Raw genomic sequence first — 71,361 nt, 5'->3', positions numbered from 1 at the left:
TGAATGTGTTCAGTGGGGTTGGCCCAGGGCCAGGAAGAAAGAACGGGACACAGCACAATATCTTTTTCTTTCCCCTTCTGGAAATATTCCAGATTCAAAGTGGTGGGCTGTGGCATTTTCACTCGTTTCTACCACAGTCTTTTTAGAGAACGACAATAAGAATTGTAGAGCAGCCATCATGACTGCAACACCCTCCTCATACCCCATGAGACATGCTATGGTAGGAGTCTTAAGGTCATTCTTTTTTAAAAAAATTTAAGTTATGCTTATTGATTTGGTAGGAGGGTAGGCACATATCACAGCATGGTGTATCAGTCAGAGGACAGCTTGCTGGAATCAATTAATTACCTCCATCCATCATGAAAATAAAATAAGAAACGGCCATTGCTGCAGTTCACTCCTGTAGAACATACCTGAGAGCCTGTTCCCCTTCTCTCTGGATCCATAGGGATTAATCCTGTTTCTCTTTGCTTCCTGGACACTGACATAGGAATCTGGTCCCACATTCTTTTTCTGTGTACCTCAGGTCCACTTCCTTGATGGCTCAGGTGTTCTAATTCTCTCAGTCTTGAAAGAAACAATGGTCTCACTTGTTACGATGGCATGTATCTTGAATACCATGAGAGGCAGAGGCACAAACAGATCTCTGTGAGACTAGTGGCACCTCAACAATTGTTGGGAAGTTATGATATTATTCTCAGGATCAAGTTACCCAGAGTTCTTAAGGCTTGGGGACATTGGGTTTGGCTGATAAGGGGATTCTGTACTTAGAGCAGAGAATGATGCCGATAATGACAGATACGGTGTAAAATCCAAGCCTTCATTCAGTTTCAAGACACGAGTCCAGGGGACTAATGAATAGTCTTCCTAGAAGATCCTGCCTAACCTATCAAAAGAGTTCTAAAAGTACTGGTGATGAGGAAATAGCCCCCCCCCCAGTTCATCTGCAGTGAGATGTATAGCCCACATGTGTACATGGGTCATGCGGATGGCTCAGCAGGTAGATGCTCGCTGCTGTGCCTGATAAACAGGCAATGCTTTAAATGCCACATGTAGAAGAAAATGATTCATCAGAAATGTCTACCAACCACCCTCCTCAGACACAGTAGCATGAGTTTGTCCGTAGTCACACATAAAAAAAAAGAAAATCAAAGTTTATGAAATTGTACTCTGTAGTGTGGAGCTGTGGGCAGGCCTGCTTTTCATCCTGCCTGGCTCCAGCACGGCTAGCTTAACACGCGAAATAACAACACACAAATTGTATTCTTTTAAACACTGTCTGGCCCATTAATTCCAGCCTCTTTCTCACATCTTGACTAACCCATATCTAATAATCTGTGTAATACCACAAATGGTATCTTACCGGGAAAGATTCAGCACGTCTGACCTGGCGGCTGGCTTCATCCCAACTCTCTCTCTTAGGAGAGGCACGGTGGTCTGTCTAACTTAGGAGAGGCGTAGCATCTGACTGAGCCATCTACCTCACTTCCTTCTTCTTGTTCTGTCTACTCTGCCCACCTAAGGGCTGGCCAATCAAATGGGCCAGGCAGTTTCTTTATTAGCCAATGGGAATCCTCCATCAGTACTCAGACTTTACAATTACTTTTGACTATCTTTTTATTTAAATTTATGTAAATGGGTGTTTTGTCAGCCTGTATTTCTATACCATACGTGTACATAGTGTCTGGGAAACCGTAGAAGGCATCATAACCCTTGACACTATAGTTATAGACAGTTGTGAGCTGTTTGTCAGTGCTGTAAAATAAACCCAACTCCTCTGGGAGAGCAGTCAATGCTCTTAAGCACTGAGCCATCACTCTAGACCCTTTGCAGTTTTTTGTTTTGTTTTGGTTTGGGTTTTTTCTTTTTGGCTATTTGGTTGTTTTGTTGTTGTTGTTGTTGTTTGGTTGATTGGTTGGTTTTTGTTTTTATCTTGTTTTGTTTGCTTTTGGTTTTTTGTTTTGATTTTTACTCATTTTATTGAGTTATACATTTTTCTCCACTCCCCTCCCTTCCTCCCTTCTGCTCTTTTACCTTCTCCTGTGACCCTCACACTCCCAATTTACTCAGGAGAGCTTGTCTTTTTCTCCTTCCTGTGTAGATCAATGTATCTCTCTCTTAGGATCCTCTTTGTTGTCTAGGTTCTCTAGGGTTGTGGACTGTAGGCTGGCTGGTTTTTCTTTGCTTTATGTCTAACAGTTTTTGTTTATTATTATTATTTTGGTTTTGTGTTTTTATTTATATTTTTGTTTGTTTTTGTAGTGTCAGGGATCAAACCAAGGACACTGGCTTGGTCTGCAAGTGGTTAATTTCTGATATTCTCTCCCATGTGCTTTTTACCATTCCCACTCAGATAACCAGCATCAGAGATGAATAAAACCTCCAAGTTGGAAGACCTAAATTCAATTCCAAGCCCCTACATAGCAGCTCATACACACTGTCTGTTAACTCCAGTTCCAGGAATTCTGAAGCCATCTTCTGACCTTCTCAGGCATAATCATGTCTATGATATATATATATATATATATATATATATATATATATATATATATACACACACACTCATAAAGCACACACAAAATAAAAATAAAATATTCAGTCCAAGGCTTGGAAGATGGGTGAGGACAAAAGAAGTACAGGTGAACATCATAGAACATGACCACAAATTCCAGCACTCCAGAGCAACAGGATCAGGAGTTGGATGTCATCCTCACCTACACACGAAGTCTGATGCTAGCTGGGACTGTGTTTACCATGTTGTGTGAGAAGAAAATAAATAATGCAAAATATGAAAATATGGACATAGAAAAATAAAAGAAGAGATTACAAATTCAGCCACTCTAGGAGGTAATAAAAGCAGTGTGAGCAGCAGTGAAGCTTGCAGTAGTAATGCACACCTTGGTCCACACTTAGACTCCCAGCATGAAGGCAGGATCATGAGTTCAGGGTCATCCTTGGCTACATAAGTTGTTTTAGGTCAGTCTGCACCATGTTAAGATCTTGTCTCAAAAAAGGAGAGTGACAGAAAAGGAGGGGAGTATTTAGAAGGGAGGGGAGGGAAGACAGTAGAGAAAATGATCAAAGAAATACTTGAACGTAAAGTCCCTCAAAGCCAAGGATGTGCATTTTTTAATTGAAAGGGTCCATTGAGGCTTGAGGTGTGGCTCTGTGACAGAGCTTGTGACTAGTGTGGGCATGGCCTGTGTCTAATGTACATTGAATGAAAATAGGCTCTTACTTGGATGAATCATCAGATTTTAGGTTTCTAAGAGAATATCCTACAATATTCTGTAAAAGAAAGAAGAGATTGCCGGGAATTGGAGTAGCCCAGATATCTCCTTAGACACAATGCAACATACAAGTGTTTGAAATTCCAAAGATGATTGTTGTTGTTGTTGTTGTTGTTTTGTTATCAGAGAAGGAGAGGGGGCATGGAGTGATGCATTCCCAACTATGGAAAACAACTGCCAATCCAGACTGCTAGACCCAGCAACACCAATGGTCATAAGTGAAAAGGAAGAAATAAGTTCACTACTAAATAACCAAAGGGAATTTATGACAACTAAGTAAGAAACTGACTGTACAAGACACGAGAAGGGAATCTCTCTTCAGGAAGAGAGGCAGGGGCTGCTGGGATAGTTAGAAGGGCAAGGTGGGCTTACTGTAAAGCCAAAGAGCCTATGTACACCTTTCATGTCCCTTGCTGTCCTTTTCATCTCTTGTAATTATTGCATACTCTTCCCCATTGTCACTCAGAGCTGGCTTTCTTGAAAGCCTCTGCTTTTGCACCACTAACTACAAACGCTGGGATTTGGAGCTTGAGTTGAAATGTTTTCTGTGTTACTAAGAGAAGCAATGACCCACTATTTGGCTAAACTCTTTTTTCCACCCTTCAGATCAGGTCTCAGCAACTCAGGCTGGTCACTTGGTTTCTGATCATCTTGACTCAGCCTCCTGAGTCCAGGATTAGGCCACCACAGTCTGCCCCAAAGTGCTGGATTTTGGTGCATGAGGGCTTACTTAGAGAGCCTCCATACTCAGATGGCTCCAGCCTGACCAGTCCATAGCTTGCCACACCTTTTGCTAACTGCACAGTGGCTGGAATGATGACCTTCTGAAGAATCTCAGTGAAACTTTCATCAATACATATGTGATTTTTTTTTTTGTTTTTGGTTTTTCGAGACAGCATTTCTCTGTAGCTTTGGATCTGTCCTGGAACTAGCTTTTGTAGCCCAGGCTGGCCTCGAACTCACAGAGATCCACCTGCTTCTGCCTCACAAGTGCTGGGATTAAAGGCATGCACCACCAACGCCCGGCTCTACATATGTGATTTTTATATATATTTCCCCCCCCTCTCTCTCTCTTCCCCCCTCTCTCTCTCTCTCACACACACACACACAGTAACAGCCCTATGGATCTTTCCCACGTTCTTGTTCAATTTAGGAGACTATTTTTACCTACTCTGCCTTCATCTGGACCTAATTTGTCATTAGCTTTTTTCCCTCATCTTGGTGAAAGGGAGATTTTGACGGGAAAAGTCATCCTGGGCAGTGTTTGGAAAGTGAATTTTCAGTTCCCCACTATAATGTAGTGAGAGCTTTCTCACTGTTGAAGTATTAGACTGCTGAGAATCACCCAGAAGACTGAGAACTCAGGTTTATTGCACCAGTGTGTACAATTGAGCCAATGCTCTGATGGGCTGGGCCCCAGTCCAGAATGTTTCACAACATTTATAGGCTATTCATCATCATTTTTTATCTTTCCTGTCATTGATAGGCTTGGATTTTAGTGTATTTGACTGAGTACCATAAACAGAAATTTCTCTTTAGAAAACGTGTTTATAGGTACAATATGGCTAGAACAGCTATTTTGCAAGTGTACATTGCTCAAGAAGAGAGGGGTTTTAACTGATGCAGGAAGTTGGCAGAAGTTCAGAGATAGAGTGCAGTATGTTAGTTTCGGCTGTAAATGCAGTAGGAAATTTTAACCTATTTTATTCTTATCATAAAGGGGAGAAGCAGGAGTCGATGCTGACGGGCTTTCTTTGTATTCCAGGAAAGGCTTCTGGAAAGGACAGCTTGGCTTCTGGTGAACAGGGGAAAGCTAGTTAGTAGGGAGGGGAGGGAAGCTCCCTGTTACCTGGACAGGTGGTAGAGAGCTTCCTGGAGGATGGGGACTTGATCTGGGTATTTCAGGACTGGGGATAAAAAAAAAAATGGGTGCCTCTGAGAAGCATCTGATTTCTGTGCTTTCTTGGTCTCTGTAGTAAAAGACTCTGGAATATTAGCTCATGTGGTTCAAGAGCTAGGAAGTGTCAAGGCAACAAATGCTATGCCGAGAGCTCTCTGTTCTCACTCTGGGTGGAGGAAGGAAAACAGCCGGAGTCAGGCAGGGATGAAAGATGTATGAGCTAAGGACATCACTGTATTTCTCTCACAACGGATACCCTAGTGAACCAGGGCTCTCTGACAAAACAGGAGGGAAAAGCCCCCTTGGACAAGGCCCAAACTCATCAGACTTTATAACAGGAGCAATAGGTCTGGAGAGACCGAAATGCCACTTACTGGCAGTGTCCCTTGAGGCTGTTGAGTAGGAGATGTGGAAGGTAATCAGCTATCTAATGCAGCTGAATGACTCCAAGAAGCAGTGGTCCTTGGGGAAAGACCTTGAGGAGGAAACCATAAAATGAGGTGAATATGAAAGATGAAAGGGAATAATGGGATGAGATGTTTAAGAGGGGAGGGTGGTGGGAAGGTAAGGCACTACAAAGTCATATAAAAACCAAGTAGCTTATAAACTCCTTAAATACACACACACACACACACACACACACACACACACTCCTATAAAATATGTTTAATTGACTTACCAACATGAGGATATTGCTTTTCCCAGAAGCTGTAATTTGCCAAATGAAAAAATCAGTTCTAGCTATGGGATTCTTCCCTAAAGCTGTTGGTCCAGAGTATCCCAGAGATCTCTCCAAACAGTACAGGCTATTGTCAGTTTTGTTGATTATCTACCAGAAGTTTATGGTTAAAAACCCACTGCCAAGGACACTATATATTGGTGACAGGACAGGCAGTGTAACAGACCTTACTAAAAATTATAGCAAAAAAAAATACGCCTCATTAGGTAGCAATAGCCTCCTTCAGCTGACCATTGATTGGCAAAGTAAATAAAACCCTGCTTGTCTCTTGCCATTATTCACTTGGGAAACTAATCTTTACCAACACCGCGGAGAAATCTTCCAACACCGCGGAGAAATCTTCCCTTTGCCTATTATGTTAATAGAGACATGGGATGTTATGAGACCTCAAAAAGAATTCTGGAGAAGACAGGAAAATCAGAGTAAGAAAGAACTGCCTTCTTAAAACTTTGTCCCATTAAACTCTTGAGTCTACCTTCTTCAAATATGAAGAATATTTTTCTGTGGGGCCTAATCGCTACCTCATTTTCACAAGCAAGACTTGAATTGAAATGTCTCTTCCACTGACTTCTGTCTCCTGGTTTGTTTTGGGTAGAGGCATCTGGTAGTAGAACCCTCAGGCACAGGTCATAGTATTAATGTGGAGATTTCCTCCTGGCTAGACTACATAGTACTGGAAGTTGCTATGCAGTCTGATTGGGGAAAAAATCAACTGTCCTAAACATTTGTGAACCATGGGAGTTGTAGCAACAACTATCCTGGCAAATTTGCCCAAGGGTGCAAAAGTAGCATGGATGTTATGAGGAAAACCAGAACATAAAGCCTGTTCTACTGGAGGAAACTCATCTCTAGTTTTGTAAGTCTGGGCAACAGTCTTTGGCTGGGATATCCAGGGCAGGCATGGGGTGAATATACTACGATAGTAATAAACATAGACTGATTTTACATTTTCTGACCACAAGAACCCAAATAATCACACACAAACTATATTAATTAATTTGCCCAATGGCTCAGGCATATTTCTAGCTAGCTCTTATATCTTAAATTAACCTATTCCTATTATCTTATCTCTTACCATGAGGCTCAGGATTTACTAGTAAGGTTCTGGTGTCTTTTTCCTTCAGCAGCTACATAGCATCTGTCCAACTCTGTCTTCTTTCTCCCTACATTGAGTTTAGTTTTCTTGTCTACCTACATTCTGCCCTTCCATAAACCAAAATGACTTCTTTGTCAACTAATGGTAAAAGAAAAAAAAAAAACATATTCACAGCATACAGAGGGGAATCCCACATCATCTCCCTTTTTGTATCTAAATAAAAAAGATTTTTAACTTTAACATAGTAAAGTTACATATAACAAAACAGGTATCAAGCAAGAATTACAGTTACAATATTTCTTTGTGAGTCTAAAGTTTTATATCTAATTTACCTTTTATCAAAACTAGAAAAAAACTGTAGCTCTATCTTTCTTCAACTCCATCAAAGACCCCAGAAGGATATAAGCTTATCTAAGTTAACAGGAGATACATTGTAAGCAACTTCCAAAACTCTAGAATTGACAGTTCTTTTGTAACATTGGAGCATTCATCTTCAGCTTATAGGCCCATAGTATCTGGCAGACTTTTCCACAAGGCAAGAAACTTGAAAGACTGTTTAACCTATATTGGCAGTTTATTAGTCACTTTCTTCTACGTCTTCAGCAGAATGTCTGGCAGACTATTTCATGAAGCAGGAACCATGAAGGACTGTCTCATCTTTTGGAAAGTTCAGCAGTCAGCCACTTTTCTGTGTCCAGTTTATACAGCACACCATCAAGCAGTCCAGGCAAAAACAGTTTCTTGCCAAAATGGCTAGCCTTGTCATATTGAAGGCAAATTCCATAACAAGTTTATTCAATGCCCATCAACCTCTCTGAAGTAATTGGTGCTACCAGAAGCAGACATGTCTCACTGTTGATAAAAGTCTACGTTCTTAAAACATTGTAAATGCCATATTCTGTATGTTTTTGAAGTGTTGAAGATTATCTGTCTACATGAAATATGTCTGTACATCTTGAAAACCTAACTAACATGACTAACAGCTTGACTATCATAGATGACTATTAATTCTTAATTTCTAATTATATATTACATTTTTAAATGAGTTGTATAACATAATACCTTGAACAAGAGTAGAAATGTACATAAACAAAATCGACCTTAAATTTGTATCCATAAATCAAAGTTCATACCAACGTAATATTGTCGGGTTTCTGTCTTACCTGGTCCATGCAGTTATCAAAGAAACCAGAGTATAAACTGATTGATCCAGTATCTCAGGCTTTTTATTAACACTTATGACTTATATTAGCCCATTATTCTTATCTGTGTTAGCCACATGGCTTGGTAACTTATTCAGCGGGGCAGTCACATCTTGCTTCTTCTGTGGCTGGGTCACACTGCAGAATGGGACTTCCTTCCTCCCAGAATTCTCCTGTTCTCCTTGACCTGCCTCTACTTCTTGTCTGGTTGTCCCGCCTATACTTCCTGCCTGGCTACTGGCCAATCAGCATTTATTTAAAATATAATTGACAGAATACAGACCATTGTCACAAAGCAATGTAAATTATTCATTTCTGTATCATATTCCTCTTTAAATGAAAGCAAACATTTATAAACACTCATTTGGGGAATTTGGGTGTAGTTTTCTACAAATTTCTTCCTGCTGTTTGTTAAGCAAAGTATTTTTAGGGTTCATGGAGACCTTTTGGGAGGTCTTGTTCCATCAAACCACATTAGCCTAGAAGGAATCCACAGGTTTTCCTTCTCTGTGGAAACAAAAGCAGAACCTCTTTTTCAAAACAACATATTCTTAAACTCAAATTTTGAAGTCAAAAATATCCTTAAAATATATATATTGGTTTAGCTTAACAGCCCCCAGAATCAAATGTCTCTCTGCAGTCAAAAATTTCAAAGAAAACACAATAATATACATAATCCAGACTCTCTATGTATATTCCATCTTTATGTGGCTTATTTTTTTATTATATTACTTTTTTAATATTCATATTATTATCTTTGCTCCTTTAATCTATGACTGCCTATACTCTTTCTTCTCTCTCTCCTAAGCCCATGTACATTTATCCAACATTGTGAATCAGTCAGAGGTCTTTTTGTCTGAATCTGTTCATTGTGTATCTGTAATCATTTTCTGAGAAGGAACATTTTAAAATGGTAAAAGTGTAGTCACAGCAGCCCTGGATGCTGGCTCTGCCTCTCCCAGCCTTTAATATGGTAGAGATATGTTTACCACCAACTCTAGGGCCACTAGGTGGGAGCTTTGCTTACCACCTCAATTCTAGGAAACAGAATGCAGCACGTGAACCTTTTTTGTCTGAATAAAGGCTAAATGTGCCATGCAGCACAATGTACAGCCTGAAAATATCTCTGTGTATGGTGGCAAGAATATGCCATGTTCTCCTGCTTCTGCATCCCTAGCAGACCCTTCAAGCTGCTTGCCCAGGAGGGGTGCATAGTGGCAGGACTGCTCTCACTTACTTTCCTCCTGGCCCCAAGTGAGCATACAAGCACTGGAACCTGAAGTGGGTAAAGGGCTACATGGTGAATTTATGGGGTAGTGACCTATTGCAGCAATAGCCCCAAATGCTTGGGCACCATTATGTAAATGGAGACTGCTTTTACAATTTCTGGCCACTTAGGCCGAAATAATCACAGACAAACTATATTAATTACAACACTGTTTTACTAATGGCTCAAGCATATTCCTAGCCAACTCTTATATCTTAAATTAACCCATTTCTATTATTTATATTTTACCACAAAACTCGTGATTTACTGGTAAGGCTCCAGCATCTTTCTCCTTCAACAACTACAAGGTATCACCTGACTCCACCTTCTTTCTCCCTGCATTCAGTTTAGCTTTACAGCCTCACTACTACTACCATGCTGCCATAGGCTAAAGCAGCTTCTGTACTAACCAATGGTAATAAAACATATTCACAGCACACAGAGTGGAATCCCACATCATATCACCTTTTCTATGTAAATAAAACTTGCCTGAGAATCAGAAAAGTAAAATAGAAAAGTGTGTGTTACCACTGCCTGATCTGTAAGGCTGCCCAGTTGGGCTCTTTTACTCTCTGGTCTTCAGGCAAACTTTATTAAAATAAAAATGAAATGCCACTACTGTCTTTTTAAAGAAAAAATGTGTGTGTGTGTGTGTGTGTGTGTGTGTGTGTGTGTGTGTGTATGTGTGTGTGTTGTGGTGTGTCCCTAGGAGCTGGAGTCACAGGGAGTTACAATTCATCTAACTTGGAAACCTGAAAGCAAACTAAGGGCCTCTGACAATCAACAAGAGCTCTTAACCACTAAGATGGCCCCTAACTACAGCTCCTAACTATGTCATTTAGGAAATGGGTGTAGAATGTTGAGCTTAGAAGATGAGCTTTGAAACGGGTTGCTCAGGTGATACAATGATTATTACAAAATGAAGATAAAAAAATCATATCTAGTTAATTTTTATTCACTTTTGTAAAGTTAAGAACCAAACCCAAGATGCAAAGCAAGGACTCTACCACTGAGTACATCCTCAACCCTTTCTATTTGCAGAATCTTGCCATGTAGCCTCCACCTTATGATCTTCCTGCCTCAGACTTCTGAATGCTGGCACCATAAGTATGTGCCACCCTGACTGGCCTATGGTTAAGTGATAAATATTAATGTTATTAGGTATAATTCATATGCAGAAAATGTGACCATAAGGAATGTACTGTTTGAAGAGAATTGACTAATATATAGCTATCTGTACATGAGACCTGCGAAAGCTTCTGTAACCATCACCACATCCATCTGGATCATCCCTTTACAGTACTGCCCTCCAGCACTGAGGCCCAGATCCACTATTCTGTTCTCTTAGTAAAGAAGGCCTGTCTGTTTCCAGGGTTTGCAGCATTATACAGAAAATCCTCTTGCTTATAATTTTATTTTAATTACAAAATGATGGGATCCATTGTGCTGTGCCTTTTACTCAGCCTGTTGCTCAGGTTATTCATGTTGTACCTGCCAGTAGTTTGTCCTTCTGACACTGCTGAGCAACATTCCATTGCTTCTATAAATAACAATTTATCTGCTCATGAATTGTGGCTTGAGTTGTTTTCAGGATGAACAATTAATACACCTAAAAACACTCTATAATCCAGCTCAAGTTAATGCTCGTGCAGAGTAAATAAAAGTTGAGATGATTACTTTTTTACAGTTGTTTCCCATTTGGTGTTCTAGTACCAAAGTGTCCTGCCACCTTTAAATAAGACCAAATGAATGATACATATTTGGGGTCTGTTTGGGGACTGTGTATTCCACTAACTTTATAGATATCCTTAGCAAACTCTCCATTCTAATTACTCTAGCTTTATGGTGAAGCTCAAGATTATCACAGGAGCTCAGACACACATGTGGAAGACTATAGCAAGAGGTTTGCAAGTTAGAAACCAGTTTGGGATACACAGTGAATTGCAGGCTAGCCTCAGCTATACAGTGAGACCTTGTTTCAAAAAGAAAGAGAGAGAGAGAGAGAGAGAGAGAGAGAGAGAGAGAGAGAGAGAGAGAGAGGAAGAAGAAGAAGAAGAAGAAGAAGAAGAAGAAGAAGAAGAAGAAGAAGAAGAAGAAGAAGAAGAAGAAGAAGAAGAAGAAGAAGAAGAAGAAAAGAAGAAGAAGAAGAAGGAAAGAAAGAGGAGGGAGGGAGGGAGGGAGGGAGGGAGGGAGGGAGGGAGGGAGGGAGGGAGAAGAGAGAGAAAAGACAAACCAAAACACACAGATACAAACAAGCATATCTTCTAAAGTATGTTCTAGACTGTAATTTCATATGAATTGTAGAGTCAGATTAGTTTCTACATAAAATCGGCTGAGATACTGATGTGTTGCATTGACTCTGTGGTTCAATTCATGGAAAACTGAATTAGCAATACCAAGTCCTTTAGTCCACAAATATACCTATTTAACATTTAATATATGCATGGATGTTTTTCTAGTATTCCAGTGTGCAGAGCTTGAATATATCTTAAATTATTTAGGAGTAGTAACTGTTTGGCTACTGTTGTGCCATTGAATTCAAATGCTTGTTATTAAATGTGTGTAACACATAAATGTAATTGCTTTTTGAATGCTGACCTTGTATGCAGTAACCTCAGGAAACTGTTAACTGAAGCTGCCCTATGCATGACAGTCAGGACTTCCTACACTCACACACCAGTGACAAGCAAAGACAGTTTCATCTCTTTCTAATCCAGTGTGGTTTTCTTTTCTTTTTTTGCCAGTTTTGTTGTTTGTTTGTGTGTGTGTTTGGAGTGTTTGGTTTGTAGGTTTTTTTTTGTTTGTTTGAGATTTCTCTGTGTAGCCCTGGCTGTCCTGGAACTAGCTCCATAGACCAGGCTAGCCTCAAACTCACAGAGATCTGTCTGCCTCTGTCTCCCAAGAGCTGGGATTAAAGGTGTGCGTCACTACCAGCTGGCTGCACTTTTCTGTTTTCATGTCTTGTTGTAATGGCCAGGACCTTCAGTAGAATGGTGAGTGGAGCTGATGACCAGTCCAAGGAAAGGCAGCACTTTTTCTTCAGTGTGTGGTGCTGACTCCACATTTTCCGTAGTGTCTCACAACTACAGTACAATGACCTCATTCAGGAGGAACCTGACCTGGGTCCAGTGCTATTCCGGAATTCAAGACCTTTATTCAAATTCTATAAGTTTCCCCTCTAATGTTAGTATTCAGATCTAGGGTACAGTCTGTAATCCCACATCCTCTTTAGTCATTATGTTTCCTCAGCCCAGTTTCACTTGGCACAGCTCATGGCTTTGACTCAAGTAATGCGTTATTTTGCTTTGTTCCTCAACACGGGCTTGTCTGGAATTTCGTCAAGATTAGACTGAGGTTATCCAGTTCTGGCCAAAAGCACCACAAAATCACTCCTTGCCCCCTCTCAGCGCATCCTGGCTAGGACTGACGTCAGAAAGTCAACACCGTGACGTCTTCTGTTTTTCATGGCTTACATTTTGATTTTCTGACATGGAAACATGCATCCTACAAACCGCATGTCGTGGGGGGTAACTAAGTAGAGTAGGCACTGAACAGCACATAAGCCCACGAATTGTAAAAGAAAACAAATTAGGTAATAAGCGGAAAATGATGCCTCTGACCAGGTTCTCAGAGGTAATAAAATCCCAGACCGAGACAGCACCTGATAAGGGGAGGCCAACACCATTCTCTGGGAGTTTTCAATAGCTTCCTGGGTCTAAGTACCAGCACTTAAGTTTGGAGGAAAGGGCACCTTGGTTTTTACAGTGTGGCTGCTTTCCATAGAGCACCTTCCTGACCAACATGGAGTTCAGAGTCACTGGACAGTTTGCCTAGAATGACTGTGGGAGGGATTGAGTTAGTTGGTCCCCACTGCAAGGGCTTTTCTACAACCAAGCCCTTCAGAGAATTACTGACAATCTTAGTACTGTGGATACATACTATCATCATTGTCTTCACTGTCAACTGTACTGAGTCCCTTTCCCTTCCAGAGAGGTGGTAGCCAGCAGTAAATGGTCCTGGCAGACTTTCTGTCTCCATGGTTATGTGTGTGTCCTTCAGCTGTGTATGTTGTAATTTCTTGATTTCTCCTAAAGAAATAAAGATCCAAATGGAGTTTTGATTCAAAAGAAAAATATTGCCCTAACTCTAGGATCAGGAGATAAAGCCACCTTGACCTTGAGATATGTGGAGCTTGAAAAGCCAGCGGGGGGAGGGGAGGAAGGTGATTTGAAAAAATTTTTCAGTCATGGGAATCTGAAAACAAATATAGCAATGACAGCAGAATTGACAACTTCCAATAGAACCTTTAAGTTAAGAGCTGCCAAGTCAAGAGTTACCACTAAATAACAAGATTTTGAGGCTTCCCTCTAACAACCAGGGCAATGTACAAGTCAAATACTTGCTAGGAAGATAGAAGAACAAGGACCAAGATGCCACTTGCTAAGGGAAGTTTATACCATGGAGGATAAGTGGTGAGCTCCTATAGTGTTCACTTCCAAGCTGCAGCTGCCTGAACTACAGTCCCCATAGGTGGCTGCCTTTGCGGCCTCCTTGTCTGCCCCGCCCTTTCTGGCTATGCCAAGCAGCTCCCAGCTCTTTCTCAATATCTAGGTAAGGCTTTTGAAATGAAAGGGGGAGTATACACAGCAGCGGATTCTACCTTTGGAGAAACACAGATATGAACATGAAGGTTTCTTTTTTCTTCAATCATTGTAGGCCATTGTGCAACCTGGATGGGCTCTGGACATCAGATTCCTAGACGCTGGCTCCAATAGCCAGACGCTGGGGGTGCCTCCTCACTCCCACAAGGTAGAGAGGTCCCTGGCCAGTGCAGCACTAAGGGGCCAGGTGTGCGTAGTGTTGGGTATACTGGGGGCAGGTTTCCAGAGTGTAGGTGGGGTAAGTGTGAGTGAGTCAACAGGAAAAAAGTGTGTGTGTGTGTGTGTGTGTGTGTGTGTGTGTGTGTGTGTGTGTGACTTATCTCAGAAGACCAACGCTGGGCGGCTCTACTTATAGGGGCTGGCATAAATAAATAGTGGGTGACTGGCAAACAGAGGTTCATTTGCCTGGAGCTCGTGGGGCCGAGAAGAAGCGATCTGTGAGTGTCCCTGCCTCCCATTTCCTTTCCCTATAGGCTATAGATACCCTTTTGTCCAGCTGGGCTATTTATCCCACTGATTTTGAGCAAGGGAAATCTAGGTTTTGTTTTAGGTTCTGGATCAGGAGTGGGGGTTGGAGGTGGAGGACATAGTGAGGGTAAAATATCCTCTTTCCCTAGGTCACCTTCCTTGGTTTGGTGGAAGATTTGTCTTCTGAGTGGGGTTAGTAAGGATTAATACTATGCAGTGTCTCCCCAGACCTACACAGATGGTATGGAGAATACAGGTGGAATCTTGTCTTGGTTCCTAATTTCTTTTTTCTTTTTTCTTCTTTTGGTTTTCCGAGACAGAGTTTCTCTGTGTAACAGTCTTGGCTGTCCTAGAACTTGCTTTGTACACCAGGCTGTCCTCGATCTCACAGAGATCCACCTGCCTCTGCCTCCCAAAGTGCTGGGATCAAAGGTGTACAGCACCAGACAGTGGACACCAGAACTAGGCTGGGATTTTAAACTCAGGATGCTGTCAATAGCACAGAAGCAGGGACAAATGGAGTTCTCTCTTAGCCTCAATCTCTATGAAACAACAAACTTTACTGCACAGGGTCTCTGATTCGCTGCCACCTAGCATTAGGAAGAACCACTGTCTTCAATGAACTCTTACTGTGGAAGCACACAGACTGGGCGTTCTGCCCTCTGGTTCTACACACTCCATCCTCTTCCCAGCTAACTTGCCTATCTCGGATCTGAAAGCCTGTGGGTCTGCTCCCTGCAGGCTTCCTTCATGCTCAAGCAAACAGGTGGTAAAACAGAAGGCCTTCTGTCTTGACTCTTCCTCAGAATGAAGCACAGGACCCTAAAGTTAAGGTGGCTCCAGGTCAAGAAACAGAGGCTTTTCTCTGACTTGGGCTTATCTTTCAATACTGATAAAAGAACCTCTGCTAAAACAAGGGTAATGAAGGGGCCCGTGAGTTCAATAAGGCATTTCTAGGGAGTCCCTGGAGACCTGAGGAAATTGTGAATGAGAAATGGACAGAAGTTTTAGCCCATAACCACCAGCAGGTGGAGAAGTGCCTCTCTGGTGGGGAAGCCCTGGCATTTATGTACCCAGCCCTTGGTTATGGTGAACCGCTTCATTGTTCTGGCCCCTTTGTCTTTGTGCCCAGCCAGTGTGCTACCCACTGGCTCCTTCTTCTCTGAAAGGAAAGATGTTATCAAAGTTTGGATCTTGACTGTCCCCTGGCATGAAGACATATATGGTTTCTAGCCTTGTGGCGCTACTGAAAAGTGTTGGTCATGTTGGGAAGTTAAGCTCTTGAGAAAGATGGCACAGGTACCCTGTGTAGAGAGTGACCAAAGTCTTGCACCCTGTAGCCAGTTCTTAGCCAGACTAAGGCCCTCTCAGACAGTGACTGAATACTTTTATTAATATCTTCTCTCGGCTCCTCCTCAAACAGCTCTCCAAACTGAATAGACTACCTAGAATGCCCCCTTCTCACACAAAGGCTTTCCCTGGATCCCTCTCAGATAGTCCAGTAGGCTTCTGGGTATCTCTGGGTCTCTCCAGCTGTTAACTTACTATCTATGAAACTTGCTTGTTTTGTTTTGTTTTGTTTTGTTTTGTTTTGTTTTTCAAGACAGTGTTTCTTTGTGTAGCCCTGACTGTCCTGGAACTAGCTCTGTAAATCAGGCTAGCTTCCAACACAGAGATTCGCCTGCCTCTGCCTCTCAAGTTCTAGGATTAAAGGCGTGTGCCACCACCACCCCAAAACTCTTTAGCTGTGTTTCTTCTGTAATCTTCCTCATGGACTTGGTGCCTCATCCAGGAATACTAAATTGTCCATCCAGCATGCAGCCACACTCCAGTCTGAGCTCAGTGCAAGCATCTAGAGGCACTCAGATGCAGGTATATTTATGGACCAGTGCTGTGAGCTGTTGGTGCCATTCCAGGTAGCAAGGGAGATGATGCTGACGTGGCCTCAACTGAGTTGAGACAGTTGTTCTAGCATACAGACAGAGAGAAAGGGTACCAGGAATGAGGATAGTCATCAGTGAGGACCATTAGACACAGGAAATATTCTCATAGGGCTCCAGGGGATAGATGGACAGTATTGTCAACCCCTACCAGAGTGCTAGTCAAACAACTCACTCCCTCAAAGTCAGAATATGTACCCACCTCCATAGACTGCTTTTGGAGTCTTACTATCTTACTGCTCTGGACCCTCATCATAGATGAAGATGTGGGCATGGAGACTTCTCACCTGCAGACTCATCAGTCACTACCTAACACACATTCTAGAATCATCATCATCATCTCTTTTCACCTTCTCATCCCTGCAGGCCATGCTGCACCTCCTATCCATGCTTGTCCTGCTCGTGCAGCTCCCGGGGAATGGGGGAGCAGAAGTGAAGACCCTCTCGCAGAGATCAGTACCCAACGCCTGCACCCTTGTCATGTGCAGCCCCGCAGAGAATGGCCTGCCTGGCCGTGATGGACGGGATGGGAGAGAGGGTCCTCGGGGCGAAAAGGGTGATCCAGGTAGAGCTGGGATGGGGGCTCATTCTGGTGGGGTGGGGGAGGGGCCGGAATGGGACCCAACCTCAGATGCTCTGTGATAAACTTGGAGGTGGGCTTCTCCCTTCCAGGGAGTGACTTTTCCCCTGGTGTCCAGGCTACCTGCCAAACACATGTCCTTTTTGGATGCAACATGTGTTTCCTCCCATCACTCAGCTGACCTGATGCCTCCCTTGGGATCTCTGGATTCTTGTCCCAAGAATGAGTAAACCACTGATATTGGGGTTAACCTCTTGGGCCCTGTTCCAGCAGTTAGCAATTATTCATTTTGATTAAATGGTGCCTAGGTGACAGATAGTTTTAATATTTAAACTCCACTACATACATCCACAGTCCTATAAACAGATCTTAGTGGCAGGAACTGCCTAAGGCATTACAAGGGAAGACTGGAATTCATAGGTTTTTTTTGTTTGTTTGTTTTGTTTTGTTTGTACAAATCTGTGCTTGGATGGGTTCCCACTTGAAAATCCATTTAATCCTTTCAAAAGCCACAGGGAACATACCAAACTTCTTTAACACATAAAGTGGGGGATGTTAAAATTGAAAGGACACAGACTTCTTTACTAGAGAGATCTTGACTACTAGCTGCCTTTCTGTGACCATGACGCTCAGAGACACCTACTCAGTGCCACAGTCTCAGTGTGCCTATCTCCAAGTGAGAATAAATAGCACGTACCAAATGATCCTTGACAAATGATGGAACCAAAGATTTTCTTTTATATTGAGTCTTCTGGGTAAAGTTCCATTTTCCTGCTGACTGGGTTGGTGAAGTTTTGATAGGTTCAAGTACCTTGTTTCATACCCCAGTTGGCTTTTAGTTGGAAGAAAGACCAGACACTTAGAATAAATACTGTCTCTAGGCTGCATGGGTAAAGGGCAAGAGAAGATATGTCTCAGGTAAGACGCAAATGTGTGAATGGGCTGGGGTTTGAGAGCCACCGGGGAGAACCATACAAGAGGAAAGGGACTCAGAGTGGCAGCTTGCTCTCTCAGAGATCCCCATTTCTCCCTTGATCCCAGAAGGAGCTATGGATTAAGTGTTAGGGGATTCCTTTTCTCCCCCCGCTTCCCTTCCCGTCCCCAGAGTGAGTGTTAGGAGATCCCTTTTCTCCCCGCATCCTGCTCTCCCCACGTATTTTTCCTGGTCTTTGGTTGGGCAACAGGCAGAGGAAGAGCTTGAGGCAAAGAATGGCTTGTTTATTTTTCTGGCTCCTCCATTCCAGTCACTCACTCCCCAGGAACTTTTGATGACTAATCTATTGGGTAGATTTTTAAGCCCAGAATTTGTTGAAAAGGTCAGTTGGAGCTTAAGAAGAGACACTCTTGAGCAGGAGATGTGGCAGGGGGCCAAGGATTAGATCCGGGGTCACTATAGTGAGACCTCAGACTAGGAGATGTTCCACCTGAGTCAAGGTATGTCTGTCTTAGCTGGGTACATATGTGATGTGGCTCAGTCACGTAACCCCCAATACTTCACACATGGGAAGAAATACAAAGGCCAATTCTTACAGAAAATTCACAGACGCCCCATCCCACCTGCACTTATTGCCCTGGGAAGGCCTCTCTTGTCAGAGAGCAGTCTTCAAACCTGGGATTTCATCTGTTTTCTCTCTAAAATAATCTACATAGGGTTTAGTCTCTTAAACCCCCTCTAGTCCTGTTTCCTCTGAGGACATGGTGTGCTAGGCAGTACTCTGTGAGGAGAGAGATATATTGCACTTCCTCTTCTTCGACAGTTACCCATGTCCCATGGTTTGTTATGAGTCTCTTGAAGACCACACATGCAAAGTAGTCCAACCTGACCCCTCTAATCAGTGCCCTCCCTTGCCAGCTGCTTTGACTAATCACTATTTCATATTCACATTGGTGTATGATTTAGTATCCACAGAAAACAGAACATGGGACACTTGCCTTTCTGTGTCTGGCTTTATATGATGTTCCTTACAACCACCTACTTTCTAAAAATGATAGGATTTGATTCTTCTTTATGCCTGGATAATATCCCACTGTGGATATATAATGCTTTACCCATTCATCCATTAGTAAGCATCTAGGCTGTTGGCATATCTTAGCAGAGGTGAATGATGCTGAAGCAAATATGGGTGTGCAGGTACCTGTTTGATTTGTTGATTGCATATCACTTGAATATATTCCCAGGAATAGTAGGATCATATGGTAATTATAGCTCTAGTTTTTCTTTAGAAAACCTAACACAATTTTCTACAACAGCTTTACTCATTCATTTTCCTATATAAAGCTTCCCTTTTCTCTATATCATCACTACCAATTGTTGTTTCTGTGTGTAATACACACACACACACACACACACACACACACACACACGGGGTTTGGGGATTTAGAGACACGTTCTCACTGTAGCCCTGGCTGGACCTCACTATGTATACCAGACTGGCCTCACAGATCTTCTTCCTGAATGCTAGGAAAACATGTGGCTTATTTTGCTTTGTTTTATAATAGCCATTCTAACTGGGGCAAAATGCAATTTTATTGCAGTTTTTATTTACATTTCCTTGATGGCTACTGAAATTGACATTTTTTAAATTACTTTCTGACGTTTTATTTCTTCTCCTGAGCACTCTGCTCAGATAATCTGTGCATTTTTTTTTCTATTGTCAAGGTCTCCGTTTATTGGGGTGAAAGTTACAGCTTATATACCCTTGAATGGGGTGGAGGTAGGGGTAGGCAGGAACTCTGCCGAGGTAACTGAAGGTCATCAGCCAGCACCTGGTGTAAGCCAAAGCATGTGATTCATTAACATTGGAGTAAGGGGTGGGTTCCTTTAACAGATGTGATCCATTAGCATTGGAGTAAGGGGTGGGTTCCGTTAACGGATAGCTCTCAAGATAGTTTGGGATGAGGGGTGGGATCTCCGTAAACATCCTTGGGAAGATGGTCCCTGACAAATCCCCCTTCCTTTTATTAAGGAAGGCAGCTAATAAGTGGAGAGCACTGGTCAGAATCTAACCACATAGTCAGACCTATAGGAGAAGGGACTGGGGCAAGGAGGACCCTTCTCTCGAGTGGAGTCTCCTATCCTCTCCTGGGAACAGAGGGGTGTCTTATGGGTAGTATTAATTATTTTTTGGCCCTTAATGATGGCCTGTGATGAGGGCTCTTGTCTTAGGCCGAGTGGGGACCAGGTTTTTCTCCCCATTACCCGTCATAGGGTTCCCAGGGCCCTGTCTTAGGTTGGGGGCGGTGAACATGAACCCTACAGCATGGACGGGCTCACTGTGAGCCTTGTCAGTTTGGTTGCTCACCTTCCTGGACTTAGGGGGAGCTGGGAGGACCTTGGACTTAACATAGTGAAGGGAACCCTGATGGCTCTTTGTCTTTGGAGAGGGGTGGAGTGGGGGTATGGGTGGAAGGGAGGGGAGGGAAGGGGGAGGAGATGGAAATCTTGAATAAAAAAATGAGAAAAAAAAATCTGTGCATTTTTAAATTAGATCAGTTGCTTTTTATTGTTGCTTTTCTTAATCCCTTAAATATTCTGGCTATTAAAGCTTTGCTATGTGAATATTTGACAAGTTCTTTGTCCTACTTGGTAAGTTGTCTCTGCACTCTGTTGGGTATTTCCTTTACTGCACAGAGGCCCTTTAGTTTGCTACACTCTATTTTTTTTTTTGTTTTGTTTTTCGAGACAGGGTTTCTCTGTAGCCTTGAAGCCAGTTCTGGAACTAGCTCTTGTAGACCAGGCTGACCTCAAACTCACAGAGATCTGCCTGCCTCTGCCTCCTGAGTGCTGGGATTAAAGACATGCACCAAAACCACCCGGTTTGTTTGTTTGTTTGTTTGTTTGATTGATTGATTTTTGGTTTTGTGCACTCTTATTTTTAAGTTTTTACCCCTTGTGAATCTGAGGCTCTTCACAAATAAACAATGATCAAGTAGATAGCAAGTTTATTGTTATTATAGTAAACAAGTTATCTATGTAGTGCAATTTCAGATTCAAAAAGGTAAAATAGTTGGCTCTCCTGACACACACTCCCAATACACTCCCCCACATATGCACACCCAGTTATATACATGTATGTACACATCTGCACACTTGTCCTGTGGTCAATGATCAATCAGTGCTGACCAAATGCCTTCTGCTGTCACAGTGGCCTTGGGGCAGGGGCAAGAGCGCTTCATAGAAGGAAGCTCTGCTTGAATTCACCTCCAAGCCAAGGACATTTGTTTCTTCTAAGTGGGGACACTGGTTTTCATTTTGTGGGTCACCAAAGGACCAGGGTGTGTGACTATAGGCTGTCCATGCTGAAGAACTTCCAAAGACTTTGTCTTGTAGACATTGATCCCTCCTGAGCCTAGGACTAACTTAGGATTCATTTATTTTGTTTCTATAGGTTTGCCAGGACGTATGGGACTCTCAGGGATGCCTGGCCCTGCAGGTCCAGTTGGACCCAAGGGGGACAATGGCTCTGCTGGAGAACCTGGACCAAAGGGAGACTCTGGACCACGTGGTGAGCCAGGGGTTATGGTATTTATCTGGTGCCTACAGCTACTGCTTCTACCACAAGGCAATGCAAGGGGCAGGCACAGAACCTGTCCCAGGAATAGGGAAGGAGGATGCTCTGAGGAAGACACTGTGTCATTTCTGGATGGACTATTGCCTCTTTGACCTCTGCTCTGACATTCATCTTATCCACTCCCATTGCCAAAGGAGTCCGTGTCACTGACAGAGCTGTTCCTTTTCTGCCAGGACCTCCAGGACCTCCGGGTGTGCCTGGACCAGCCGGGAGAGAAGGCCCCTCTGGGAAGCAGGGGGACATAGGACCTCAAGGCATACCAGGTCCTAAAGGAGAGGCTGGGCCAAAAGGTAGGTGACAAGTGTGTCTAGCCAGTGAGGCAGAAAGGAGGAACGACAGTGAGGCCCAAGGTGTGATCTGAGGCACGGTCAGACTGCCAGGAGGAACCCAGGGTACGAACACCGTGAAGATGTGCACACATCATACTGTGCTGACAGAATTTCTCCATCAACCTCCACAGAGGAACCCCAGGCAGCAAAGAACAATGTTCCCAACTCTCTACCTAACCCCACAGTTCTCTGAAAAGGCCTCCTGCTGAGGAAAGCATGCACACTGAACATCTTCTTCCCAGTGTTTCTCACTGTTCGTTCCCTTCTCAGGAGATGTAGGTGCTCCAGGCATGCAAGGATCTGCGGGGGCAAACGGCCCTGTGGGCCCCAAGGGAGAAAGAGGCGCCCCTGGTGAGCCAGGAGCCCCTGGGAATGATGGGGCAGCAGGTAAGTGATGAATCTATGGGAGGCTGAATGGAGTTCTACTGTGTCTCCTGAGAGCTGCCAGGGCCTCTATCCCCTCTTCAACCCACCAATTAAGTCAAAGCTAGGCTGTGGAAGCACCCTGCTTCCAAGGAGGGTGAATGCGAGGTCTCTGGGACTGCTTGTCTGTAGGGAGAGGACTGCTTTAAGGCATGGGGAGTCTTTTTCATGGATTATATACATACAAAGTTGATTGCTGTGTCATAAGGACAGTCATACAAAGAGTGGGCATGTGTCTGGGTTCTAGGGGAGCCTATATGTGAGAAATATACATAGCTGGGTTTAGGATAGACTATGTCCAATGAGGTGAAAATGGTGGAAAATGGGCACACAGCTCAGCCAGTTCTTCTTGGATTCCAGGCCCTACAGGAGCTGTGGGTCCCCAGGGAGCTTCAGGACCCAGAGGGCCCCCAGGACTCAAGGGGGACAGAGGTCCTCCTGGGGACAAAGGAGCCAAAGGTGACAGTGGACTTCCAGGTAAAGCAGAAGCTTCAGGTACTGGGACCCCTCACTGTGATATAGCATCCTTCAGCTAGGCATGAGCATCTTATTAGGACAGGTGGTAAATGGAACTTAAGGTCAGCAGATAGGTGGAGGGCCAATTAGGTTCTGGCTTAACTATCTAAGTCATGTGGGAAGGCAACTTGGTAATTTCTTTATCTGACCATGGGAAATGGGTGACAACAGCTGACTTCCTGGTTTATAGGTCAGGCTTGTGTATCTAACCACCCAGTGGGTGAAAAATGTATAAGCAGTGTGTATTTCTAGTCTTCTTTCCAAGAATAGGGTTGTTATGATATTTCCTGTGGCAGGATGCCATCTGCTTTGGCTTGCCATCTGGTTCAGACTTAGTTGAAGTTCAGGGCCTAATTTAGGGACCATAAGAAATCCCTGAGCAGAAGTTGGGTGTCATGGATCATACTTGTAATCCTAGTACTCAGGAGGCTGAGACAGGAGGATCACTGAGTTGCATGTCAGCCTAGACTACATTAAACCGTGTCTTGAAAACAAACAAAAACACACCAGGGAGATAGATCAGCCAGGCGAAATGATAGCCATACAGATATGTGTTCCGGTGTTCAGGTCCCCAAATTGTGGGTGGCCACGGCAGTCTGCCTGTAATCTCAGCCCTATAAGGGCAGAGGGGTGATCCCTGGAGCTAACTGGCTAGCTAGACTAGTCTATAATCAAGCAGGGTGTTCAAGTGAGAGACTCGGCCTCGATATATAAGATGGTAGGTGGTGGAGGAAGATGTCCAATATTACTCTTGAATTACATGTGCATACACACGTAACATACATACAGTACATCACACACACACACAAAAAAAACAACAATATTTAGAAAAAAAGAAAATCCATTCACAGCTCGAAGCTGCTCCTACAGATGTAACTCTTGGTGGAAGTTAGCAAGCTCCCCATCTTGACCCTTTCCCTCTTCTTGAACCTGGGATGAAGTTGTTCTTAGGTTTGCAACATAAGCTTTACATTTCTCTCCTTTCCCTCTTCCACAGATAGCGCTGCACTGAATCAACAGGTGGAGGCCTTAAGAGGACAACTACAGAATCTAGAAGCTTCCTTCTCTCAGTATAAGAAAGGTGAGTTCCTGGACCTAATCAAAATCTGTCAGTGATGCATTCTGGTCCTTTTTGAGCTAGCGTCACTCATTTGGCTGAGCTTTGCTCTAGGTCTAGGATGGGAATGAGCAGGAACTAAGTCCAGGGCTAGACTTGCAACTGGAGCCACACAATCAATATCCATCAACACACATGAGCCCCAAGTGTGATACAAGAACACACAGACTTGCACACACAAGACAGATATGTGGTCCTTCTATGTGCTTTGGATGATGAGTGGGTATATCCGTGTGGCACATGCAAGCTCAGCCAGGATCATAAACCCTGTGGGACAGCACATGAGTACTGCACGACCTGTTCAGAGCTGCTCTAAGTACCATCCTGAGCCCATGGAGGCTCCTCCCCAAGATCCTTCTACAGATAGAGAAGGACAGTGTGTCGGGGCACAGCTTGGACTCTGAGCAGCCTCACAGTGTAGGACCTCTCTAGAGTACAAGCCCTCTCCAGAGCCCTGGAGAGTCCTTTGCAGACTTCCATGCATGGGTACAAAAGCCACAGGGATAGGGGCCCATTGAGTAAAACAGATGTGACGTGTTACTCAGATGAAGTTTTGTGATGTGACCTGCCACTTCAGAGTCAAGGAAGTGGCAAGGGAAGTGACTTTGTCTTGCCTCGGGTAGTCATTAACAGTTGGTTTGATTCTGATTTGAGTTTCACCCTTAACCCCACGCCCAGTTTTTCTGAATACACACACCTCTCAGATGTACCTCACCCTCTCTCCAGTACTTCCGAGGATAGGAGGCTGAGGCCAGCCTGGGACTTGACGCAACTCTCAGGTGCCCCACTCTTTCCTTGACTGTTCCTAACCCCAGCACACAGTGAAGACCCTGACTGCCAAACTATGTCTCCTGTACTCTCAGAGTAATCAGAGTAATTCCCCAGAAAATGTTGCTCAGTTCTGCATAACAACTGACATGTCTTGGGCCAAACAAGAAAAGTTGGAGTTTCCCTTTGAGGGTCTCCCTCTCTCTCTCTCTCTCTCTCTCTCTCTCTCTCTCTCTCTCTCTCTCTCTCTCTCTCTCTCTCTCTCTCCTCTCTTACTGTGTGTGTGTGAGGTTGATGTCAAGTGTTCTTTACCCTTTTATTGGTTCATCTTGTTTAATTGTGTGTGTGTGTGTGTGTGTGTGTGTGCGCGCGCGCGCGCGTGCGTGCGTGCGTGCGTGCGTGCGTGCGTGCGTGCGTGCCTTATGTGGCAAAGTGTACCATGGTGCTCACCCGGAAGTCAGAGGACAGCTTTGTGAAGTCAATTCTCTCCTCCTACCTTCATGTAGGTTCAAGGAATTGAACTCTGGTCAGCGGGTTATGCAGCAAGAGGCAAACCCCTTTACCTCTGAACCATCTTTTCAGCCTCCACCTTGTCTTGTTTGTTTGTTTGTTTGTCTGTTTGTTTGTTTGTCTGTCTGTTTGTTTGTTTGTTTGTTGAGGCAGGATCTCTCATCTCACTAAACCTGGTGCTTACTGTTTTAGTAAGGTTGGCTGGTCAGTGAGGCCCTCCACACCACCCTAGGCTCTACCCGCCTCCACTTCCACTGCTAGGGGTTCCAGACTTACCCCATGTCTAGCTTTTCTATGAGTGTGGTGGATTCAGACTCAATTACTCATATGTGCATAGCAACAGCTTTATGTATTGAGCCGTCTCCCGGCCTGTGTCTGAGATTTGGTGTCAGACTGGGGGCCTTGTATTTAATTTCTTTAAGCTCCGGTAGGCTTGCGTGTGAATGGGGGAACATTGCACCCACTCACGGGTTACACCATGAAACTAGGACTCCTCCAGAATGGTGTGCCTTTGCTTCATCACCTCTGGTTCCCTAATACCCTTCATGAGAAGCTTGGGAGGAGGCTTCAGCTCCAGCAGGAATTCCTCACAGCCCCAGAACTGTAGCTGGGAGCTGCCCCCATTTCAGCTCACCTTCACTCCTCTTTCAGCTGCGATCTTCCCTGATGGCCGAAGCGTTGGAAACAAGATCTTCAGGACGAGCGGCTCTGAAAAGTCTTTTGCAGATGCCCAGGTGGTGTGCAGGCAGGCTGGAGGCCAGCTGGCCTCCCCACGTTCTGCTGCTGAGAACACTGCCATACAACAGCTGATCACAGCCTACAACAAAGCTGCCTTTCTGAGCATGACAGATGAGCGCACAGAGGGCAAGTTCATTTACCCCACAGGAGAGGCTCTGGTCTATACTAACTGGGCTCCCGGGGAGCCCAACAACAATGGTGGAGCAGAGAACTGTGTGGAGATCTTCACCAATGGCCAATGGAACGACAAAAATTGTGGAGAGAAGCGTCTTGTTGTCTGTGAGTTCTGAGTCTCTAGGGGCTCAGAGGGAACAATACTGTACCAGGAGCTTGGCCACTGGGGTATGGCTCAGACCTGTGTGTTGCCAACATCCTAATAAAATGTGACTACCTGCCTAGCTTGGGTTCTCTGTAAAAATCAGGCCAAAGGCAGGGTTACCACAGAGTACAAAGTATCTCAGAGTAATGTGCATGGATGTCTTCCCATGCTGAAAAACTCTTAGGAGAAAGAGAGACCACACTGTTTTCCCCATTGTAGGGGATAAAAGTCCATCTCTATGACCTGTCACAGAATGAGATGCCTTCTTCTTGGCTCTGAGGCTTTTTTTAATTTTCAGTTTTGTTTGGCCTGAGGTTCCTGGTGTCCCGGCTGCTCCTGATGGCTTTGTCTTACATACCTGTTGTTCTCCTTCACCAGGAGAACAACCTCCTACGCACAGGCCCTAGTTCTGTTCTCATTCATTCCAGCATGAGATCACCCTGGCTCCTGGCTTCATTTTCCATCTGTGGGCCATTTCTGATCAGGATTTCTTTTTGATGCCCCCAAACTAAAAAGTGGTAGGCTAGAGACCTCTAGCTGCCTGAAAGCCCAGCAGAATGACGAGGCAGGAATGGTCTGTTCCCCTACCTGATGTCACGGCTACACCTAGGATAATGGTCCTCAAAAGCCCTATCAGTGGGGCTGAGAAAGACCTCTGAACCATTGTAATCTCATCTGGAATCTCAGTGAGGTAGGAGCAGAGGAGCTAGCCATGTTCAAAATCATCTAAGGCTTCTGTTGCCAGACATTTCCAGGGTATTCTATCCCTTCCACTTCAAAGATAACCTAGTTAATATTCCTTATCCATTTTAAAGTTTATTTTAGTTATATGTATATAAATGTTCTACTGGAATGCATGCATGTGAACCATGCACATGCCTCTTGGTTCTCTAGAACTGGGATTGTGGATGGTTGTGATACATACATATAGATGCTGAGAATTGAATTCAGGTCCTCTGCAAGAGCAACAATTGCTGTTAACTGCGAAGCAATCTCTCCATCCCCATCCTCCTTATCTTTCAAATGTGGAAAGTGAGTCCAGGGAATGGAGAAGACTCAGACAAGGATGACTTGGGATGGTAGAGTTGCTGGGTCATGAACAAATTTTTCTTGACCTCAAAGCTAACAATTCTATGCATTTGGATGATTTTGACTCAGTCTTCTAAAATTTATTTGAATTATACCTATGTTCGAGAAATGGGAAGGACACCTGGGTGGACCACCGGCCTTTAGAAAGGACACAAATAACCCCTCTCTAGTCAGAAAGCCTCACTTCTCCTGTCCTAGAGACCAGAGGGAATTGTCCTTTCTGTATAGTCTCCCCGACCCAAACCGAACCCCTCTTCCAAGAAGTCCCTTGGCATGACTTGTAGATAAGATACTGTGTTTTATGAGAAAAGCCCCACACTTTCAGACAACGTGAAGCCAACCCCCAACTGAGATTCTTTTTTTCCTTGTTCCTGGGAAAGAAAATTCCCAGCACCTTCTGAAAAACAGGTCAGTTGCGCAATGAAGAACAAACAGTTCGTGGCAGAGGCCACACCTGGGCACACAGGTGGAGGGCGCTGAGAGAGGCTCCTTTAACAGACAGGATCAGGAAGCAACTGGATCCTGTTTAAAGCAAAGTGGAACCTTTCCTATAAATAGATGCCTCCATGGATGTGTAAGAAGCGTGGGGGAACAGGTGGGGCTGAGCTGTCCCCCTGGGCCCTTCATTCATCCATGTCTCTCTTTTTTTCTTTTTTTTTTCTTTTTTTGGTTTTTCGAGACAGGGTTTCTCTGCAGCTTTTTTAGAGCCTGTCCTGGACCTAGCTCTTGTAGACCAGGCTGGCCTCGAACTCACAGAGATCCGCCTGCCTCTGCCTCCCGAGTGCTGGGATTAAAGGCGTGCGCCACCACCTCCCGGCTCATCCATGTCTCTTGCACACACCTTCATGCTTCCTGTCTCTAGAGTGGTGATTCTCAACCTGTAGGCACGACCTCTTGGGGTCCCCTTTCAGATATTTACATTATGATTCATAGCAGTAACAACATCATAGTTAATGAAGTAACGGCAAAATATGTTGGGGGTCACCACACTGTGAGAAACTGTATGACAGGGTCGCAGCATTGGGAAGGTTGAGAACCACTGTTCGTTCTAGACTGTTCAAAGACAGGAAACAGAGACACAGATCATAGAGGTAAAAAAGCACTGGCCCACCACCAGTCCAAAACTCCAAGGGAGGCAAGTCTGCTTGTCTATGATGCCCATCCTGGTACTAGCAGCTAAGTTTGGAGGGATAGTACCACACAGAACAATACGGCCACTGAGATTCCATTACGATCATGACAGCCTTGGGAGAGCCTCTCAAAGGAACTATTGCCTACCCAAATAATGATTCCAAATCTCTTTCTTTTTCTAAATGTATTTTTATGTGTATGAGTGTTTTGCCTGCATGAATATATCTGTGTATCACATATGTGGCTGGTTCCAGCAGAACTCTCCAAAGAGAAAAGCAATGCTGAAGGTCTAAGATGTTGATACCCCAACCCCTTTCAGAGGCTGTAGACACAGCCTGATTAAAGAGAAGACTGAAGCAAATATTTTGGAAGTTCAAATTTTACGTTTTAAAATACCTAGACACCCCTGCTCAACACACAGGTAAAGGCCAAAGTGGTTTTAAATCTTACCCTCAGGCATTTGAACCAAAGTCCCTTTGGAATTAGCATAAACAAGAGGTGGAGGTGGGATTAGGTGACTCTTAAACTCTTAGGAGATATGATAATCTACACACTGTCACCTAGATCAAGAGAGCCACTGACATCTATTCAGACACGTCTGCAGTGGGGTCTTCCACAGCAGTTGCCTTGGGAAGCCCTAATTAGTTTAATAATATTTTATTTTTAAAATGTTCATTTATTTCTTTTCCTACTTTATTTTTTTTTTTGAAACAGGGTCTTTTTATGCAGCTCGAGTTGGCCCCAAACTCTTCATGCTCTTGCCCTCAACTTGTGGAGTCTGGGATCCCAGGTGTCTGTCACTATGTCCAGCTAGATTAATGTATGTTCTCAAGACTCCTCCTACTTCCTGATCCTCCTGCCACTAAATCAGCCCCCATCCCATAATGCACAGCATGAGAGGAGCCCTCTGATGTTTTCCTTCTCTGGGATCCTATTTTTGCTCTGAATCCTTTTGACACACACCACTGAAAATTGAATTACTTGTTTGGTTGTTTGGGGGAATTTTCAACCGGTCTTACCATCTGGAAATCCTCCTGATTCAAGTTCAAGGGCATTTTTGAAAAACAAAACAACCCCACCCTGAAAACCCTTCCCATCAAGGGAAAAAAATGTTAGTTGAGATATCAAATGCTTATCCAGAACTGGATGGGTACAAAGATGGAAAGACTTGATTGGGTGCTCTCAGGTCCCTAAGGAGGCAGCAAAGTAATCTCTAGGCCTGGATTGTAGCAGCTCTCAGTAGAGGTGCTTGACAGTGGATTTAGACTGAATAGATGACCAGAGAGGGGAGCCATCTGCTTGTGTTATTGCTGAGCTGCTCAGAGATCAGGGCATGTCATTGCCACAGGGCCTCATCCGTGCCTGCCAGGCTTCTGTGAGGACTCTCATGGTAGATTTTCTAGATTTCTCTAATGTTTCAGAGAGAGCCCTTATGAAAAGGTATAAACCTCTGGCATATGTCACTTACAGATGGTCAGAATGAGAGCTGTACCTATTTCTCTCGTGCCCTCTATTTTGTGATCACGTGATCGTGAAAGGATTAGTGGACATGAGGTTGTACATTCGAGCATTCTGGAACCTTACACACTAACATGGGAAGTATCCACCTTGAGGATCAGATGGCTCCACTTGGACGATGAGTGAGAACTGGGGTCCATAAGTAGACATTTTTCCGATATTAACATATTTGATCTGCATTCACTTAGGAGTCCATAGGCTGTCACCCTGCTTGTCTGAACCACCTCTGTGTCACAGAGGGACTTGCCTGAGTTAAGTGGTCCCTTCTCTGTTTGTTCAGTAAGAAGAGTAAATACAATGGATGATCAAGGGACCCAAGGGAACGAGACCCTTAGTTCCTGCTTAAAAGGACCAAGTGGAGTGTTTTCGAGATGTCCCCAGTCCCTTTGATCTAAAGTAAGAGAGCAGTGACCTCACCTGCCTATTTATTTCCCTTCACACTTCAAGTATGAGTGGCAGGACTTAGGCCAGAGCTGAAATGTCAGGAGGCAACTCCAGGAAGCAGATACCGTCTGGGACCAGAGGGCTGGGTCGGCTATGGGGCAAAGCAGGGAGGAGAAGAAGGTGGGTGGCAGGCTTGGAGCAAGCCTAACACCCTAGCTAGGGAGAGGCTACAAGAGTGGAATGAGGAAGAGAGGGGTTCCTGAATTCTTTGAAAGCTCTAGAAACTCAGTGCCTTTCCTAGGAAATGTTCCCCAGGCAGAAAAGGTGACTTAGGGCAGGAGAATCTCCTGAAATGACTCCAGTGCTCTTAGGAAAGAGAGACAGCTAGCCGAGTGGGGGAAATTAAGCAAAATGGTGTAATTTGGTAGGATTTGGCACATTTTATGTTAAAGGCATTTTTACAAAACTAGCATGATAAAAAATATACACTAAACAACATATGAATAAATAGAATAATAAAAATATAATAGTCTAAAATTGAACCCGGGTTCAGATACCATATACACCTGATAAAAACAGGGTACCAAAATGACTTGTCAGTTAATACTGTTCAGTTAAATGACCAAGCAGTTAGGGGAAAAATAAAAGCTTTTAGTTACATATAAAAACGAAAACCAGGAGGCCTGGGGTGTGTGTGTGTGTGTGTGTGTGTGTGTGTGTGTGTGTGTGTGTGTGTGTGTGAAGGTACATTGCCTGGGTGCATGAACATGGAGTCGGTACTCTAAATTATGTGCTGCCCTTATTGCTTTCCACCTTACTGCATAAAGACCAAGTCCTTCAAAGAACCTTGAGCTCTCCATCTTAGTTAGACTGGCTGGCCAATGATACCCCCAGGATCTATCTGCCTCCTCCTTCCCAGCCTTGGGGTTGCAGACAAGCATCCCACTGGGCTTTCTCTATGGATGTTGGGGGTCTGAACACAGGTCCTTGTGATTACATAGCAAGCACTTTACCTACTGAGACATCTCCTCTTTATTATTTTTTTTTTTTGAGGTAGTGTCTTACTCTGTTATCTCAACTGGCCTCGAGTTTGCTATACAAACCAGGCTGGTCTTGAATTTATGTCAGTCTTCCAGGCCATGCCTCCCAAATCCTAGATTTACATATGTGCACTATCATGTCTCATTAGTGCTCATCTTTCTAAAAACAAGTTCCAGGCTTGGTATGGTCATACCCTTCTGCCTGTGACCCCAGCACTTGAGAGAAAGAAGCAGAAGTAGACATCCGGTGTCATTTTTATTATATAAAGTGTCAAAGGTCAGCATGCACCAAGGTTTTAAGCTCAGACCAATCGACGTGTCTTGTCTCTAAGTTGACCAACTGAAAAAACAATAATGGCAAGACTCCAAAAGTAAAAATGGAAGAAACACAGTTTTGAAATAACAAAAAGAAATAAATATTCAAGTTGATTAAAGGAAAAGTCAGCAAAAACAATAGAAATAATGAATTTACTAAGAGGCCAGAATTTTTTGAGGGTGTCTCTGCATAGCCCTGGCTATCCTGGAACTCACTCTGTAGATCAGGCTGGCTTCAAACTCAATATCTCCCTGCCTCTGCCTCTGCCTCTGCTGAAAATAAAGGCATGTGCCACCACACCTAGCTAAGGTCAGACTTTTTAAGAATTATGTTTAAAAGACTAAATCCTTATAAATCTATAAAAAATTTCACCAACCTAGTAAGATGCTTGTTGAATTATAATGAAATTATGGCCCCCATAGACACACTGAAAGTTAAACATATCATTAGCCAGGCAGTGGTGGTGCACCCCGTCTTGAAAAAAAAATCACAAATTGAAAATGCATTTATTTAAAATTCCTAGTCTATGGAGCATCCTGGCATCATCATCATCATCATCATCATCATCATCATCGTAATAGTAATAATAATAAAATGGTGACTGCCACATATACATAAGCGGGTATGTATTTTGTAATGAGATGTGAAAACACAATACCCCCAAATATGTCAGTCCCACTTGTGATCATAAGGGTTCATTGACAATTAAAGCTCACTGGTGCTTCCCAGCATCTTGAGAGAGAAACACACCAGAGCAGTTCTATCCTGGTAAAGTCCGCATCTCAAATATGATTTTTGCACTGTTAAAATGTTGAAAGGTAGAAGTCAAACCATTTAAATTCAAGGACCATTTGAAGTAGCAATAAGACAGTGCAGACATCCTAGAGGCCTGCCAGGACTGAAAAAGGCAAGCATGATAGGATCTTAGTTGTCATCCTTCCCCACTCTTTTCTGCTTTTGTCCTCTGGCCTGAGCTCACATTCTCTGCCTCTTGCCCAGAAGTTCTTGGTGGCTTACAGTTCCGTGTAATGCTGTGTTTTCTCTGTGGAGAACTGAGCCTGCATCCTTTCTCAGGTGCCAACATGAAGCCAGGAAAGAGACACTCAGCTCCCCAACTATTTTCTGGCAACTCAACTGGTAGAAGGATCATAAGATTCCATGAGAGGTCCCTGAAAGTATCTCCCCAGGGTTCACTAATTAAGCTCAAGGTGACCTCCTTCATTAGCCCCCCCCACCGTTCCCTGGAGAAGAGCAGTGCTCTTTTGAGCAACCATTGGCACAGGTATGCCCACATCCTTCACACCGTCAGTAATGGGCAAAGCTGACTAAGCAACAGCAGTGTCTGACTCCACTTCAAAACTTTCCTTTCCCTTTGCAAAGCTGAAATACATACCACTTCTCTTTTCAAATTATGAAATGAAGTTAATTTCTAATTTTAATAAATAATTACCCATGTTAACCACTGAACAGAGGAAGACCTGATTCATGATTCTTGTATTTTATCCAAGTACTAGGACACAGAAATAGCTGTGAAATGGCTTAAATGTGAGAAACGAGCAAGGGTCATTCATAGTTCACATGCTTCTCCATCATATACTGGGTGGCCACACATGACTGCATGTGTCAGTGAGAAGAGGCACATGCAAGAGGGTGACCAAAAACCTCATAGTGTCCGTCAGCATAGGTGACATGGATTGGCAAGGTGGGCACAGTGATCTCTGCACAGTTTGGCATTTGATTCTGGCAATACATTTTTGATGATTGTAGCCATAGATTCTTACAGGAACAGCTGGGCATTTCAGGGGCACTGGGTGGAACCGGGCCATGATATCTTTTCTTCATGGGCTTCTTCGTAATTATTACAGCATTAAATGACTTCCAGGGTCTCAGCCAGGCAGTGTAGGAAGTGGCTAGTTACTATGTCCATCACTGACAAGGGTTAGGAATGGGATAGACGTGCTGATGTTCAACATCCTTGGTTTAAGAGGACACCACTCAGCAGTCTGGGAGACATTTAGCAAGAGAAATGTCCTTGAATTTCATTGGTAAGAAAAGTAAAGACACTGTCTAGAACCTCGGAAGGAATCCTGGGCCTTCCTCAGGTTGGGCTACAGGACCAAAAGCAAGGACAATGCTGAAGAGCCTAGCTTCAGCTGGTGCCACAACAAGACCCTTTTCTTGTGAGGTATGGAAGATCTAGCCACCATCCCCCTGTGCACTGGCCCTCTGCCTATGGGTTCCCACAGGCTGTGTAGAGAGTACTTAGTTACAGGTCCCCAGTGGAATATCCCCTCACTGTTGAGATTGATTGGAGTCCCTGCAAATGTCACAAATAAATGATTTTTTGAGTCCCCAGAAAGAACCTGATCCAAAGAAAAGTCCACCGTTTTTCCCTGCTGTTGCAAAGCAAAGGGAAAAGGCACTCCACTCGATCCAGAAAACCACACGGCAGCAATGACATCCTGTCTTGAAGAAATATGAAGTCACCCAGGATGTAAATATGTGGGCAGGAAAGAGGGTGAAGGTGGCATAGTCATTCTTCTCTAAAGATTTGAAATGGAGCAGGCACTAATGGAAGGAATGGGGTATTCTTGCAGAGCCTTGGCACGCTGGGGATCTATGCTCATCTATCTGTACAAGACATCTATAGATGTCTACCTGTGAACCTATGGTCATCTATCTATATGAGACATCTATAGATGTCTGCCTGTGGATCTATGGTCATCTATCTATACGAGACATCTATAGATGTCTACCTGTGGCCTGAAAGGTAGACACACAATCTAAGTGGGTGCAGCAACCAGGACAGCAGAGACAAAGCAACAGGACCACCCCCAAGTTGCAAGCAAGAAGCCTATGGGAGCAATGGGAGGGAGCCTAAGGCTCTCCTGAGCTCCCACTCCCACAACCCATCCACCCATGGCTTGTGAGATTCTCTAGAGTTTGCTGGCCCTGCCTACAAGACAACCAGCAGAGGGCAGCATGACGTCACTGATGACTAGGCTAGGGATTTCTAGGCTACCTGGGAATGTAATCTATGCCTATAGCCATCTTCCAAAATGAGCTTACTTTACTGCTTTTCTGGAATCCAGACTGTCCCCAAGTTAATCTCTAAAAATGAATTGAATCTCACATCTTGGGGGTGAATTCACTAATTCACTCATTTGTTCATTCATGAATCCATTCATCAGCCATCAATTGAACTTGTAAGTGGCTCCCCCCCCCCCTTTTCTGGATCCTAGTCTGCTGAGGTGAGCCGTGTAGCTTTGGAAAGCTTACCAAGGCAGGGCCACTGCTAGTCTTGCATTATTTGTAAGCAAATGTTGTCATAATTGCTTCACTAATAACAGCTTATCTGTCCCTGGTGACAATCTTATGAATTATGCACAAGTGTTATTCCAACTTCACCAAAAAGAGCACAAAAGCACTGAGACTGTAGCTGCAACACTGTAGTCAGAATTTGAACCCATCATTACATTGTCACACTGTTGTAACTTAAACCAAATAAATGTCCAAACTGACACCAAATATCTACAGTGCTGAGAGGAAAATAAAAAGATGGAAAAGACCTTAAGGCTGGAGTAGGGGCCACCTTAGCATCCCTGGCCCGATGAATTGAATGAAGGCAATACTGGCAAGATCTAAGATTCGCACAAGATTCTGCTAGTATCTGGACAGCCGCTGCTGATTCCATGGTTTTCTAGACACACATAAGGCCATTTGTAGGTAGTTTGTACAAGATCAAGACCAACATGAATACTATTCACCCAGAGCCTGTGGAACGTTCCAAAAAGAAGGGGAGGCAGAGAGAGGCCTGGACACAGATGGAAGAGGGCTGGAATGAATTTCTGGCAACAATCCGCTGGTGTAGGGAGTTCAAGGTTTTGGGTCTGTTGGTTGTCTTACAGACACACGACATATAATTCCATATGTCCATAAATATGTATAACAGTCTGAGCCTGGTCGCACAAGTGCTTACATGAGCCTCATGAACCCAGCACCACCCACGTTCTGACAACACAGCAAAGCTGTTCCGATCTTAGCCCTATTCTGTAAAGCCACAGAGGTGGTAAGACCTTGGGATGTGTTGGGATGGGTTTGGAGCAGCGATGGTTGTAGGCTGGGGTGGGTTGGGAAAAACTGTTGATGGACATATCCTATAAATAAAACAGGACCCCTTTACATCATGAGGGACCTCCAAAGAATGAAGAAATTCTGCCTCCTGGCATGGGTGAGAGGTATACACAAGCCACCAGGGTGACTGTTGTTTTCCTGCATCAGTCATTTCCAAATTCTGCCAAATGTCTAGAACACTTGAGAACTTCACCAAGGCAAAAGACTTTTGAGATTTTTAACAGGGCCCAGCAGAGGGCCAGAGTCCTCAGACAATGTCATGGTTCTAGTCAATTCTGCCAGTCACTGCTCTGAACTGCCCCATGAAGTGCACAAACCCATGGGCCACCAGGACAAGACAGGCTAAGCCTCATGCTGCCAGTGGCTAACTTAGCCCAAGGTTGATGCTTAGTTTGTAAATGCCTACCTGAATTCCACTTCTTTTCAATGCAACGACTGTATCTGCCAGGACCACACTAGTTCTGGCTTATGGACTTTTGCCCTACACAGGTCATTGCTTCCCAATTGATCTCTTGTCAGATGTACCTCTCATTTTCCCAGCAATCCACCAGCCACTCGGGGTTACCAGGGTAACATCTCTTGATAAAACCCACTTCCCAGCATCTCTAGCCTGGGCCGCAGATGACAGCTGATTCTTTCATGGCTAATGGTGTCCGGGAGGGGGGCGGGGACCCCAATTCCTGGCAATTAGGAAAGGACAGATTGTTTACCCAATGGTGAGCAAACAGGTCAGAGGCTCAGTAAGTTGATTTGCAGCCCAAAGCGTGGGCCCTGGTGCTGGTTGACCTCTGACAGCCACAGAGAAAGGAGCTTTCTTGGACCCAGTCAGGAAGGAGGTTATCTGGCGTAAGCTGAAACTTTATGCCCCCACCTCTGGCTGGAACACAGCTGGAAGTGTCAGCAGCAGAGATGAGAGACTCCAGAGAAAGACTGTCCTGCTGAGCAGGCTCTTCCGTTCTATCATGCCAAATGTGGACTGGAACCTGGACCTGGAGTATCCCAATCTTTTAGTGCCTGTTTCCCCTTTGTCGTGTGAAGCAAACCATGCCCCTAATGGCTGTGTATGCATTTCTGTGGAAGGAAACTGACTCACAGACATAATTCAAACCCCAAGTTCCCATTTCCTAGATAATATGCACTTATGATTCTAGAATATTCTGCCTAGGTGCTTCTGAATCTTAAGCAGTTCCCCTGTGCCTGTGATTAAACATCTGGATTTGAAACGAAGCAGGGAATCATTCTGTTCTACATCATCAGTGCTTATAGTCTGAAGGAATTTCATGAATGTGACATTTAAGTGTGATTAAAAAAAAAACCAAGGCACATGGTCCTGGCACCTGCTTGGCCTGGTACCTTCTGTAGGTCCCAACCTAGTTCCCACAGCTGCTGAAAAGGAGCCCGTCATGACATTGACCACCCAGCAAACAACTTATCCATCCGTTTGGGAATGTTTGCTGTTTCCTTTGAACAAACATCGATCAATCACTGAGCACTTAATGACTATGGAGTGTTTTTCCTGGTAATTCAGAGCCCAAGAAAAGTAAAATAGAAATGGATGTGAGCAAAGGCTTCTCACTAAGTGAGAAAGCGACTCTTGGCTCGTTCATGAAATGGTTTCTGATCGCATTTGTGAATGGCAAGCAGCAAGAACCAGCACCCAGCTTCTTCTGGCTCACTGCACTTTGCTACCAAATCTCAGTTCCATCTACCCTGAGACAGCTGGAAAGCAAAAATTCCATAGTTCAAAACCTTGGACTGCTCAAGAAGGAGGTCCAGCGGCTGACTGCTGATGTGGCATCATTTTATGCTTAGGACAAGAAGCTAACTATAGAGTTTTTCCTCCCTGTGCACTATCAATGGGCTTACGGATCCATAATGAGAGGGTGTAGCAGTCAAGGAAAGGGATGCTGGGCAGTGGGGACCAACATCGATGACATGGGAGCCATTTGAATGGCCATGCCTCCTTCCACATTGCTGGCACACAGTATCAAACCAGTCCCATACAGTGATGCTGCTGTTCGCTCTCTGGGAGCAGTGGGTAAAGAGAGGACACAGTTACTTGATGTGGGGTTCTCAGGACTGCTATTGGTTACTCATGTAGAATATTGCCCTTTGTTATGGTCGTGTAAACAGAGGTTGCCTGGAACAGTTCATGATCCCTAAAATCAACAATCCTATCAGAGAAAGCACCTGGCTAGACTATACCTGGGGTGTAGTAAGAATCCAAAGGTGTTAACTCTCTTCTACTCTCCACCAAATACAGCTCCCTGTGAAGAAACACAAGATGCAAGAACATCTTGTAGAGCGGGGCTGGCTTCGAACAGGTATGTTTGGCACCACTTTGCACCAATACATGGAAAGAAGGAATTGGGTGTTCTGACGGCTGAAATCAGCTGCCACTCTGACACAGGTATTGTCCACCTTTGGTCCTACAATGTGAAAAGAGGGGACTTACTGTAGCTTTTCCACAGTTGCCTCTGACTCATCATTGTGCCCCTAGCAAAAGAGATGTGACTTTCAGTCTCTGCTTGTCTGGATCCTGGTGCCTCGTGGTGGCCAGCATCTTATATCCTCAGGCCACACCCAAATACATCCACTCCCCTGAAACGAATGAGCTAACACGAAGCTTGGGAAACCAGTACTGAATTTTCTTTGGAAGCAACTGAGAGTCCAGAGAGGAGACAAAGAGGAGATGGAGGCACCAGCTTCCTCAGGCTGGGAACTCGCAGACAGCAATGAAAGAAGACTGGCAGGAAATGTCATTCCAGACCCCATTGTCTACAATGATGACACAGTCCTCCCCTGAGCCATGGTCATTGGGCTCGTTCTTTTTCCAGTTGCTGTAGGTGAGCCTTCCCCCAGTCACATACATGAATTGACCTTCAGTCACTTCGTCTGTGATGCCTATGAAGGCGTTGCCTTTGGCCACTTCACGGATGGCCTCGTTCTCCTCAGCGTTCCTGGGAATAGCCACAGTGCCTCGGAGCCCTGCGCAAAGAGCCTTCACTTTGGAAAAGGGCATAGTTTCATAGTTGGTCACGAAGAACTTCTTCCCAGACTTTTTGCCCATTGAGAAGGCGTGCACTGAAATCAGAGCAGATGAGGCTTTACTTGGTGTAGAGTCCAGTCAGGACCTGTTGAAAACATCCCCTGAGAATTCAAGTCTCAGGTCTGACGCTAGGCCAGAACCTAGGAAGAAGGTATGACCAGGAAGAACTATTGAGCCAGGTAAGGTGTCCATAGCCTTCTGAAAACAGCCTGACCCTCCTGGGATAGCCCACTATTGACATCAACATCAGTCAGAGACAGACAGCAGCACAGGTGAGCACAGGGTGGCACACGTGGATTCCACCACCCCATTTGGGCACCAGAATAAGAGAAAGGAACCAATTGTCAGGTAAGAACAGTAAATGAGGAGCAAACTGCAAAGAAGTTGGAAAAAAGAGACTTCCACCCAACCCTTTCTTGCTGCTGTCTGCAAGCTGTATGCTATGGAGTGAGTTATTATACTTCCTGGAGTATGATATCCTTTAAAAATTATGTCTTTGTGTGTGTTTTTCTCCCCCTCCTGTCTATCTCTCTCTGTCTCTCTGTCTCTGTCTCTCTGTCTCTGTCTCTCTCTGTTTCTCTCTCTCTCTCTCTCTCTCTCTCTGTGTGTGTGTGTGTGTGTGTGTGTGTGTGTGTGTGTCCACACCACAGTGTTTGTGTGAAAGTCAGAGGACAACCTTTAGGAGTTGGTTCTCTTGTCCCCCTCTAGGTTATGGGGATTAGATTCAAATCATCAGACTTGTGTGGCATGTGCTTTTATCCACTGAGCAACCTCCCCAATCCCAAGGCAAGTATAATATATATTACAAGAAAACAGCAAGCTTTCAAAGAACTGTCACTCTCCCCAACCCTAAATCCCTCTGTAGGAAAAACACCCTGGGGGCTGAGGGAAAACTTACACTTCTTGGTGTACTCCAGTTCTGATTTCAAGGTCCTTATCTCTGCCTCCAAATGCTGCACCTTTGCCTCAACCTCTACAAGAGCATCAGGAAGAGGGCACTTAGTGACAAAACTTTAACCTGGAGACTCAGACACTGGACGGGGGAAGGGGGGTAAAAGCTCAAAACCTGGAAGAAAGCTCAGTAGGCAAAGTGATTTTTCTGGGACCTGTTTCATTCCCAGAACCTGCATAAAAGCTAAGCATGGAATCCCAGTGCCAGACTGTCACAAACAGGTGGATCTCTGGGGCTCACTGGCCAGCTAGTCTAGCCTACTTGGTAAGTTTCAGGCCTGTGAGAGACCTTGACTCAAAAAAACATGATGGATTCTATCTTAAGAACAATACCTGAGTTTGACCTCTGGATTACACCTACATGCAGACACATGCATACCCCTCACATATCTATTTGCACACACATGAATATGTACATGCATCAGTGTTTTAATATGCTAAGGCTAACTAAAAAGTAAGATTATTTCAGAAAACTATGACAGCTAAAGAAACAAATGGGAAAAATAATTGCTGCTTTACCTACCTAATGACCTGTTAATGTAGCTCTTCTACTTTCTGTTTAAATTGAGTGCTTAATATTGCAATATTATACTAATTTATAAAAAAATTCATTAGCCTGTGATTTTTCTTTGCAGTTCTTTTTTATTTCTTATCACCGGTAAATTCTCTCTGCTGTTTGTATGTATGTGTTCATATGTGTGTTGATGTGTATGTGTCTATGTGTAAAGGTCAGAGATCAACCTAGGGTGTCATTCCTCGGGAGCCATCTTTGTTAGAGACAGGCTCTCTAGTTGGTCTAGAGTTTGCAGAGTAGGCCAGACTAGCTGGTTGGCGAGCCCCAGGGATGCGCCTATCTCTGCCTCCCCAGAGCTGGGATTACAAATGTGTGCCAGAATAAGGGAAATTTTCCTTCTTTTGTTTTCAATATGGGCTCCAGGGGTTGAGTTTAGGTCCTCATGCTTGTATATCAGGCATTTTACCAACCGTGACATCTCCACAAGCTCCAGGCAAACTCTTTAGTACCTTCAACTCCTTTGGCAGAGTGATGGACAGATATTAACAGGAGGGCTGCCGGTTTTCTTTTTGTCCATACCAAATTTGCTCTGTTTCACTCCAGAACAGCTGCTCTGCTATTCTATTCCTCATTACTGGGGAGTCTGATGAAACAGGTCTTTTTCATGCAACTCTTCTGACAGTAGACATGGGGAGGGGCACATTTCCTCCCACATAGCCTAAAGAACACACTGGACTTTCATCTGAGGAAATGCTAATGCCATGTCCTAAGGAGAACTGATGGGGAAATGGCCCTCGAGGGTACATGATACCAATAAGTCCCAAGTGACACTCAGTCAGGATTCAGCCTCTCCTGGGGAGACATCAGGATCAGAGTCACCTCAACATGGCCTTCTGCTCCTAGGACCCCCATCAAGTTAGTCATGCTGGGGTATTCTCATACCTGCATTGTTTCCAGGATCCCCTTTTTGGCCTTTTGGTCCTGAACTTCCAGGAGCTCCTACATTTCCTGGAGGCCCCAATTTTCCTGGAGGGCCCTGCAAGCCCCTGAGCCCTTGACCTGTTGGGAGATAAAGGTAGCGTGACCTGGTGACTCTTCCTCTTTCTCTTTCCCCACATGTTCAAGTCTTGATTCCTATCAACTCCAGGAAGGAGCTAAAGAGCTAGCTATTGGTCACCCAGAGTAAACAGAGCTTTCTAACTTCCAGGTCTGGATACCTGAGGGACAATGGCTCCTCACAGATCCCTGTTTGAAAGAGAGACTCAGGAAAGCTGTTAGGCACAGCTTTTTGATTGGGAAGCAGTAACACTATAAAGAGATCATTCTGAAGGGAAGAACACCTGCCATCATGAAAGCCAAGTCTCCCCGGGTCCCTGAACTCCATCCCTGGGGACACAGAACAGTCCCCCATTGGAGGGAAAAGTGTAGAAAGCCAGAGTACAGTGCTACATACCTGGTTCCCCCTTCTCCCCTTTGGGTCCATCTCTCCCATCTCTGCCACAGGCTACGACAGAGCAAGTCTTCAGGGCATCCTCACAGGTTTGGGACTTTGAAGATGATATGCCTGACACACACAGGAGAAGGACAGGTAGCAAAGGAAGCAGGAGCATGGTCCTTAGAGGGAAAAAAAGAGTCAAAAAGATAATTTCTACCATGATTTGGTTCATGGCACTTGCTCTTAGTCATTGGCACCCTATCCCCTGGGCTGAGGACAGCAGATGTGAGGGATATCACACAGTCTAGCTCTGACCTACTTAATGCAGGTGACACAAGAGGCTACTGCAACAAAAGTAAGAGTCAGATCAGGGCTAGAATCAAGAAAGATGCAAAGGGTCAAGGGCTTGTTCTCCCAAGAAGCCCAGAGTCCCTGCGGTGAGGTGAAGCACACTTCACTCTGCAGCTCTATAGACTGAAAATTTTAAACCAACCATGTTAATGTGCTCTGGCAGGAATGTAGAATGCCCAGCACTCAAGGGACCATAGACTTTTCTCTTGTCTCCTCTTCTATTTTACATGAGTCCCAATTCCCCACTTTTTCCCTCCCCAGGGAGTCTCAAACTAGACTTAGAGAGGGCCCACAATGTCTATTTCTCAGTCAGATATGACTTATATTTCAAATTAAACTGCCTAATTTACATGCTTAGACCTCACCTACTCTCAAACTTGTGGTTATTTTCCCAACATTTGGTCAGTAGCATCTACAAAGCCTCTGTTTTGTGACAGGCATTTGCTGGACACAGAACACACTCAAAATAACGTTTTCTTGGATCATGGGCCCTTTACACAGGAAAGGTCTCTGGGCTTGAGATCACACCAGAAGGCCATTTCTGCTAGGGAGAGCTCAGGATCCTGCAATGCCTACTCACACGGGCCTGGAGGATGCGCCCACATGCTGCTTCTCCCAGCAGAACAATCTGGGCTGTCCAGGTCCCACTCTGAGTCACTGGCCTCTCAGGGATGTCCCTCTGCTTTGTCCCAGCCTCTGATCCCAGAGTCCTTGATCCTGGATAAACAACCAACCATTACACCTGCGCTTGCTTAACTTATCTGTCACTTCCCGTAACTGTTGCTTTCTCCAGCACACACCAGAGGTGACCAGATTGAAAACACCTTTAGTGATCACATCTTTCTCCATCTTTCCCCTTCAAGATTTTGTAGATATGTTTTAAAGTCCTCTAATCACCCTGGAGACTATCCATGGTCACACATTGATTGTACATGCGGTGACACCACCCCTCCTTTCTCTTCTATTTTTCCCTTACAAAATGACTGTCTTTTAGTTTGCATATGGTCACATAGATCTAGAAAGAGCACAGATAGCCCAGATCTGAAAAAGATACAGGCATAAATGGGCCTTTTGACCCCACTAGACCCTTACTAGAACCTTATAAGGTTCAAGCTCAGCAGCCAGACTCCAAACCCAGGATCCCACCACTTTCATCCTGAAAAGACTTACAGTGTTTCTTTAAGGCGAAGCGCTAGTAGAAGGAAAATTGCCCCTCTAGTCCAGCTTCTGGTAGCTGCTTCCTCAATGCTGGGCCTATTAGCCTGGTGACCAGGGACCAAGCTGGGCTGGCCTTCAACCCCAGATTAATAAGCAACTATCTTCAAGGATGTTGTAACTGGGCAGCCGTTCAAAGATGCTAGTTGTATCTTGGCTCAGTGCTGTGCAGTTCTCTGCCTTAATATTCTAAAATCTTCCAACCACTGTCTTCCCTCTCTGATTTCCATCCCTACAGTTTAGACACTCTGATTGTCTGGAACCATAGGCTCTTGCCAGGGCTCTGTCAAGATATTCTTTTTTTTCATGGTTTATATTTTTTTTATTTAAAAATTTCCATCTCCTCCCCTCCTCCTCCCCCTTCCCTCCCTTCCCTTCCATCCATCGCCAGGTTGTCAAGATATTCTTTTCACAAGAAGCACTCATAAATGTTGAACTAGACAAACATTCGCAATCAGGTGTACACAGATATGGACACATGTGCACAGAAGCACATAACTCTTGTCGGTTGCTGTGGCTAGTTTGCCCTCCATTTGTTTTTTGTTGTGTTTAATTTTGTTTCGTGTCATTATTTTATTTTATTTAAATAACATTTTCCCCTTTATTTTACAGAATGACCACAGTTTCCCCTCCCTCCTGTCCTCCAAGTCTCCCCGTCACATCCCCCCTCCCCTTGCACTCCTTCTCCATCTCCATTAGGAAAGGAGAAGAGCTGCCATGTAGTATTTCTGAGACAATTAACTACCCTTCATTTGTGTTTCATTTATTGTAGAATTAGATGAGGTCCTGCGTCACTTCCCTCCTTCCTCTTCATTCAGAACATGTATTAAATGTCTCCTTCAGGCAAATTCCAGACCTAGGCATAAGAGGAAATGAATATAGATTTTAAAAATTTCTTTTATTTTTTTTTGGGAGGGGGGGTATGAATACTTTGTCTGAGTGTATATGTATGCACCTGGGCATGACTAGTCCTGAGGAGGCCAGAAGAGGGCATCAGATAACTTGAAACTGGAGTTACAGAAAAGTATGAGCTGCCACATGGGCACCAGAAACCAAACCTATGTCCACTGCAGCCAGTGAGCCATCTCTCCAGCCACGTGAGAAGAAATAGGTGTAGATAATAAATTCAGACTGAATGTGGCCAGTGGCACAGCTGTCCTCTCTGCTCAGGCATTCCTTCTATCTTTGAGTGTTGGTTGTTACTTGGATTTCAGCTGAGATATCTCAAGATAAGGGGCTTTCCTAACCACTCAATTTTGAATAAATGCTGTGTTGATAAATTTTAATTCTCTGATTTAATTGCAGCTTATTATTTGTCCACATGTAAAATTGATTATTTGGTTGCCTAATTATTGATCACCCCATATCTCTTTTGTTGTTGTTATTTGTTTGTTTTTGTTTGTTTATTTTGAGACAAGGTCTCTATAAAGTCCTGGCTATACTAGAGTTCACTATGTAGACCAGGCTGACCGTGTACTCTCTGAGATCCTTTTGTCTCTGCCTACCACGCACCTTTTAAATTATTATGATCAAATAGGAGTTTTGTTCTCTTGATGCTGTGTGCCTGAGATAGAAGGACCAACCTCTCCCTGGGGCACAGGGCAGAAGGTAAACATTGCTACAGCATTGTAAATACTATTAAGGTTATAAATACCACCTTTCAAATAAGTTAAGATATTGGGGAGCAGGATGACTAGATTCCCTAATTGGCAGGCCTTCCCCTCCTGTGGTTGTTCCTTAAACCAAGTACCATAAGACATATGACCAGAAGAAATGCCATGAATCATCTTTGAACACTATATCGAAGAAGTTACACAGCAGCCTGATGCTGAACCACAATTCTGACTCTCAAGGCATAGTCTTAACTATGAATGTTTCAAACAGCTTAGAGTGGCCATTTTTGGATAAGTCTTGCTGATAGCCTATAACCAATTCTTCTCAGACCAGATGGGGACCACTTTCCATGGCGATCCAGTAGAAGGCCTGTGATAGTGTAAATGCAGTCTTTCATTTATATTAAGGACCATTGTGATTGAAATAAATGTAATCCCTTATCTGTAGAGGGATTGTGCTGATTGCTACAAACAACAGGTTTCATTTACATAAAAAACTGTTATTGGTACAAATACAACATTTGACTATTTAAGTCAGATTTGTGAGACAACTGGAACGAACTCTTCTTCATTGCTTCACTGCCTCCCCTACAGTTTCAACAAAGGCTTCAATCCAGTGTTTTTTCCTTGCCTACTTTTCATGTTTACCATTAATCACTATGGTATGCTGAGCTGGTAACACAGAGGAAGAAGGTGAAGACAGGGATGAAGGAAGCAACAACTGCCACATTGATTATGGTAGCAGCAATCATGACAAGAGGCAACTGAAGCAATCCAGAGAGGAGCTAGGGAAGAGACAACTGAGAGCAGAGACAATGGAGCCAACCAAGTCTGTGAAGAACTGAAGATGATCAACTATAGGCCCGGGTCACTGGGAGGGTTTCAGTGAACTATCAAGCCTTCATGTCCAAGGGTCTCAGAAACTCTAGATCTGAGAACTAGCTGCTGTCAAGGGTTTGGGATCCTGCACACTAGACCTGTATGTTGCTATAGGACCTGTATCTGCACTATGATATGAGAAGGTCCAGCCTACTGCCACTTGATGCTGCCTCCTATAGACAGCATCAACACTCAATGCTGTTAGAAACCAAAACTTGAAAATATTTGGTAAGTTCTGGGGCTCCTGATGGTTAAAGACCAGAATGATAAGTCTCCAGTCTAAGTGCCCAGATCCAAAAGTCTCTTGCTTCTAGAGCCTATAGTAACAAGCTTTTAGCCTTCAAAGTTTGAAGTCTTAAGGCTCTGGTGTTCCAGTCTATATGTTAATTTCTGGGTTGTAACATGAGGTCCTGCTTGTTGGGGTTCTGTCTGCCCAGTTCCCCAGCCGTTTAGTCCCAAAGAAAAACACACAGAGGTCTCCCCATAAGTTATAAACTGATTGGCCCATTAGCTCAGGCTTTTTATTAACTCTTGTAACTTATATTAACCCATTATTCTTATCCATGTCAGCCACATGGCTCAGTACCTTTTTCAGTGGAGCAGGTCACATCCTGCTTCTTCGGTGTCTTGACAGGACTGTGGAGGAATGGGCTTCCTCCTTCCCAGAATTCTTCTGTTCTCCTTGTCCCGCCTCTATTTCCTGTCTGGTTGTCCCACCTATACTTCCTGCCTCACTACTGGCCAAACAGTGTTTATTTAAAACATAATTGACTGAACACAGAATTGTCCCACACCACTTCCCCCCACTCTTTTTGCTACACTAGGTTCTAAGGACTGAGAATTGTCAGCACTGGAATAGCTTTACCTTGTCTGTGCACAGTTCCAACCCAGGCAGAATAAGAGGATCCCATCTAGCTCATTAGTAGCCTGCTCACCTGGCAGAGTGCCCCCAAACTGCCGATGCTCAAGAAAGCCTTCTGAAACAGACACACCCTCACAGCATGTCCTCAGTTCTGCCACTTTGCTGGCAGACTGACATCTGGATCTACTTCACCAGTGTTGATACTTTCCTTGGGCAGGAACTATTGTTGTCCCTAGAGTATAACCCAGGCCTGGACACATAAGAAAGACACAGTAAGAGATTGAGGAAAGAAGCTTGGCAGCCAACAGGCCAAGGCTTCTTGACCTTGGGTTGCCAGAGAATCCACTGCTTGCAGTCAGAGGCTGATCAAGTGGCCCAAGTCCCTGACATAACCTTTCATGCCTGACTTCCTCCAAGCTCACATCCACTCATTGAAACCCTTTATATTACCAAATAATGTGAGAGGTTTGTTTTCCCCCAGAATAGAGTGGGCCCAGGTTACTTCCCATGACTCTGTGGTTGGTATTTTGGCTATTCAAGGGTCATTGGTCCATGTTTACTCAAGATGCCATGTCCCCTCTCCACCCCTGCTAGAAGGAGCCTGCCAGGTACCTGGAAGGGCCCCCATTGTTAATTAGTCTCCTCTCAGGGCTGGGTTTTTACCCATTGGTACAACTTCCGGGCCCATAGGCTGAGAAGAGAACTGGCATTTACTGAATACATCAAATGGGTAGATCACTCCCAAAGGTGGGGGTTTAAAACTTAAAGTTTTACATAAAAACCCACTCTAAATATGCTACAGACTCAGGCAAAGGTGGTTAAAGTCGGAGAGAGAAGGGTATTATAAGCATAGAAACAAGAAGAAGGTCTTGATCTGGCTTGGTATAGAGGAATATACTAGTGACTATCGTGCTGGGGAGGCTGAGATAGGAGGGCCATCCTGGGCTATGTAGTGAGTATCCAGCCTGCCTTGGTGGCATAGTAAGACACCATAACAAAAAAGAAAAGGTGAAAGGGGAATGACTGTATTAATGAAAAAAATCAGAAATAGTAATTAAAATGTAACTGGTCATATAAATAAATAAATAGTTGGCAGGCATGACAATGGTAGTTTGACTTCTTATTTCCACTCCTTTGTTTCTTTCTTATTATAGAATTTTGTGTCCATTTCATTGCTAAAGTACATTACAGAGGGGTCTACTTGAGCCCCAGGAATAAACATTTAGCCCTCCTGATGTTTGACTTGGCTTAATGACTTAGCAAGCTGGAAGGAAGCAGCAGCATCAAGGGTGCTCACGGGCTAAGTGTGACCTATTATGCTTCTTTCCTAGCCCTAGAAAGAACATGTTGCTGGTAGCCACTGCTGGCAGGGTAACTGCATGACAGAATAAATACTAACTCACCTAGACATTCTGGGCCCAGCCTATTTGGTTGAATCCAGAGAAGTTCAACCAATATCTTTAAAGTTCAGCACACTGGGAAAAAAAACAGCATAAGAAAGAAAACTGAGTGCTCTTGTGAGCATCTGAGATGGTGACTTCTTTTATCAACTAATTGACACATTACCAATGACTATAGAAACAGTATAATAAATAGACAAATCAATAAAGAAATGGAATATTATGCTGATATAGGTACAAATGACAACATAAATTTATGTTATGTCCAATGGACTTTATAGCAATCTGTATATCAGATAAAATTGATATTATAAGCTAATTTAAAATTATTTAAGTTATCATAGGGAATATTAGAATGAGTGGTGTGTTATTAATCACAAAGCATTGAAAAAGAAGTAAAAGGTCACTAACTATCTTACCTACCAAGAAGGAGAGTTTTAAGATGAGGTTTATCAAATCTTTAGAGATCATTTTCTCTCATGTAATTGACTGGAATTAAATTTCAAAAAAAAACTGACCACAAACCACATCTGCCAGAAGACCAGGTAGACCAGCCACCCATGAACCTGCCCCCAACTCTCTCCATTCTCTTGGACAGAAACCCCATGCCCAACCACAGGCTTTGTCTGCCATTAAACCAGCTCTCAACTCTGACAAATGCCCTCTGCCCAAATATAGGCCAGGCCTGCGAGAAGACCTCAGAGACTCCTATCCATGGACCTCCTCCACTCACTCAATGCCACACTCCAACACTGTCACCAATCCCCATCCCCTCCCCATTGCCATATCTCAGCCCCCCAACTCAGTCAGAGACTCCCTTCTGGACCAGAGACCACCACAGTCACCAGAACTCCAGGTAGGCCACCAACCTACAGACCTCCTCCACTCTGTTGGTACCCCCAAACACTGTCCCCAATAACCCTCTCCTCCTTGTCACCGTACACCAGCCCCCAACTCAGGGTGAGAATCCTGCTGGATCAGAAGCCACTCAAGCTAGCAGAAGTCTAGCCCTCACCTCAGTCAGAGAAACCATGCCTGACAAGAGACTACAAGAATCATTGGGTCATTACAAATAGTGCTGCTATGAACATAGTTGAACAAATGCTTTTGTAGTATGATTGAGCATCTCTTGGATATATTCCCAAGAGTGGAATTGCTGGATCCTGAGGTAGGTTGACTCCCAGTTTCCTGAGAAACCACCACACCGATTTCCAAAGTGGTTGCACAAGTTTGGATTCCTACCAACAATGGATGAGTGCTTCCTTTACCCCACATCCTCTACAGCATAGGCTATCATTGGTATTTTTAATTTTAGCCATTCTGACAAGTGTAAGATGGTATCTCAAAGTTGTTTTGATTTGCATTTCCCTGATTGCTAAGGAGGTTGAACCTAGGTGCCCCTCAACAGAAGAATGGATAAAGAAGGTGTGACACATATATACATTAGGGTTCTACTCAGCAGTAAAAAACAATGACATCTTGAATTTTGCATGCAAATGGATAGAAACAGAAAATAAAAAGAGGAATATGATATGTACTCACCCATAAGTGGATTCTAGCCATAAACAAAGAACATTGAGCCTATAATTCAGAATCCTAGAGAAGCTAAATAAGAAGGTGAACCCAAAGAAAAACATATATTTATTCTCCTGCATATTGAAAGTAGACAAGATCTCCAGACAAAAGTGGGAAGCACAGGGGTAGGATGGGGGGAAGGGGAGAGGGGGAGAGAGAAGGGGGAAGAGGAGGATTGGGGAGATCTTGGGAGAATGGGATGGTTGAGATGGAGGAAGAATGGATGTGGGAGCAGGGAAGAAGATATCTTAATTAAGGGAGCCATTTTACAGTCGACAAGAGACTTGGCTCTAGAGCGGTTCCCAGGTGTCCAAGGAGATGTCCCCAGCTAGGTCCTTGGGAAGCAGAGGAGAGGGTGCCTGAACTGGCCTTATTCCATAGCCACACTGATGAATATCTTGCACATCACCATAGAACCTTCATCCGGCAATGGATGGAGATAAAGACAGAGAACCACATTGGAGCACTGGACTGAGCTCCCAAGGTCCAGATGAAGAGCAGAAGGAGAGAGAACATGAGAACGGAATTCAGGACCGCAAAGGGTGCGTCTATCCACTGAGACAGTACAACCGATCTAATGGGAGCTCACCAAGGCCAGCTGGACGGGTACTGAACAAGCATGTGATCAGACCGGACTCTCTGAATGTGGCTGACAATGAGGGTTGACTGAGAAGCCAATGATAATGGCACTGGGTTTTGATTCTACTGCATGTACTGGCTTTTTGGAAGCCTAGTCTGTTTGGATGCACACCTTCCTAGACCTGGATGGAGGGGGAGGACCTTGGACTTCCCACAGGGCAGGACACCCTGACTTCTCTTAGGACTGGAGAGGCAGGGGGAGGGAGGAGAGTGGGAGGGAAATGGGAGGAGGGGAGGAGGTGGAAATTTTTAATAATAAATAAATAAATTTAAATAAAAGTACAATGACAAAAAAAGAATAATTGGGTTATACTTTAATAATATATACTCCATAAAATTAGAATTTCTAAAAGAAATGGATAATTTTCTTGATAGTTATTACTAACTAAAGTTAAATCAAGATTAAATAAACAACTTAAATAGGCCTATAACACCTAAGGAAACAGAAGCAATCATTAAAAGTCTAACAAACAAAAAAATCACAGGCCCAATAGTTTTAGCATAGACTTCTACCAGAACTTCAAAGAAGAGTTAACACCAATCCTCCTCAAGTTATTCTACAAAATATAAACAAAAGTAACACTGCCAAATGTATTTTATAAGATCACAGCCACCCTTATACCCAAACCACACAAAAATTCAACAAAGAAAGAAAATGATAGACCAATTTCCCTTAGTAACATAGATGAAAAATACTCAACAAAATAACTAAAAGTGGATTTCAAGAACTCATCAAAAATATCATCCATTGTGATCAAGTAGATTTCATCATAGAGATGAAGGGACGGTTCAACATATGAAAATCATGTAATCCATCATATAAATAAACTGAAAGAAAGAAAAGCACATGAGCATCTCGTTAGATGCCAAAAAGCCTTTGACAATATCCAAGACCCCTTCTTGATAAAAAGTCTTGGAGAGATTAGGAATACAAGAGACAGACATACCTAAACATAATAAAGGCAATTTACAACTAGTCTATAGCCAACATCAAATTAAATGGAGGGAGACTCAAAGCAATTCCACCAAAGTCAGGAACAAAACAGGCTGTCCACTTTCTCCATATCTATTCAATATAATAGTTGAAGTTCTAACTATAGCAATATGACAACCGAAGTAGATCAAGGGGATACAAACTGGAAAGGGAGAAGCTAAAATATTGTTATTTGCAGATGATATGATGGTATACATATGTAGCCCTCAAAATTCTACCAGGAAACCCCTAAAACTTATAAATATTTTCAGTTAATGACTGGATTCAAGATTGACTCAAAAACTCAGTAATTTTCTATATACAAGTGACAAACTGAGTAAGAAAGAAGTCGGGGAAACAACGCCCACCACAATAGCTACAAATAATGTAAAATACAGTTCTAACCAAGGAAGTGAAAAACCTGTGTGACAAAAACTTCAAGTCTTTGAAAGACAGAAATTGAAGAAGATATCAAAAGATGGAAAGATTTCCCATGATGATGGATCAATAGAATTACCATAGCAAAAATGGCCATACTACAAACAGTAATCTACAGATTCAACACAATCCCCATCAAAATGCAAACACAATTCTTTGGAGACCTGGAAAGGATCGTGCTCATGTTTAGGTGGAAAAACAAAAAAACAATAAAAACAAACATGGAATAAACATATGGAGAAACAAAAAACAATAGGTAAACCAGTCCTGAACATTAAAAAAAACTACTGGAGTCATCACACCCCTAATTGCAAGCTGTACTACAGGGCTGGTATTGTACAGCGTCGTAGTATTGGTATAAAACAGACAGGTAAATCAATGAAATTGAACTGGACTGAAAAGTAAATCTACATACCTGTAGATGCTGATGTTTTATAAATAAACCAAAATTGTACAATGGATAGAAAGAAAATATATTCAACAAATGGTGCTGCTGTAACTAGATAACTAGATATCTACATGTAGAGCAATACAAATAGATCCACATTCATCCTCCTGCACAAAACTCAAGTCCAATAGGATCAAAGACCTCAATGTAAAACCTGCTACACTAAACATAATAGAAGAGAAGTAGGGAAGAGCTTTGAATACATTGGCAAAAAAGACAACTTCCTGAATAGAATGCCAATACCACAAGTACTAAGACTGACAATTATTAGATGGGACTTCATGAAAATGAAAAGCTTCTGTAAGACAAAGGATGTCAGCCTACAGACTGGGAAAATATTTTCACCAACTCCACATCCAGTAGAAAGCTAATATTCAAAATATGCAGAAGCTAGTTATCAACAAATCAAATAATCCAATTAAAAATGGGTACAGATCTAAACAGAGAATTCTCAATAGAGGAATCTCAAATGGTCAAGAAACACTTAAAGAAATGTTCAATATTTTTAGACATCAGGGAAGTGCAGATCAAACAACATTGAGAGTCCATCTTACACCTGTCGCAAATGCCAAGATCAAAGACACAAGTGACAGCTCATGCTGGCAAGGATATAGAGTAAAAGGAACACTCCTCCATTGTTGGTGAAAATATAAAGTTGTAGAGCCACTATGAAAATCAATATGGCAGTTCTGCAGAAAATTTAGAATTGATGATTGTCCTCAATACCCAGCTCTACCACTCTCTGGCATATACCCAAAAGGTGCTTTATCCTACCACATGGACACCTGCTCATCCGTGTTTTGCAGCTTTATTTGTAATAACCAGAAACTGCAAACAGCCTAGATGTCCCTCAGATGAAGAATAAAGAAAATTTTGTACATTTACACAATGGGTTATCATGCAGCTGTTAAACAAAACAAAATAACATCATGACATTTGTAGGCAAATATACAGAAGTAGAAAAAACTCATCCTGAACAAGGCAACCCAGACACAGAAAAAGAAACATATGTACTCACTTATAAATGTAAATTAGCTGTTAAGTAAATGATAGTCATACTATAATCCACAGACTCAGAAGGCTAAGTAACAAAGCGAGTTCTAGGGGAGATAAATGCATCTCCCTGGAAAGGGAAAATAGAATAGATTGTATAGGTGGACTAGGAACAGGTGGTGGGTAAGAACAGGTGGGATCACATAAGGAAGGGAGATGTTGCTGGCTCTCGGGGGAGGGGATAAGAAGCCTTGGCATGAACCAGATACCAGATACCAGGAGTCAAGTAAAAGGCAAACAGCTGGCTTGTATATTCAGCAATGGGAAGAGCCCTATACACTCTCCTCCCAGCACCCAGGCTGCTGTCTGATCCACTGACATTGTATGGCTGTCCCTCATTGGCTAGGCATGATCAGGAGCTCTAACAATGCCTGTTGTTAGGCCCTCAGGCAGACTCCAGGTTGGCTCATCTCTCAGCCTCATAGGCCTTATCTTCCTATAGGGAGGGACAGAGGGAGGAAGTATTGAGGTAAAAGTTAGAGCCAGCGGCTGGCTGCTTTGCTTTTTCAAATCTTCAGGTTGAACACAAATATCTGTCTCTGGGTGTCTATTATCCGTGCTGCACTCAGATGGGAGGCTCTTGCAGAATGCTTTCTAAAGGAACTAGTTCCCACGAGGAACTGTGAGAAGACACTAAACAATCAGATACAACCAGTCAGTGTGTTCTCAAAAGCAGCAATATCCTCACTGGCTAGTAATTCCTGTGAGAACACACTTTTGGACCAATATTCTCTTTACCTTTCATGTAACCTAGAATAACATCCATGTGTACAAGTTCATGTGACCATCATGGAAACCTAACAGGAATGAGAACATTCTAGGGTGACACTTGCGTTACTCCCTTAGGCTATCAGACAAAGAAACAAGGTACCCCAGGGGACTAGAATTTCCTCCAGGAGTCTCATGTTGGAAGAAGGAAAAAGGCAAAGCCAGAGGGGGGACTCGCCTCCTCCAAAGAATTCACAGAGTTTTGACCAGTCTGCAAACCACCTTACAGGAGAGACTAGAGTCAAGAGAACTGTGGATTAAAGATGGGTAGCATCACACCCTGACTGGGAGTGCTTGACTATGCACAATTCTGCCTTCTTAAGGTTTAATCTCTCTCATGTCAGGACCGTGAAAATAGACCTAGGGATCTCTGCATTTCTTTGTTCCTCTTCCTAATGTTATTGCACTGAAATAAATTTCCCTTTTCTGTTTTTCACTGTTAAATTGACAATATTTGTTTCATTGAGTATGGGTAACCAAACTTGGCTTCTTAGGACTGTCAGGAACTCCAGCTCCAAACTAATCCCAATAAATATGTGATAAATATGTGATATCAGTCACATATTCAAATAAGCATGAGATAGGCCACCACACATCATTTACTTTAAGAAGTGATATCTTCAAACTCCACCAGTACTTGGTGGTTGCAGTAATGAGTTGAATGTGAAACAAGAAATCTTAAGGACGAAGCTAGGGACAAAATCCTATTGGGTGTGTTTTAAATCAATCCCGGGAGTCGGGCATTGCAGGGGTTTTTGAAGAGAGAATGTGAAGAATTTGATACTTTGTACTAGTATTGAGAACAGAGCAAGTTTAAAGCTTTACGCTCATACACATTAAAATTGATATTTTAAGCAAAACTTTATGTATATTAACTTAATGAATTATTTTTTTTTAGTTTTGAGCCATCTTTGAATTCCTGCACTATATCATATTTTGTCTGATATTTAATATTCTCATGACATTTACACTGTGTCAGGGACCCTAATATAGATGCTATTGTTCTTTTCAATTATAACTTGGGATATTGAAGTGCAAAGAGGTGAAGATTATTTACAAGTTCTCCCATGGCCAATCTGTAGACTAGTGAGAGTAGGGAGTTAGGTTCCAGAGGCTGTGCTAGGTGTGCTGCTAGGCTTTAATAATTATTTTTCAAGTTATGTGGTTTTGTGTGTTTCTACACACACACACACACACACACAAGCACACAGACACAGTCTCTCTGTCTCCCTCTCCCCCTCCCTCCCTCCCTCCCTCAATCCCCCCCCCCTCTCTCTCTCTCTCTCAGAGTTCTCTTTTTACCTGTAGGGAGGAAGATTCTTGGTCAGTACTAGGAGGAGAGGGTACGAGGAGGGATAGCTAACACTAAGGATTTTTGAAACAATCATATGGAAACTTACTGTTTTATAATCTTCATAGAGCTATCCACATAAAGGAGTCTAGTTGTATGTAACCTACATAGGAGGTTATGCACATCCTAGAAGCCATAGGTTTCTAGATAAAAATCCCAGTGACAGGCATAGGATACTTGCCCTCAAGTTGTTGGTCAAAAATGTTCCAGAGTCTCCTAAATCAGTCCAGGCTATTACCACTGCTCTTGGTTGTGCACCAGAACTTGATGGTAAGACCCTGCAGCTGAAGACACCACACACATCGACCACAGGACATGAATAAATCAAGCTGGCGCTGACCAGAGAGCATTCTCAGTGATGACTAGCTTTCACAGTACCAGAAGGTCCCATGTAGGGTGCTGGGGATGGGAGGGATTTATCAACAGTCTTAACCAAAGGCAAACCCTGTGAACTATAATAATGACTGGAGTATATGCCCATGGGTACAATAGCAGCATGAATGTTCTAGGGACAACCAATCACTTTCTGATAGGATTTAAGGCATGCTCCACAGGAGAAAACACACACCTAGGACTAGAAATTTGGCCAAGAACCAAAGGTTGAGGATCTCCTAGGTCCCAAAGGTAGAGTTATTACTATTATTATGCTAAATGAATATAGTATCAAGCTTTTCTTTAAATTCATGTCTCTTCACAATAAATAGATTCAATGCAGCTCTCAGAGCACATCAGAGAAATTTCATTGTATGGTAGGTCGTGGTTAACACAGAAACTCACAACTGGTCAAGGTGCTGAGAATAAGTGTCAGTGGCCATAAACGGGATATCTATGTGACTCTCTCTCCCTACACCTCAGGGATTAGCATGAAAGGGCTGTAAAGATTGTGAGAGCCAGAAGTCAGGGAGGGTCAGAGTGAGACAGAGTTTTCTGGATGTGACAGGAACTGCAGAACTCAGCTCACGGCAGCTGTAGTTGCCTGCAGAAGACCTGCAGAAGATCAAGCCAGTCAACATTCTAGCACGGGTTGAGAGAGGGTCATGAGACCCCAACCCCTGAGGAAATATTGACAATTGTTTCTGGGGAAAAATAATCAGGTTTCTTTAAGAGAGTGGTTTTTAGCAGGAGACTACCCTTCAGCAGGTTGTCCCATACCCAGGAATATATGGGCAGCATAAACCGGACATGATGGGTTATTTAAAAATAAAGAAGATTGGGAAGTTGTAGAAGTAAAGAGGTAGGAGTGGACCTGGGAAGTCAGGAGGAGGAGTAGCGGTAAATACAGTCAAAATTCATTGTTTTAAATTTAAAAATAATTAATAAAATTATCAAAATAAATGAGTTATTTGTCTATGTCCTTTTGAATTTTGATTAGCAATATTTAATCACTTGAGTGCAGTTTTATTTTTTAATTTTTAAAATTTTATTTATACTTTCATACAGTACACCCCGACCACAACCTCCCCTTCCTCCCTCGACTCCTCTTAGTCCCACCCCTACTTTTTTCTACCAGATCATTGATCCTCTGTTCTTCTTCAGAAATGAACAGGCCTACCAGGGATATCATGGTATAACAGGATTCAATAAGACTAGACACAAACATTCATATCAAGGCTGGCCAAGGCAACCTAGAGCAGGCTAAAGAGTCAGAGATACTCCTAAGTTTTACTGTTAGAAGCCTTACAAAAACCCCAAGTTAAACAACTGTAATGTATGTGCAGAGGACCGAGCTCAGATCCATTCAACCTCTGTGATTGCCTCTAGTCTGTCCCATGAACCCTTTTTAGATAATTCTGTGAACTGTGTTCTCCTGGTGTCCTTGACCCCTCTGGTTCCTACAATCCGTCCCCTTCATCTTCAGGGTTCCCTGAGCTCCACCTAATGTTTGGGTGTGGATCTCTGCATCTGTTCCTATAAGCTGCTAGAGAAAACCTCTTGGGTGACAGTTGGGCGAGGCACCAATGTGTGCATATAGCTGCATATCATTAGGAATCATTTCATTGTCTTTGCAGACCCAGTAGTGGCAATCGTGGAGTCTTTCTTCAGACTCAGAACCTCCTAGTCTCAACTGTGCCCTGGAGGCCAATGCCGAGGACGGGAAGCTGGCTCCACTCATATTTCTCTTTCTCTGTACAAAGAGACCATAGCAAAAGTGCCAGAAAATCATCTGACAAAGTTCAGCATACACATTCCTGATTTAAAAGAAAAAAGTACCTTGGTCTCAGTGGCTGAACACTCCAGTTCTGCAAAAAGAACTGAAAATAAGCCTTAGAAAACTAAGAAAAAGGGGAGCTTCTCTACCTTGGTACCAAGTATTTCTTAGAAACCTAAAACATGCAAATTAAAAATAAAATCAGCATTCAAAAAAATGGGTTTCACGATGATATTTTCATAGAGGCATAATTTGTACTTTGCTTTGCTACCAACTCTTCGTCACTCTCCCCTCTGATCTCTTTCATCCCCTAAGTCCCCTACCTGATTTCATGGTGTGTGTGTGTGTGTGTGTGTGTGTGTGTGTGTGTGTGATAAATATAGTTTTTACATATAAAAGAAAATGAGGCATTTTTCTGAGTCTTGCTTATTTTACCCAATATGGTGGTCTCAAGTCCATCAGTTTCCCCGCAGATGACATAATTCTGTTTCTCTTTATGTTAGAATATGACTCAATTTTGGTCATATGCCACACTTTCTTTGTCTATTCATCTATTGATGGACACCGAGGCTATAAATTAGCTAATAGGAATATTGACACAAAAAGTGGGGATATACATGTTTCATTGTGTTATATCAAACATCTACTCAGGAAAGATGGAGCCGTGAGTTTTCAATGGTGAAATAATAGAAAACTTCCTGGAACACATTTGAAGAATATGCTCATATATATGTTTGATATGCTCCAGTAGATGGTCCCACATCCATGCACACATAAGCAACACTAAATGGATTTAGTGGTTTAAGGAGGTTAAAAAATAGAGGAGGGGAGGCATGAGGTCAGGAGATAGATGTGTAGGAGAGATCAAGAGGAGTTGGAAGACAGAAATGAGCATGGATGTGATCATATTTAATTATATACACATATGAGATTCTAAAATTTTATAGATGTAAATAATATAGGCAATTACATATATATGTATTAAGAACAAGGAAAAATACCATCATTTGTAAATGCAATGATTAATGTGTAACACATTAAAGATTCACCTGTATTGAAAGTATTAAGAGAAAAGCAAGACTCTAAAATATTGGTTGGGTATAAGATCAATTAAAAAATTATGCTTTCCCTGAAACCAGCAATATCTCACTAAAAATCTGTCCAAAAAATACTATAGTAACAATAGCAAGTAATGTCATAAAAAAAGACCTAATAGGAAAGGGACCAATATCAACTTTTAGAGTTTTAGACTGTCTATAAAACTGGGAATATATGTTTTTTCCTGTTTTTCCCCCTCAGGCAACCCTCAACAGCTTGTATGTAGAGCCCTAATCACACAGAATAGACGGATCAGCTTAGCAGTTAATGTTTGAGAAAGTGAAAGCAACATTCCTCCACCTGGCTTTGTCCTGGGCTTCCTGCTGCAGGGAGAGGGTCAGGTGGTGGAAGCATAGGAGCTTTCTAGAGATAAGAGGTACAGGTGGCTGCCCCTCAAGCCATAGTTACACCCCTGTGAATATTTGGGATGTGGATCATTGTCCCATTCCACATAGCTGAGACTAGAGTGGGTCACATAATCCACCTTGTGCATTTGAGACTGGAATGACTCATAGAAACCTGCATCTTGGGTTCCACCTTCACCCATGGCACAGCAGATGCCTGAGAAGGGGTGGAAAAGTTAATATCTCTCCTCACCATGGGCTCAGACCTGGAGTTATCTTGGCATCAGCCATCAGCATTGATGTCATGTTCTTCCAGATACCTCTTTAGCTCTCATGGCCCCTAATCTGGTTCTGTGGCATCATGTAAAGATTAGCTGTATTAAATTATATCTAATAGCAAATGTTATCGGTGCTTGTCAAGGTACTAGGTATGCAGAATGTGATCAGCAGTCTTTGTTGTAGTAATTGAAATGGGTAATAAATTTGGTAGGTAGAGTAATTGCAATAATCACTTTATTTTCACCCCACAGATCATGAAACAGTCTCAAAGGAAACAGTTATCCCCAAGATAACCTAACACCTGGAATATTGTTGAAAAAATGGCTGATTTAGTTCATAAGAAGGGAAAAAACGGAGTGCAGTTAATGATCGCAGCTGTGTCCATTAGCAGGCAACCACTTAGTTAGGATCTGGGTATAAAAGGTAGTTCTCTTAAAATCCAGGGTAGCTCCTGTTAGGTCAAGAGGCTAAATTGGCACTTCTAGACCCAAGGGATGGGACTATACATGTCAACCAGGGAAACTGTATTACATCAGTACTATGCTGTGGCCCTACCTAGCTCCCTGACATTTATGAGACCATGTTTGCCCTAAAAGCATGGGTGCAGGTGATGGGGAATATGGCCTAGTTCCACACACCAGGCTTTGCTCGAAGTTCCTTAGGCTTATTTTATGTTTAACCTCAACTTCTAAATCTTAGGGCAGTGAAAGCGTGAACTGCAGAAGGATAGAAGGGGTAAGGGGCAGGCTGTGTAATTTAGAGGATCCTTTCATGCTGGGACATCATGGGTACTACATGTAAATGAAGAAACTGGACAAGGTGAGGAAGAAGAAGTCTCCATCTCATGGTGCATGAGTGAATGCTCATAATGTAGTCTAATGAAACTTTCAGGATGAGCTAATGAGTATGGAGAGAGTTTAGGGCCCAGGTAGGTTGACTGCAAATATTGCTAATTCTAATAGTCACAAAAAAATGGTTGAAAGGAAGTTGCAGCATCCTATGGATCAGGAGGATCACCAGGATAGAGGCTAAAAAAAAAAAAAAAACAATGTGGAATTTTATCTTTTTAATCTAAATGCTTGATCAAAATTCACAAATGGCCAGCCGGTACTGCAGGCAGCCCTTATCATTCCATTTCCCATCTGTATACATCTCTACACACTTCTCTTTGCCCGTACCCCTGGGCTCCCCTGGGTACCAGTTGGTGTAGTTCACAGAAGTCCCATCCAGGTATAGGAACTCTCCAGGGATCTTGTCTTCAACCATGCCCAAGTAAGCATAGATGTTGTACTTGGTCACAATGCTTGAGATGGCCTCATTCTCCTCTGGGCTCCTAGGTACAGCAATGCTGCCACCTGCTCTGGTACATGTTTCTCTAATGGTATCAAAGTTGGCTGACTGCCCGTTGGTGGAGAAGACTTTCTCTCCTACGGACAACATGGATCCTTGCAAGCTGAGGACTAAGCAGAGAAGCCTGGGTTAGACCACTGACCCTTAAGCTTTCTCCATAATCTCTCCATCTCTGTCTTTTTTGGTGTTTTCCCTTCCTTTCCCCAGCCTCATTTTAAAGTCCATCTCTGTGTTCTCTAATAAATATCTCTGGGTATGCAACAATTATTTATTTACAGAATCTACAGTTTTATGCTTTCTTGGGAGCAAATCCATGCCCACTTCTGTGTCCTCGAGGTCATTCAAAGACAGAAGAAAAGCATTTTTCCTTTCTCCAAAGCCCCATGTCTACACTTACTTTCCAAGCATTTAGGTTCTGGATTCTGGTTCTGGAGACTAGAGGGAAGCATTAAGACATCTGTGCTTGGTGACACCCCAAACAGTCCCCTTACCTCCCATCATTTGCTGCATCTTATGTCTGATCTCAAGGAGATCGGTCTGCAGTTCCTCATCCTGGTAAGCTGGAAATCCTGTAAAGACCCAACAATTTCAGGATGGGGCAAGCCAGCAAAGAGCTCCACTTGCTACCAAGCAGGTATTCTGCCAGCGACAAGGCCGGAGTTCTATCATCTAATTCTCTGCACAGAGCCCAGGCCCTAGTTACAAGGGTTCAGGAGTTTCCATACTCCCACATACCCACTTCTTAATGTAGCCTCGAGCCTGCTCTGCTTTCCTGTATCCCTTAACTGGCCATGTGTTTTTCTGACTGAAGAAAAGGACACCCATCCCATACACTCTACCAAGACAAGCAATGATGACCTCAGAACTCTCCTGATGGGCCACTATATTGATCCATACCCTAGAGTTCTGTCAGCATGCATGATTCCTGATCACACTGTCTGCCTGGATTCCAAGTCCATATAACCCTGCCTACCTTTCAAGATGTCCTTTAACCTCATCCCTAAGAGTGATCCCTAGGCCTCCCAGTGGTGCTTCCCTTCCCCTATAGGACACCATGCTTCTCTCTGTCTGCAGCTATGATGCTTGTCAGTCTCTGAAATGTGTTACTTAAACCCCTATGGTTTCTCTCTTCAACTTCCTAGTTTCTTATTTAGGTTGGGCAGTATGCCTTGGACCCTCTTACAATTCCTCATGTGACTGACAAGCTGTACCATATTACCACTGACTGCTGCCCCCAGCCATGCTCACCTGGAAGACCCCTCTCTCCGGGCTCTCCCTTGTCTCCACGTTCTCCAGGGGCACCAGGGGCTCCAGGCATCCCATCACGCCCAGGAAGACCTGGCATTCCTCCAGGGGGGCCCATGGGACCTACAGAGTGAAGAGGACACAGACATGGGGACCTTCAGCATGCGGGTGAATCACTTGTCTCTCCATGGGAACCTTGAAGACACACGCTACAACCTAAGGTCTCCAGAAAAGTCCCATCGTCTAGTGCCCTGTACAGGATGGCTCTCATAAAAACAGGTCCCTGTCCCCGAGCTAAAAATGGGGTAATCCATACAGTAAGTACCTGGAAGTCCAGGGTCACCTTTGATACCATCTCTCCCATCTCTGCCAGGCAGGCCATGGTTTCCGGGAGTGCCAGGGATCCCAGGACTTCCGGCACACACTTCTGTCCCATTGCACTTGATACCAGCAACAGCAGCCAAGAAGAGGACGAAGGCCAAAGAACACAGCGACATGGCGGCTGCTCCAGTGGCTTCTCCTGCAGGAGGGAAGGAGTACCAACCCATCTGTAGCATTAACGTGGCTCCCCTCTGCCACGCCCCATTCTCGCTGCACTTTGCGGGCCCCAGGAACAGGAGTAGATCATGACAGACAAGCAGATGCAGTCAGGAGTACCAACAAGACCCAAACTCTTCCCAGTCAGAAACCCTAGGAGCATCTATTATCTAACACAGTCTCACACTCCAGCTCTCCAGCTTCAGATAACATGATCCCTGATCGGAGGAGTAGAGCTCAGGAGAGTCAGGGGCCTGAATCCTCAAGGAGATTCTTTTCTGTTCTAGCCTCACTGCCCGAGGAAAATCCCTGTACTTCTCTGACCTTAGCTGACCCCAGGGTGAAAATCCTAATAGGGCTGTCTATTAGCTGGTCTGTCCCTCGGTATTTTAAGTTACTCTGTTTGGGGTTCTCAGGAATCAGAGAGTCAATGGCAAACAGTGGTGAGCAGGGTCCATGGTTCTGCCAAAATGTCAGCAGTAAGAAGTACCTTCCTGCCCAGTCAGCCCTTAATTAGGTGTGTGGCTCTTACCTCCAGAAAATCAAAACCAGAGGACACCCAAGCACTAGTGGCCAAGCTCACATGCACGCAGCCCACAGGTGGTGTGGCTGTCTGCCTCCAAGTCAGAGTGGCTATGTGGACAGCTTCACTTATAGATGTGCAGGCTGTCAGCGGTCTGTCAGCTTTCCCCACCCTCAGAGTCCCTATCACAAGGGAGGGCCTGGCAGGAAGCAGCCATCTCGTTTACACAGCTCAGTTTCCTTCAGAGTACTTCACAAGAAAAGCACTTAGAACCCTTGAGCAGAGCACAGAATCTGCAGGAAGCAAACTCCAAGTGTGTGGGAAGGAAATCTTTGTCTCAACCAAAGTCGCCCCCCTATTCTGAATTAACACCTCTGGCTGGCAGCACAGACTTAAAACCTTTACCCAGGCTCTGATGAAGATCCACTACCACTCAGAGAAAAAACAAATCACCAGAACAAGCCTGACACAGAAACATGGCAAAGGAGACATAGAGCCACTCTATGCTCCACCAGTGGCCATAGAAAAGAAAGCAGAGAGCAAATTATGATGTTGAAAATTGATAAAGGTATCAGGAATTAAGAAGGAGATTAAATAAAGGAGGATCAGGAAAAAGAAAAATGAAGCAAGGTTAAATAAAAGAATGTAGGGGGAGAAAGAAGAGGAAAGAAGCAGACCAAGACAAAAAAAAAAAGTCTATTTACAAAGTAAAAAACACACAAAGGTAGTTCAAGGTGAGAAGAGGAAGAGAAGAATTGAAAAATGCTTTTCAGAATAAAATAAAGTGCAACGCAAGGGCAGAAGATGGCTCAGCCAGTAAAGGGCTTGCTGTGAGACTGCATCCACATCCAACATGATGGAGCGGCATGGCCCTCTGTAGTCCCAGCTGCCCTCTGTCCAGATGGAAGTGGATACAGGAGAACCCGCTGAAGCTCCCTCGTCAGCTATCCTGGAGTGCACAGCAGCAATCCAGACCCTTGGGAAACAAGGTGGAAGGCGAAGACTGACACTGAAGCTGTCCTCCAGCCTCCACAAGCGTGCAACACCATATGCATGTCCACATTCACACACACAAACATGCGAAGGAGATACAGAAACAACCATTTGCACATTAAAAGAGATCCAGCAGCTTACCGAGCAGGGAAATACGAAGCAACACTATCATCTAACAAGCCAGAGGAAGAGCAACAGGTGCTGGGCACACAAAGAAGCTTTCCAGCTCAGACATTTTGAGTTGAGTGGAAAATAGGACAGTGGTTTTGGAAGACAATTTGGGAGCTCCCCAGCATATTAAACAAATAATTGTTGGCTGGGCGGTGGTGGCGCACGCCTTTAATCCCAGCACTCGGGAGGCAGAGGCAGGCGGATCTCTGTGAGTTCGAGGCCAGCCTGGTCTACAAGAGCTAGGTCCAGGACAGGCTCTTAAAAAGCTGCAGAGAAACCCTGTCTTGAAAAACCAAAAAAAAAAAAATTGTTGTTATGATGCAGCAATTCAATTCCTAGATTTATACCTAAAATAATTGGAAATAGGTATTACAAAACCTGTACACAGCTGCTCAGATCCAAATGGTATAAATAGCCCCAGTATTTATTCATGACCCACTGATGAGCAAACAAAATATAATGGCGCATTATTTAGGCAAAGAAAGGACCAAAGTAAGGATATGTGCTATGGTATGGATAAACCTTGGAAGCATTTTGCCAAATGAAAGGCACAAAAGACAATACATATAATTATTCTACTTATATTACATGTCTAGAGTAGGCAAGTCATCCAGACAGAAAGTAAATAGTCATCACTAACGGGTAAGGGATAAAGACTGAGAGTGACTGTTGAATATAGGGTTTCTTTGGAGAAAGGATAAAAATATTAATTCTGGAATTAACTTTGGGGATCAATATGGGATTTTCTCAGAAAATCTACCTCAAAACTCAACTATATACCACACTTGGGCATATACCCAAGGGATGCTCAACCATACCACAAGGACACTTGCTCAACTATGCTCGTAACATCATTATTCATAATAGCCAGAACCTGGAAATAACCACGGTGTCCCTCAGTTGAAGAATGGGTAAAGAAAGTGTGATACATTTACACAGTACTCAGCTGTTAAAAACAATGACATCATGAAATTTGAAGGCAACTGGATGGAACTAGAAAAAAATCATCTTAAGTGAGGTAACCTAAGCTCATAAAAATAGTATGTACTCACTTATAAGTGGGTATTAGCTAGAAAGTAAAGGATAACCATGCTACAATCCACGGACCCAGAGAGACTAGGTAACAAGGAAGGTCAACATGGAACTCTCTGGGAAGAGGACATAAAAGAGAACTTGTGGGTGGGCTGGGAGAAGTGGGGATGAGAACATGAGGAATAGGATTGGGGTGGATGGAGGGGAAGAATACTGAAAGAGATGACAGGAAAAGGGGTACATCTCAGGGTCAGACAGAAACCTGGTACAAGGGAAACTCCCAGGAATCTATACGAATGACCCCAGCTAAGACTCCTAGCTTGCTGCTGCCATGTTCTTACTGTATTTGGCATTATGATTACTATGTGAAAGAATAGCATTGTATCTAGTAGAGTGTGATTGTTTCTTGGGAAAATCCCACTCCTCGCTGGGCAACTTATTTGCATATCATAATGAAGATGATTTTTATAAAAGCGAAGATGATTAGTTAGATCTATGATTTAATTGGACTTTCTGAGTTATCTTAAAAGATACAGATGGTTAGGACAGATAGCAAAGATGATTAGGGAAATGGTTTAGACTAGCTATTCTATCAATTGCTCCAATAAGAGATACAAAAAAAAAAAGACAAAAATAGGCTAAAAGTTACTTTCCCCTTCATTAGATATGAGATTTGGAGAGGATGGAAAATAAGAACAAGGAAGTTTCATGCATTATAGGCACTTGAATTCTGCCTGTGGGAAAACAGGCTCATGATCAAAGAAAGCAATTATGTCCCTACACCCAGGGTTAGGTCTGAGTTCCTTGGTCATGGAGCTTACGGAATTAATCACAGGCCCCAGTGTGCACCATGAAGATACAAAGTTGTGAACAGAATTAAATGACCCTCCTGTGTGTAAAGGAAAATGGTGAAGGGGCCACTGGTTTAAAGTTTCTCTAGAGTAGAGTTAAGAACAGAAATCTGTCACATTGAAACCTCCAACAGCTGCCCGCTAGTACAAAAGGAACTGGCTGAAATATATTTTGTTTGCTTAGTTTGCTTAAAACTTTGTTAATCAGTAATAAAAAAGAAATCATTGCTTTGGAGTGAAGATGTTATAGTGGGAAAATTAATACAAAGAAAAATGTTTAACTACTTGTGGGCTTCTAAGGAAACATGTGACTTGTGTTCTTATTGTGATTTCTTCTTATGTAAAGACTTTAATTTGGTTTTGGAAAATATGTAACTTGCGGTCATGAAGTAAACTTTCCTTGCATAGAAATTTTTGTCTTGGGTGGTATAAAAGGGATAAGAGAATAATAAAAGACGTAGTAAAAAGGCTAATATCTTGGATGACATAAAAAGGAGAATAACTGGGAAGAAAAAGAAAAAAGGAAAAAGAACAGAGCAGAGAACAGGGTAGGAAGAGCAACAGGTAGGAAGGGTTAAGAGAAAAATAAAATGAAGGATTAAGTCCTCAGATAAAGTGTGTCTCTGTGCATCTGTTCCAATAATTCACCTATCCACATCTCCTCTCCACTCTCTCTGACCTGCTGAGAACCTGCTGGGGGCTGAGCCCCCTGGTGGCAGTGTCCAACCAGTGGTTGGTCCAGCCTGAGACCCATCCTGGGAAAGCAAGCCCACACTTGACATTGCCTGGAATGCTAGGATTCAGAGGCCGGACTGCCCAGAGACCAGGATAGAACCAAACACGACAGGACAGGGGAAAAAGTCAGCATGATGATGCTTAATAACATTCTGCTATACTTATAGAATGGTGGCTACCCCAGTTGTCATCAGAGAGTCTTCATCCAGTAACTGGTGAAAAAGACACAGACTCACAGTCACGGTCACATTAGGCAGAGCTCAGGAAATCCTGCTGACAAGAGGATTGTAGGAGCCGGAGGGGTCATGGACAGCACAAGAAAACTCACATAAACAACTAATCTGGGCTCGTACAAGCTCACAGAGACTGAACCAACAACCAGGGAGCCTGCCTGGGACAGACCTAGACCCTCTAATATGTGTTGACAGTTGTGTAGCTTGGTCTACTTGTGGAACTCCTAAAGTGGGAGCAGAGGCTATCCCTAATGCTCTGAGTGGCTTTGGGATACTGCATTGCCTTGCCCAGTCTCAGTACAAAGGGTGTGCTTAGTCTTACCGCAACTTGATATGTCATGGGTGGCCTGCATGTTTCTAAACACAAGCAGAGAAGGAGTGACTTAGGTAGGGGAGGTGGCAAGAGGGAATAGAAGAGGAGGGAGGGAAACTGGGGTCAGAATGCAAAATGAATAAATGAATAAATTTAATTAAAATATTCAAGAATTAAATAAGGGTAATGATACAACATGTCCGGCCGTTGCTTACACAGTTTAAAATAATGACGTTTGTAAAATGTATATTAATCCACTTTTTGTTTCTACAACAAAATACTTGATCCCAGATAATGCATTTAAAAAAGACATTTATTTAGCTAAACCTTACCTTTTGTTGCAACTCATACATATAATCCTAGTCCCTGGAAGGCTGACAGGGTAGCTACTTGGGAAGTTCAAGGGAATGCTATACAGTACAGAATAAGTTCCTGTCTCAAAAAGTAAACTAGCAAACACGCAATCAAGGAACCCACAAACAAAAATGTCAGCAACTTCCTTAGATGTCAATGTACTAAATATTTCTGTTAAAGGTAGATGAGCCTGGTGGCCCAGGCCTATAGCTCTAACTATGGAAGCATCTGAGACAGGAGGATTGTGAGCTCAAAGCTTGCCTGGGCTAAAGAGTGAGTTCAAGAACAGCCAGAACAACTTAGTGAGAGAGCAACTGAAAAAAAAAAATAAGGAAAGTGAAAAGAGAGGGTTGAGAATAGGTCTGGTAGATCGCTTACCTACCTGAGCACCTCCAAAGAAAGCAAGAACCCAGCAGGGACTTGCTGCATCCTTTCCTGTGCCTCCCGGGAGGCAACACTGCAGCACTGTTTCTATCACGGAGTCCCACAGCACCCTCTGGTCGACGGTGGTCAAGATGGACAAAACAGTGCTGGGCGGGGGGTTATAAAGCTCTAGGACGCCACAGCATATGCCACAGTGAGATGTGGGCTGGTGTCCTTAAGCAGAAATCCCCACAGAGCTCACGTAGAAGGCTGTTTCTAAGCCTGTGGCTCCCTTCTACTTTGGACCCTAAAATAACTGTTCTGAGAGCAGCAGAGATTAATTTCAGCCACTATTTCCAACACTGAAAAGGTGGGAAACCATCATAAGCACCAGGCTTTAGTACTCAGGCAGGGGGCGGGTGGGGGAACGTGGTTGGGGAAAGACGGAAACACAGACCCACAGAATTTACCTCGACACTTCCTGGGCTCTGTTATTTGTTAACCATAATAACTTTGCAACAGCCCTCAGTATCTTACATTTGTAATACAGACAGTTCTTAGCTGATCGTTGCTGCAAATATTGCTTGATATAAAATTTTGTGTTCGGTCCTAATCTTTAATAAAGGACTCTCTCAACAAAGGAGAGAAACGAAGCTTTATATGGGACAGGAGGATTCTGGGGCACAGGTACACTAAGGAATCCAAGAGCCCTGGGTGGATGGGTAGGAAAAGTAATAAAGCATCCCTTAGGGGGCTCATCCTCTCTCCTGGAATGAACATTACTGTCAGAGGGGCCTTTCCACAATGGTTGTGTGGGTCAGCTCTGCCCTCTGCTGGCTGCATGGAAAATTGCAGCCAACTGGGGGGCTGTGCAAACAAATGTTCAGAATGCGCCTTCTTCATCAGATTCCACATTCACAGCGGGCTGCTTTGACCCAGAAGGCCTGACAAAGTAGGATATAGGATGACTTCACTAAACCTTCTAGTGAATTTCTCTCCCGCTTCGACTATCCTAGTCTGAGAGGCAGAATCTTTGTTCTTGTGTGTTTCCCTTAGTCAGGGCTCTTCTGACTGCCTGCCCATCTCTGATCCCCACAGAGTATAGATCGGTGCTATACACTTGGAGGAGCCTAATGGGAACCACGGCACATTCCAGACTGCTTGTGAGGTACTGGATGCTAGACACTAGATAATAGCAGGTACTGGGTACTAGACACTAGATATTGAGTACTAGGTACTCGATAATAGTCGGTAACTTCAACATCCATCTCTGACTCACCTTACAGCAGGATCTGTCTTTTATTCCCGACATTACATGAAGGAACTGAGTCTCAGTATAGTTCTGTTTCTTTCCAGAGATGACACAGGCTTTGTGCTCAGAAGCCTGGTTCACACCTCATCTTGCGTGGCCCCGGGAGCTCTATTTAGGTTTTCCTAAAGACTCCAGTTCAGACTCTGTCTGTCCACAATACCCAAAGCCATGAGGCAAGCTCAGATTAGCCTTTCAATCTACAGGGTTGACCTGGCCTAGGCCTAAACTCTCCAGACTGCCCCCCAAATCACCTAGAAGCTCTGGCCTTATTCTTGTCCATGGTGCACACAGCCCTGACATGCTTTACCTTAGTTCAGCCAGGCTCCTGAGCATAGCAGCACTGACTTCATCAGTCTTGGCCCTGAGGTTGCAGACACCACAAACCCCATACAGGTTACCCTGAAACCCTCAGGATGGGAACCTGATGGATGGTGGTGGTGCTGAGGCAGGTGTTGTGGCCCAGATGTTCTAATGAGGTGGAGAAGGGCTGAATGACACCATAAACCACTTAATTTCTATTTCCATGAAGGCTGAGTTCAGCCCCACTATGGCCAGTATCCAATGGCCATGGGGTAACAACCCTGCTGAAGCCAGACCAGCAACGCTCCCCTGGGCCCTTATTTCATACACCTACATTGCACAAAGTTACCCTAATCCAATCATGATTGCATCAAATCAGGGAAAGCTACAGAGAGCCTCTTTTGATCTCTTCACTAAGCCAAACAAAAGCAGGAACTTAGAATGTTCTGACATTTTAAAGGTCTCTGGCTGAGCTGATCCCAGATAGTGGGTGGCATCATATTTAGGAACACCGACGTTAACAGACACCTAGCTAAAACTAACGATTTGTATAATCTATTAATTGTGATATGGATAGTTAAGTGGCCACAAATTATTAAATTTTATAATAGTGATGGGATGCAATTTGAGGAAAAAGGATGCTTTTGTTTTTAGCTAATTAAAACTAAAATACTATGGAAGGCAGGGACAGGTGGATCTCTGTGAGTCTGAGGCCAGCCTCGTTTACAGAGTGAATTCTAGGACTGGCTCCATAGCTACTGAGAAACCCTATCTTTAAAAAAAAATTACATAGAACATCACACAGAGCAGAGGTTTGGCACAGTAAGACATTCTTAAACCTCAGATTGTCAGACTCATAGCGGTATTTCTCAGTCTTGACTTCCAAAGACAACCCTCCTCCTGAGTCTCCTCCTTCTGTGCCTGTTGTCCCTTCCCAACCTCCTTTGCTTCTTCTACGATGCTGCTTGCGTTTTCTGTCAACTTGACACAAACTAGAGTCATCTGGGAAGGGGAAACATCAGTTGGGAAAATGACTCTGTTTGATTGCCCACAGGCAAGCCTTTGGACATTGTCTTGATTAATAATTGCTGTGTGAGGTCCCAGCCCACCGGGAGCGGTGTTACTTCCAGACTGTCCTGGGTTGTATAAGAAAGCAGGCTGAGCCAGTTGTGAGGAACAAGCCAGTAAATAGTGTTCCTCCATGGCTTCAGTTCCTTGCTCTCGGCTCCTGCCCTGACTTCATCACATGATATACTACAGTTGTAAGCTGAAATAAACCCTTTGTCACCCTGTTGCTTTTGGTCATGGTGTTTCACCACAGGGATAGACAATAGACATCCCTATTTTGCTACAATCGTGACTTTAGAGAATTCCATAGCTCAAGAAGTATATTCTCCTTCTTACTTTCTTTTTGCATGTGTGTGTGGTATGCATGTGAATACATATGTCCTTATGTATGTGAGCACATGTGTGTATGCATATGTATGTGCACATACAAGTGGAGGTTGACATTGGGAATCTTCCACAATCACTCTCCACCTTATTTCTTTTTTTTAAGATTTATTTATTTATTATGTATACAACATTCTGTCTTGATGTATGCCTGCACACCAGAGGAG

At 43.6% G+C, this 71,361-nt stretch overlaps 3 protein-coding genes across 4 annotated transcripts; 1 reads left to right on the top strand and 2 right to left on the bottom strand.

Annotated features, from left to right (window-relative positions):
* Positions 1-14,545: 14,545 nt before the first annotated feature.
* On the top strand, positions 14,546-26,405 carry Sftpd (surfactant protein D). The gene is made up of 8 exons (XM_038350099.1): positions 14,546-14,592; positions 16,930-17,128; positions 21,532-21,648; positions 21,888-22,004; positions 22,314-22,430; positions 22,827-22,943; positions 23,980-24,063; positions 26,029-26,405. The coding sequence occupies exons 2-8, from the start codon at positions 16,933-16,935 to the stop codon at positions 26,403-26,405; spliced, it is 1,125 nt and encodes a 374-aa protein (XP_038206027.1). The 5' UTR covers positions 14,546-14,592; positions 16,930-16,932.
* A 12,268-nt stretch (positions 26,406-38,673) lies between these two features.
* Positions 38,674-43,083, bottom strand: LOC119827502 (mannose-binding protein A-like). 2 transcript variants are annotated; one of them, XM_038349241.1, is made up of 5 exons: positions 42,927-43,082; positions 42,014-42,174; positions 41,503-41,619; positions 39,994-40,068; positions 38,674-39,130 (listed from the first exon to the last, which is right to left on the bottom strand). In XM_038349241.1, the coding sequence occupies exons 2-5, from the start codon at positions 42,168-42,170 to the stop codon at positions 38,757-38,759; spliced, it is 723 nt and encodes a 240-aa protein (XP_038205169.1). In that variant the 5' UTR covers positions 42,171-42,174; positions 42,927-43,082; the 3' UTR covers positions 38,674-38,756. The 2 variants fall into 2 exon arrangements, with proteins under 2 accessions (XP_038205169.1, XP_038205170.1); XM_038349242.1 differs by lacking the exon at positions 39,994-40,068 and having other exon boundaries at positions 42,927-43,083.
* Positions 43,084-60,513: 17,430 nt separating this feature from the next.
* Positions 60,514-62,522, bottom strand: LOC119827501 (pulmonary surfactant-associated protein A). Its single transcript, XM_038349239.1, has 4 exons — positions 62,351-62,522; positions 62,029-62,148; positions 61,272-61,349; positions 60,514-60,890 (listed from the first exon to the last, which is right to left on the bottom strand). Exons 1-4 carry the CDS (start codon positions 62,520-62,522, stop codon positions 60,514-60,516), a joined length of 747 nt encoding a protein of 248 aa, XP_038205167.1.
* Between the last annotated feature and the right edge of the window lie 8,839 nt (positions 62,523-71,361).

This window comes from Arvicola amphibius, chromosome 12 (genome assembly GCF_903992535.2).
Source record: "Arvicola amphibius chromosome 12, mArvAmp1.2, whole genome shotgun sequence".
NCBI classification, from domain to species: domain Eukaryota; kingdom Metazoa; phylum Chordata; class Mammalia; order Rodentia; family Cricetidae; genus Arvicola; species Arvicola amphibius.
The sequence above is the reverse complement of the archived record's forward strand: the minus strand, read 5'-3'. Positions and strand labels throughout refer to the sequence as shown.

Coding starts and splice junctions, on each gene's coding strand:
- LOC119827502 (XM_038349241.1), bottom strand. CDS start 42,170: ATGCTCCTGCTTCCTTTGCTACCTGTCCTTCTCCTGTGTGTGTCAGGC. Junction 41,620..42,013: donor AGGGGAGAAGGGGGAACCAG/GTATGTAGCACT, acceptor ATCTCCCAACAG/GTCAAGGGCTCAGGGGCTTG. Junction 40,069..41,502: donor GGATCCTGGAAACAATGCAG/GTATGAGAATAC, acceptor ATGCTCTTGTAG/AGGTTGAGGCAAAGGTGCAG.
- Sftpd (XM_038350099.1), top strand. CDS start 16,933: ATGCTGCACCTCCTATCCATGCTTGTCCTGCTCGTGCAGCTCCCGGGG. Junction 22,431..22,826: donor TGGGAATGATGGGGCAGCAG/GTAAGTGATGAA, acceptor CTTGGATTCCAG/GCCCTACAGGAGCTGTGGGT. Junction 22,944..23,979: donor AGGTGACAGTGGACTTCCAG/GTAAAGCAGAAG, acceptor CCTCTTCCACAG/ATAGCGCTGCACTGAATCAA.
- LOC119827501 (XM_038349239.1), bottom strand. CDS start 62,522: ATGTCGCTGTGTTCTTTGGCCTTCGTCCTCTTCTTGGCTGCTGTTGCT. Junction 62,149..62,350: donor AGGTGACCCTGGACTTCCAG/GTACTTACTGTA, acceptor TTCACTCTGTAG/GTCCCATGGGCCCCCCTGGA. Junction 60,891..61,271: donor GATGCAGCAAATGATGGGAG/GTAAGGGGACTG, acceptor TTCTCTGCTTAG/TCCTCAGCTTGCAAGGATCC.